The sequence below is a fragment of the Lygodium microphyllum genome, chromosome 21 (assembly GCF_053477565.2).
Source record: "Lygodium microphyllum isolate KBCC chromosome 21, Lygodium_microphyllum_v1.1.10, whole genome shotgun sequence".
Lineage (NCBI taxonomy): Eukaryota > Viridiplantae > Streptophyta > Polypodiopsida > Schizaeales > Lygodiaceae > Lygodium > Lygodium microphyllum.
Genome location: NC_141155.1, coordinates 135,093,108 through 135,165,196, shown reverse-complemented (window position 1 = coordinate 135,165,196; position 72,089 = coordinate 135,093,108).

The window sequence follows — 72,089 nt, the reverse complement described above, 5'->3', positions numbered from 1 at the left end:
GTGTTTGTCTGATGCATTGCATGAAGCTTTCGGTCGCATTTGTCTCGAGGTCATGTCGAATTTTTTTCTAGGATGTGGTTTGCCTGGGATTAGTAGGTCGGGTTATGTTTGATTGGTAATTCTCTTATCCTTGGTTTTTGTCTGTTGCTTTGCAGGCATTCACCTAGATTGTCTGTGTTTGTGGTGTGTGTGTAACCATCTGAATGGCGCCTTCTCATGCTCCTCCCCCTATCCAGTACGTCCCATTAGTTAGTAGGGATTACTCGTCCCTACTTACTTTTGAGCCCCTCACGAAGGCCGGACTTGCTGCTTTTGTGGCCACTCCTTTTCCATTACTTCCAGAGGATCCGTCCGTATGTGATGAGTTCCTGGCCTCTTACAGCAAGAAGACAGGAGTAGTCCAAGGCATGTCTATGACATTGACGTCTCGAGGCTTAGGGAAGGCTCTGTCCTTACCCTCCAAAGGAGAACCTTTTGTGACCACTCGTCAGCTCTTCTCTAATGAAGAGATTCTCAAACTGTTGCAAAAGCAGACAAGGGAAGTCCTTGATGTTAAGAAAGTGATAAACTCTTCAGGAGTTTCGTTTTCTATGATCACTGATCCCGTCTGGAAGACCATGTGCCAGTTCCTTCAGGACAGGTTCATGCCTGCCAAAACGCCATCCCACTATTTGTCCAAAGAGCTTTTCACAGCTTCCAGGATGGTGCTAAAAGGAGTTGCCATTGATTGGAGCACATACCTCCTTACTAAGATGGATCAGCATTTTGTTAAAGTCACGAGAGGTAATGTTACCAATGTTACCTATGGATCATATTTGTCTGCCTTCTTGACCTATTCAGGTTTACAGAAGACTGTGCCTCCACCTCCTCCATCAGATCCAGTACCTCCTCCTCCACCTTCAGAAGAGTCAGCACCTATTGACATTGAGGATGATGATTCTCCGCCTCCCCTGGTGATCCAACGTAAACGCTTGAAGAGGGTAGCGGACAAAGCCCCTGCTGTACTTCCCTCAGTGTCTATCCCTGCTACTTCTGGCAGTGAACTCCCTGGGTTTCTCACTTGCAATAATCTGTTCCGAGCACATAGAGAAGGATCCTTGGAGATCTCAGTTCCTTCCCTGAACAGTCTCGTTTCAGGAGATGCCATTCCTTTCCTCTGCAAGGATATTCAAAGTTCCATTGAGTTGTCAGTGACAGCCTGTGTTCAACAGCTGTACGCATCTTTCTATGAGGAGCTCATGCAGTCCAAAGACCAGTTGCATACGGCAACATCTGAGTTAGCTTCTGCTAAGGATACCCTAGCAAATCTATTTAAGAAAATGGAACAGCAAACCCAACTGGTTGCCACCCAAAGCGATGAGATTTCTTCATTAAAGACCCAGTTATTCGAGGCTCAGTCACAGGTTACTAGCCTTTCTGCAGAGAAGGAGAGGATGTCCAGAGAAGCGAAGGAATTCCAAGCTCTCTTAGATGACAAGCTTTCAGCTTTATAGACGGCTAATGACACAGTGGCCAACCAAGCCTCCCAAATCCAGCAGTTGCAGGATCAGCTTGCAAAGTCCCGCTCTGTTCCTCCAAGCCCTCCTGTTCCATTGATTCCTTCTCTTTCACAGCAGGACTTGGCTGCCCTACAGAGACAGGCTACTTTGTGCCCTCTATTCCAAGACAAAGTGGAAAGATTGCAGTCCAGAATGGACTTGTTATGGTCTTCCTTTGAACAGTTTCAGGAATATATCTTACCAGGCCATTCTTTCTTTGTCCACTATCACTTGCAGAAGTTGGTCTTCTATATGAAGCTTTCCACGATGGATTTACCTTTTCCAGAAGATGGCTGGAGTGGAGCTTGGTCTGCTGAGTTGTTGACAGAGGTAGTCAGAATGCTCTTTGAAGATTCTGTCACGTCAAACACCATGTTGATGTCATACATGTATCTCCGAGGAGATTTGTTAATTCCAGATGAGGTAGATATGGCATGGTATGTGGGGGATGTGGTCTTACAGGCTGTTCTATATGTCAATCATTTGGAGTTGCGCATAGTTGATATGTTCCAGAGTTATTCCTCCAAAGTAGCTGATTGTCAGGATAATTCGTGGCATCCCATGATTGATTCGGTGGTCCTCAATCAAAGACAAAACACAGCTCCTACCTTTGCCCAGAGTACTAACCAACTGAGGATGGATATCTTAACCTATCTTTCCAAACATAATCCATTTGATGCTACTTTCTTTGATGCCTATCATAGACGATCTCTCTTAGGACCTTCTGTTCCTACCCTCCTTTATTACTAACAATTGGCTCACCGCTATGCTATATATTTTTCCCTTTGTCAAACTAATTCCACAGTAATTTTACCACTTCTTTTCCAACCTTCCAATTTCCCTCAAATTCCTATTTTTACTTATTGTTCCTTTATTGAGGATAGGGTATTTTCCCCTTCTCCACCCTGTCCTTCACCCCTCATAAATGTTCCCTCTACGTTTCCTATTTATCAGTTAACACCTTTCTTTAGTGATTCCTTACAAATTTCTGCCACTCCTTCTTTAACCTTTTCTTCCTTTTATGATTTTTCCTATCCTTCCCTTCATCCACTTTCCCTTATTTCATTACCCTCTCCTAACACTTCCATATCTCAACCACCTCAGTTGGTTAGTGACTGTGACGGTTTTGATACTCAGATTTCCAGAAGAAGGGGATGGAGTTCGGATGATTGCCTTACAGGACCGCAGATTAATTGGCCAGTAATTCCAGGGGAATGGACAGCTTCCAGTCAAGCTTATCAAAACTATGTTCATTTTGCCCAACAATATTCACAGTCTGCAGATCCCTCAGTGAGATTAACTGCTCACTTTGCTTGGTACCTGGCGTATATGCATAGGCACTCTCATACTGATTCAAAGACTATTCCAAAGTTGTGCATGAATGTCAATGTTAGCATTGATTCTCAACAGCTGGAGATATTGTATTTTCATGCCCTCTGTTTGCCTAGTAGATACTTGGTCCTGTTGGAAAGGATGTGCTGTCTCCAATTTTTCCAAAATCCTCCTAAAAACTCTGTAGATGAATCCTTATCTATGGATCGATTCCGACAACATCAATCTTTTAAGAGGGATCATCTTCATTGATGCCTTTCCAATGTATGGTGCAAGCTTTTTAATACCAAACTCTTCTCTTTTTGAAGAAGTCATTCAGATGGTTGTGTTGTGTATTAGTATTTGTGTTGTGAGTTCATGTATGTCAAACGAACGTGGTGGTTTCCTATTGGATTTTGTGTACGAGCTATGTTTTGGAGATTTCTCGAGATGGGGTTGTGGTTGGAGAGTTGAAGCAGATGAAGATGATGAAGAAGAAGCAAACTCTTATATCCTTTACAAATTTGTGGTGATTTTTAGTTTGATAAGAGGTGTTAATTTCAAAATAGAGTTTTCCTTTCTTTGTATTTTTATATCAAAACAGGTTATAAGTTGGGGTCGTGGTGGATGGATTCTTTTTGAAAAGATATTGAAGATCAAAGTTGAGTTTTTCAATGAACTTGTATTCCCTTTTTCCTGGGTCGCGAGGACGCTTCCTTATTAAGTGTGGGGATATGTTGAGTGTTGAAATGACTTGTTTTTTGGCTGATTTTTGTTGTTTTTGAGAGCTGAATGGTTGATTTTATGAGATGATTGATTGATTAGGAAGTGGTTTGAGAGTGTTTTGGATGGTAATGATTGTGTTTTGGAAGTTCATGATGTTTGTTGGTGGTTTTGTGATGTTCTGATAGGTTCTGAATGGTTCTGTATACCTTCTGTTTTGCTCTGTTTTGGTCTGTTTTGTTCTGATTGTCTTCTGTAAGGAGGGATGGAGTATTGATTGATGAAGAATGAGATATTGTGAAATCTTAGTGAATGGTTTGTGAGAGTTTTGAATAGTTTGAGAGTGAGTTATGAGGTTTTGTTGACCTTCTGTGACCTTCTGTAGGTCTTCTGTAGAGCTTCTGTTTCTGTTCTGTTTCTGTTCTGGTACTGTACTGTAACTGTTCTGGTACTGTTCTGTAGACTGTTCTGTAAGTGTTCTGTGGAATGTATGTGTGATTTTGGGAAAGTTTTCTAGCCTTGGAAAGAGGTGAATACAAGTACAAAAGAGCTGAAAGAAGTGGAAGAAGTAGCTGCTGAAGACTCAAGAGAAGACTAGAGTGAAGTGACAGTAGTGAGCTGTGAAGAGACACTGTAGTGGCTCTGGTGACCTTTCATATCAGACATACCTCTTGGGAGGGGTATCCACGACCTAAGAGTGATTATTGAGTGTAATTTTTGAGAGATTGTAGTGAGGATATGATGTATTATTGATGGAGTGTGTGAGAGAGAGTCAGAGATAGCCAATTTTACTGAAACAGAGTGATTGTATATGAGAGATTGAGAGAGAAGACTATGAAGATATTGAAGATGAATAATATGTGATGTATTTCCTTTAAAAGATGGTGTATTTCTTTGATTTCTTTGTTCTATTGATGGATTTTGTGAAGATGTTGAAGAATATGGTTGATTCTATTAAAAACCATGGGAGATTTACATGATGCTGCATGAAGATTTGTTGTGCCTGGTGTTCTTTTCTTCATTGTGATCATATGAAACATGATAAACAAGCTTGTTGATGTTACAAGATAGATTTTCTTGCAAGAGAATTCCCTTTTCCTTGGTGTTCCTCTCGGGGCTCCAACTTGCAGTTCCACTACATCATGATACCATGATTAGAGACCCTAGCATATGCTCTCTTCTAACTTCCCCTCTAGTCTAAAGCCTCTAGCTATTTTGATTGTCATGATTTCTCAAGTGGATAGAAAGAAAAGAGAAAGATAAGATGAAGCAGAAGAGTAGAAGAGAAGAAGGGCATACCAAGACATAGATAAGCAAATGAAAGGCAATGAGAAAGACAATGAAAGGGAGCCAACACACCTCCAAGGACTCCCCAAGCACATGACTCTATTTCCATTTGTGAGGGTTGAGAAGGCAAGAGATTAGGGTTTGTGCTAGCCGCAACAAGTGGCTCAAAGACGTCCACCCTTATGCAAGGTAAGGGGGCACTCGATTGGATTATGCAATTCAATGGGATGCTCAATTAGGTTATGATTCGATTGATTATTATCATTGTTTATTATCATTTTATTGCCACTCAAAGGAGGCACACTCAATCGACTTGAGGCACTTAATGGCCACTCAATCAACTTGAAGTGCTCGACTAACCTACTTGCTTCGATACCCCTATTGGGCTACCAATTCACAATTGCATACATCAAGAACACCATCACCATGTCATGCTTTCTAAATAAGAATAGGCACCTTGGTCAGTTGAGTACATGGGTTGCCTTAACAATGGGCAATAAACCATTATTGTCATGACCCCACCCACAAGCACCTTTGACCATAAACTCATGATATCACTTAAATGTCATGGGTGTCCTTCAAGGTGTGAATCGCATAACCTTGAATCACTTACACTCTAAAATCTAGGCTAGTGGCTAAATACACATCTTGTAATATGCCCCACCCTTAACAAAAAAGTTTAATTTTTAAGAATTTTTTTTAATCCCTCTCTCTCCCCACCGACAGCACGTCGGGGAGAGAGAGAGAGGGAGTGAAGTGAAGTAATAGGGGGGCATCCAGCCCCCAAGTGGGAGGGGTGGCGGCCATACCACCCTCCTCCCCCTCCTATAAAGGGGAGCTTCCCCCCTCCCCCCCTTGTCTACACAGTGCCCCCTGGTCATTCCCAGGCAGGTCCTACCCCCCCTCGTGCTTCGCCACCTCCCTCCCTCCGTTGTGGCAACATCAGACCCCCCCTGGGCTTTCGTCAGGAAACCCCCCCTCCTCGTTCGTCAGGTAGAAGACCCCCCCTTGGGCTTTTAGTAGAAACCTCCCCCCCCTGTAAGGGTTTTGTAGCTATACCATGCAGTTGCTACCGAATGCACTTATATAGGGAGTAGTAGTGACTCAAAGCCCTGCCTTTTTTCCACACTACGTGTGATTCCCTATACCCAGTGGTGAACCCTCTTATGTGCAGCGTCACACTGGTGTAGTCTTGGGATGTGTCTATGTTGTCTCGCTTTTTGGATTGAATAATACAAGAGTATACCTTGAGCTCATATATTGTGTTACCTTTCTATGTTATGTTGAGTGCATAACGAGTGCAAGTTTATCACACTTGGTATTAGAGCGACTCTTGCTTTGAGTGAAGGAGTGCTCACGGAAGCAGGAGAGAAGATCCAGTGCCCCAAAGAGATCGAAGTCGCAACGATCCACAGTGCAACGCCCCATGTCGTGTTGACCCCCGTCGCATCTCCCCACATTGTGATGCCCCCTTGACACGTCGGACCCCGATGTGACACCCCAACCCCGACACCCCACCATCTGAAGATGTGACGTGGCTTCCCCATGGCACGACCCACACCACCACAGGCAAAACGTGGCTTCCCGGTGCCCACCTCATCACGGCTTTCCCGCGCCGACACCACCACCAACCACATGGAGGACGAAAGGGAGAATGTCACCCTCCCAACAATGGAGGAGAGGAAAAAGAGTAGAGGGCAAGAATGGAGAGTGGCCCAAGAGGAGAAGGTGGCAAAACTGGAAAGGCAATTAGATGGAATGCCAAGCATGTTGGAGTCAATATGGAGGAACATGCAGATGAAATATTTGAAGAATTCAAAGATGTAATGCCAGTCGAGCTACCCAAGGGTCTACCACCTAGGAGAGATGTGGATCACAAGATTGAGTTAATCCCATGGTCTACCCCACTGGCCTGAGCTCCCTATCGCATGAACCACACCGAGCTCATGGAATTGAAGAAGCAACTACATGAACTTGAAGAACAAGGGTTCATTCGCCCTAGTAAATCACCCTTTGGTGCCCTACTGTTATTTGTAAAGAAGAAGGATGGGGGACTTAGACTCTCTGTAGATTATAGGGCCCTTAACAAAATCACCATTAAAAAAAATACCCCATGCCCCTAGTGGAAGACCTCTTAGATAGATTGCACGGGGCCAAGTACTTTAGCTGTATTGATCTTAGATCAGGATACCACCAAATCCGCATAGCCGAAGAAGATATCCCAAAAACAGCCTTCTGCACCCGATATGGTAGTTTTGAGTGGTTAGTATTAGGATTCGGCCTAAGCAATGGGCCAGGCACGTTTTGTGGCCTCATGGATAGAGTCTTTAGACCGGAGATAGATATCTTTGTCATTATCTACATAGATGACTGCCTAGTCTATAGCAAAACCTTAGAAGAGCACAAGCAACACTTATGCCGAGTTTTTGAGAAACTGCGGCAGCATCAGTTATATGCCAAGCTTGAAAAATGTGAGTTCACAGTGAAAGAGTTGGGAGTTCTTAGGCTTTATTGTAGAAGCAGATGGAATCAAAGTGGATCCTAAGAAAGTGGAAGCTGTCCAAAGATGGCCTGTATTGAAAACTGTAAGAGAAGTGCGGGAGTTCCTCAGCTTCACAGTATTTTGCCAGAGATTCATCAAAGATTATAGCCTCATCACAGCCCCCCTCTCCCACCTCACCAAAGAAGATCACTCTTTTACATGGGGGAACGTGCAACAGGAAGCCTTTGAGCAGATGAAGAAGTGCATGAGCCAAACTCCCGTCCTAAGGGTGCCGAATTTTACCAAACCCTTTGAAATTTCTACAGATGCATCTGACTACGGCATAGGAGGTGTACTGGTACAGGAAGGTCACCCCATTGCTTATGAGTCCAAGAAATTTACGGATGCTGAAATAAGGTGGAGCACACATGAGAAGGAAATGTTGGCAGTCATCCACTACCTCAAAAAATGGAAGCACTATGTTCAAGACAAGCACACAATAGTCTTCACTGACAATATCTCCCTCAAATACTTCCAATCTCAACCCAAGTTATCAGCAAAGCAAGCTTGCTGGCTAAACTTCCTAGCAGAATTCGACCTGGAGATTAAACACAAGCCCGGATCCACTAACAAGATAGCAGATGCCTTGAGCCGGAAAGCAAACTTGAAAGCTGTCAGTGTGGTCAGCAGCAACTTCATAGAACTAGTCACGGAGGCCCTAGAGCAAGACCAAAAGATGCACAAGATAATTAGAGATGTGGAAGCAGAGAAGACCCCCCATGGAATGTACACCTTAGAGGAGGTTATCCTATTTTTAGACAAGAGATTGTATATCCCCAACAATTTGGAGTTGAAGAAACTCATCCTGCATGAGATACACTATGGCAAAATTGGAGGCCACAAAGGGCAAAGCAAAACCTTGGAGGCCCTTAGGAAGTAGTTCTTTTGGTCGAATATGAAGGAAGAAGTAATAGACTATATCAAAACTTGTCCCACTTGCCAACTGGTCAAAGCACCACGATCAAGACCAGCAGGACTACTACAACCATTACGGGTACCCAACTGCCCATGGGATGTCATCAGCATGGATTTCATTGTGGAACTACCCGAGTCCCATGGGTACACAATCATCTTTGTAGTGGTGGACTATTTTTCCAAACATACCCACTTTATCCTGGCCAAAACGCAACTAACTACCAAGGAGGCAGCATGCCTCTTCTTCACACATGTATTCAAATTTCATGGTTTACCACTGGCCATAGTATCAGATAGGGATGGAAGATTCATGAGCAACATGTGGAAGGAACTTTTCAAGACCCTGGAAACACAATTGAGATTCTCATCATCCTTTCACCTGGAGACACATGGACAGACATAATGAGTTAACCAAGGAATCGAAGACTATCTCCGGAGCTATGCCCGAGTGGACCAGAAAGATTGGGCCTTGTACCTTGATGTCTTCGAATTCCATTATAATAGCTCCATCCATTCGGCAACAGGGTACACCCCCTTTGAGTTAGCCACAGGAAAAGAAGTCATTACCCCACTGGCCTTAGCATCTGGAGCATCCAAAGCGGAAGATCAAGATGTGGAAGAGTTCCTGAAGAAATGGAGAGACCGAAATGCAGCAGCTAAGCAAAACCTTGAGTAGAGCAAGATCACCATGACCGAGCAAGCCAACAAGAAGAGAAAGGCAGTAATATTCGCCAAAGGAGACATGTTCCTAATCAGCTCTAAGAATATGTCACTTCCCAAGAAAATGACTCCCAAGTTCAATCACTGCTACTATGGACCCTACCAGATCACTCAAGTGCTGAACGAAGTCACCTACAAACTGGACCTGCCAGATAGTGTTTGTGTTCATAATGCGTTTCATGCTCGTCTTCTGCGCAAGTTCTATCCAGACTGTGTTAAGACCCTGCGGTCCCCTTAGACCGGTAGACACTGACCAGCTTGCTAGGAAAAGCTGTGTTAAGACCCCGGATGAGTCAAAATAACAGAAACTACCCTTAGATTGCTGAGGACAGCAATCCAGTAAGTGGGGGTGAGTGTAAGGGCTTTGTAGCTATACCATGCTGTTGCTATCGAATGCACCTATATAGGGAGTAGTAGTGACTCAAAGCCCTGCCTTGTTTCCACACTATGTGTGATTCCCATACCCAGTGGTGAACCCTCTTATGTGCGGCGTCACGAGGGTGTAGTCCTGGGATGTGTTTATGCCGTCTCACTTTTTGGATTGAATAATACAAGAGTATACCTTGAGCTCATAAATCGTGTTACCTTTCTATGCCGTGTTGAGAAGAAGAAGAGAAGAAGAAGAAGATGGAGAGGGAGAGTAGGAGGAGGAGAAGAAGAGAATAAGAAGAAGAAGAGGGAGAGAGAGAGTAGGTGAAGGAGAGAAGAAAAGAAGAAGAGGAGGGAGAGAGAGAGAAGGAGAAGAGGGGAGAGAGAGAGAGAGAGAGAGAGAGAGTGTGTGTGTGTGTGTTGGTAAGGTGTCAAGGGCCATGTTTGAGGAGCCACTTTTCAAGCCACCCCCTCATCGGCAAAGGTCACCTTACTCATGACCTTTCCTTTCCCAAACCTGTCATCTTGAAGGCCCGTTAAGGTCAGGACTATCCAAATTCCATGTGGTAAATGGCTCCCAAAAAGAGAGTTGCGGGAAGTGTAAGTGCCAGAGCTACCAATGGTACCGGTAATAGAGCCGCTCGTGGCCAAGGAACCACCGTCATGGCCAGAGGGAGAACCTCCAGTGTTTCCAACAAAGAGCTGGATGATGAAGAAGATCCATCCATGGATGCTGACATTGAGAGGGCAACGGTTCACACTGCTCTTCACAAGAAGGGTCCGAATTGCCAATTCTCGGTGATTCAAACTCCATCAGATTATCAAGGTAAAAGCTTCAAAACCCTGATTGACTGTGGCAATACACATTCCTTCATTTCACCAATCTGTGCAAAAGGATTAGGGATATCCACAATAGATGCACCTACTTTACTTGTGGAATTAGCAAAGGGTCGTGAGGTCACTTGTACTTGGCAAGCTACTAAGGTGAAATTCCTACTAGGTGGGAAGCCAACTTCAGTGAGATTCAGGGTAATGAACCTAGGTGTCCACGAATGTTTACTCGGAATGGATTGGCTAATACCCAATGATGCCCACATCCACTGTGGGAAGGGCCAAGTCTCCTTCCGAAATTTTGAAGGAGAACTAGTCACGACTCAAGGTGAGGCTGGTAAGCCAAAAATACAATTGGCAAAAGCAACACGGATAATAAAAGGTGTTAAAAAGGGCCTACCTATCTATCTGATTAAACTGAATAAGCTAGATCAGAATCAGGAATCTGGGGAAGAACCTTCATGGTTAAAGGAATACGCAGACGTATTTTTTGAAGATCTGACAGAACTTCCTCCTCAAAAGGAAGTCGACCACGAAATCAAACTTGTGCTAGGAGCCGCGCCAGTCGTCGCAAAGAGGCCGTATAAGATGTCAATTCCGGAAGCTATCGAACTGAAAGAGCAACTCAAGCAACTGTTGGACCAAGGCTACATCCGTCCTAGTAGTTCACCATGGGGAGCTCCAGTGTTGTTCCAAAAGAAGAAAGATGGAATGCTTCGTCTATGCATTGACTACAGAGGGTTGAATCAATCAACCATAAAAAATAAATACGCCATTCCAAGAATAGATGAATTACTTGACCGTCTTAAAGGAGCGAAGGTCTTCTCAAAGATAGATTTCAGATTTGGATATTATCAGATAAGGATCAAGGAAGAAGATATCCCGAAACTACATTCAGTACAAGGTATGGACACTTCGAATTCCTAGTGATGTCATTCGGGCTAACGAATGCTCCTGCTACCTTCAATAGGTTAATGCAGGATATCTTTAGGCCCTATCTTGATGACTTTGTACTCGTCTTCTTTGACGATACCCTAGTCTACTCTAAAGAGGAAAAAGATCATGAACCCCAGCTTCGCATTGTTCTTGAAACAATGAGGGCACACAAGCTTTATGCCAAGAAGAAGAAGTGCATATTTTTCAAGCGACAGATTGAATATCTGGGATTCATTGTATCAGCGGCAGGAATTAAAGTAGATCCAGCTAAGGTCAGAGATGTTGTGGAATGGCCAACACCAACTTCTGTCAAAGAAATACATAGTTTTCTTGGGTTGACAGGATGGTACAGGATTTTCATCAAAGATTATGCTTTGATTGCAGCACCTCTGATGACTGATCTACTAAAGAAGCAAGTAGCAATTGTATGGTCACCTGCCGAACAGACCAGCTTTGACAAACTAAAGAAAAGCTTAGTATCAACACCCATCCTGAAACTTCCTAATCTTAGTAAAGAGATTGACATGGTAACTGATGCTAGCACACTTGCTTTAGGATATGTACTTATGCAAGAAGGTCATCCTGTAGCATATTCTTCAAGAAAATTGAAGAGCCATGAAAGGAATTATGCTACCCATGATCTGGAGTTGTTGGCTATCATCCATGGCCTCAAAATTTGGAGGCATTACTTGCTAGGTAACAAATTTTCCTTAGTGACGGACCACAAGAGTCTTAAATGGATCTTCACCCAGAATGAGCTCAATATGAGGCAATGTCGATGGATCGAAGTGCTAGAAGAATATGATTTTGAAATCTAATATAGGCCTGGAAAAGAGAATGTAGTTGCCGATGCACTCAGTTGCAAGGAATTCCTAAACTCTCTTATTTTGCAAGATCCATCAACATTAAGGTCACTAGCCACAAAGGTATCAATGCCAAACAATCCGATTCTTGAGCTAGCAAAGGATGAGGCATATCATAACCTCGTCTATCAGAAAATGCTAAGGGAGATCCCCATCAAGGATCAAGACCCGAAGCTAAAGGCGAAGTATCAAGAATTCTCCATCAGTAGTGGACTTGTCTACTTTAGGACAAGATTATGTATCCCTGCAAGCCAAACTCTCAAGCAGAAGATACTTTGGGAAGCCCATGACTCCCCTTACTCAGGACATCCTGGCTATGCCAAGAGCCTTAATGCAGTCAGAAAGAGCTACTATTAGGAAAGGCTCAAGGGTGACATTCTTAAATATGTCACGGAATGTTTGCCTTGTCAACGCATTAAGGCAGAACATGTTAAAATGCCTGGGAAATTGCAACCACTTGACATTCCCTAAATGAAATGGGAGTTCATTAGTATGGACTTCATTGTTGGCCTATCCCAAGTTCAGGGAGGATATAACTCTATTATGGTTGTAGTAGATATGCTCACCAAGGTCGCACATCTCATCCCTGTCAAGACAAACTATAAAGCTTCAGACATCGCAAGATTATTCATCAAGGAAATATTCAAACTTCATGGGTTACCGAGAAGAATCATCAGTGATCGTGACTCTCTTTTCACATCACACTTCTGGAGGGCTATCTTTGAGGCTATTGGAACTCAACTCTATTTCAGTACAGCTTACCATCGCCAAACTGATGGTCAAACAGAACGAGTCAATCAATTCATTGAAGATATGCTTAGAGCATACTGTTGTCGCGAACCCAAAAAGTGGATTCAATATTTGCCACTGGTTGAGTTTGCCTACAACACTTCTTACCAACATAGTATTCAGATGACCCCTTTTCAAGCATTGTATGGGCATGATTGTTGTACCCCTTTGAACTTATCAGATCCAACTTTGAGGGTAGAATTCTCAAGGCAGATGCTAGAAGACATGGATGATCAAATCAAATCAATAAGACAAGACATCCAAGCTACCAAGGATAGATAGAAGGCTTACGCTAACTTGAAACGGCAAGATAGATCCTTCGTTGAAGGTGATATGGTGTTCATCCGCGTACGCCCTAAAAGAGTTCACTGTCCTTGGGAGAGTACAAGAAGCTAAGTCCAAGGTATTGTGGACCTTATAAGATCACCAAGTGCCTAGGGCCTAATTCTTCCAACTACAGCTGCCTACAACCCTAAAGATTCATAATGTATTCCATGTTAGCCTATTGAAAAAGTATCTACCTAATCTGAATCATGTACTTGATGACCAACAAATTGTAATGCCTAGACAAAGAGTCCTTGAGCTACGGCCTGATAGAGTCCTAGATATCAGGGAGAGGCATTTGAGGTCAAGGACCTTGAGAACTCATCCAGTGGAAAGATTATCCTGAAGAGGATGCCACCTGGATAGTTGAAGATACTCTCAATCAACAATACCCCCAGGTCTTCTCGAGATGAGGACATCTCGATTCCTCTAAAGGGGAGAGGATGTAATATGCCCCCCTTAATAAAAAATTTTAATTTTTAAGCAAAATTTTTATCCCTCTCTCTCCCCCCACCGACAGCACGTCGGGGAGAGAGAGAGAGGGAGTGAAGTGAAGTAATAGGGGGACATGTAGCCCCCCAGGTGGGAGGGGTGGCGGCCATACCACCCTCATCCCTCTCCTATAAAGGGGAGCTTCCCCCCCTCCCTTGTCTACACAATGCCCCCTAGTCATTTGCAGGCAGGTCCTCCCCCCCTCTCGTGCTTCGCCACCTCCCCCCCTCCATTGGGGCAATAGCAGACCCCCCTGGGCTTTTGTCACGAACCCCCCTCCTCGTTCATCAGGCGGAGACCCCCCCTGGGCTTTTGGTAGGAACCCCCTAGTGAATAGAGGGAGAGAAGAGAGAAGCAGAAGAAGAAGAGAAGAAGAAGAAGAAGAGGAAGAAGGAGGGAGAGAGGGAAAAAGAAGAAGGGAGAGGGAGAAGAAGAGAACGAGGGAGAGAGGGAAGGAGAAGAAGAGAAAAAGAAGAAGAGGAAGAAGAGAGAGAGAGAGAAGAAGAGAAGGAGAGGGAGAGAGGGAAGGAGAAGAAGAGAAAAAGAAGAAGAGGGAGAGAGAGAATAGGAGGAGGAGAAGAAGAGAAGAAGAAGAAGAAGAGGGAGAGAGAGAGTGGGAGAAGGAGAGAAGAAACGAAGAAGAGGAGGGAGAGAGAGAGAAGGAGAAGAGGAGAAGAAGAAGAAGAAGAAGAAGAAGAAGAGAGAGAGAGAGAGAGAGAGAGAGAGAGAGAGAGAGAGAGAGAGAGAGAGAGAGAGAGAGAGAGAGAGAGAGAGAGAGAGAGAGAGAGAGAGAGAGAGAGAGAGAGAGAGAGAGAGAGAGAGAGAGAGAGAGAGAGAGAGAGAGAGAGTTGGTAAGGTGTCGAGGGCCATGTTTGAGGAGCCACTTTTCAAGCCACCCCCTCACAGTCACCTTACTCACAACCTTTCCTTTCCCAAATCTATCATCTTAAAGGCCCGTTAAGGTCAAGAATATCCAAATTCCATGTGGTAAATGGCTCCCAAAAAGAGAGTTGTGAGAAGTCTAAGTGCCAAAGCTACCAATGGTACCGGTAGTGCGGGAGAGGCGAGCAAAGCGACCAACGCAATGAATGCCTCTACGATCACGAATCAAACCCACGTTCTTTTGAATATTCAAGGCTTTATAATTAATCTTGAATAAGCATATTCTGTATTATTTCAGGAAGAAGAGATAAAGGGGTGGCTACATGCATGGAACAAGAACGAGCCTTAGGTTTTTTGTTTACTCCAAGTGGTAGGTTGCATGCATGAAATAGTAGAGCATGGAGTTCACATAAGTTTATGTGCATAGAATGATAACTTCTACATAGAATGATAAGGTTTTCACATTATTTCACATAAAATAATAGTTTTTAAATCAGTTCAATGCATGAATAGTCATCTAGAATTCATGCTTCGCAATCATGATTAAAATAAACACATGAAATGTTAGTTTCCGTTCATAGGATGCAATTGTACCGATGGATAGAAACCTAGACTTTCATATACGCAAGCCATATGAGATCCGATGCATTAGGAATAAGCATTTGTTGCCAGGTATGAAGAGAGTTAAAGGCCATTTAGGATGTACAAATATATTAAATGCACCATGTGCATGATGGGTAAGTTTGATTGGAAAACTCTGCATAGTACCACACTAAGAGGGATGGAAGGGATGCATGCATCTAGACTGTATCCTGAAGGCCTAGATGAAGAGTCTTGCGTTGCCAAGTGTGTTAATTGAGCTTGTTTGGAGGGAGATGAGTAAAGAACTGGAAGAATAAAAGACCCTTGGTTGGGTTGCGAATAAGGCATGTCTGTTGCCTTGGTTGACCAGTTAATGCTTTGAGTTAGGGTTAAGATACCATAAGGTAAAACCCAAGGGGAAGAGCAAGTCAAAATAAGTTAACTTACCAAGAACATTTGCTTGCTTGATCTTGTTTGAGTTTATTGGGATCTTTCCAAGTCGCGAATGATCAAGGATCGGATGCTGGGAGTATCCGGGAAAAGGGAGTCACACCTTAGCAGTTGGTCGTGCAAACGGCCTTCGAAATGTTCGTGATTGTACACTTAGGTATATTATTTGATCTCCTTTGCTCAAGGAACTAATTCAAGGAAAAATACTTAATGCTTCAGGTTAAAAGCCTGGAGAGAGAGGCAAGAACAGTTACCTCCGACTGTCTGCTTGGCCCTATCCAAGGGGGTTGTTAGCCGCACTGGGTATATGGACCTAACTCACTGCAAGAGGTCTCTCCGTGGGTGCCACTTAGAGCAGGAGGATGGTTGGGTGCCAGGGGAGGCTCTGGCTATAAATTCCTTGCCTCTGGATCCCGCACAAGAGGCTGACGTGACTCGAGATGGGATCTCAAGGCCCATGTACTAGTCTATGGGCGGAATTTGGAGCAGCAATCTTGTAGATTGCTGAGATAGCCTTCGGGCATGATACTTGATGTACTCCGGGATTATGATAAATAAAGAACAAATATTTGAGAAAAAGGAACTTGCTTGACATTGTTTTTGTGTCAGTGCCTAAGTTACGTGAAGGAACCAGTGATTAAATTGATTAATTAAGGAAGCTACTTTTGCATGTCAAACGTAATGTGGTAGGTAATTAGATAACTAAGAAAACTGAGGAAAGTGCAGTGGAAATGACTTGGGTCCGCCGTCCTACGGAAGGGTGTTCCTAGTTAGCTAGGAACTTTTCTCAAAAGATGGGATAACAAGACTATGAAGACCTAGCATCAGTAGAGTTAGAATCCTGATTTATGCTATTTTAGGGGAAAGGAATGGGACTATGCCTTATGGCAGAGAGGTTGAGCTTCACATCCCTCTCGTTTCCCATTCTCCATGAACCAAGTGCAGCATGAATCCACTTTGACTCTGTTGTTCCTACGCAAAGTGGTTCATCTGGAGCTCAACGCTAGCTACTTCCTAGAGACCTTACTGATAGGAAGGGAACCCTGACTTCAGGTCGATCCTAAGTGGGAATGGCCGGACACTTCTACTCAGGGCAGACTCGGGAAGACCTAGATCACAAACCCTGTGACATTCCTTGTGAGTGCCAGGCGGAGCTTTCTAGACCCTCCTCTCGATGGGCTGCTAAGATGTGTCCCACAAGTGGATGAGCGGACACGTTACACATCTTGACTTAGAGCTACTAGGACATGGCTATCATAGTCCCTAGATTTTGTCCATGAGCCTTCCTTTAATACTTGATTGATTCAATTAGGCTATAATGCTCATGCAGAAGAACTAAGTGCACTTGGCCCACGAGAGGCAGTAGTAGGCGCTCATGTTCATAATCTCAACCCAAGATCACAAGCACAAGTATGTCATCGTTCATGCCATCACTTGCATGCAACATTTCCCACTTAGCATAATCTGCTCACCATAGTTAGGAACCCACACTCCTACAAAATATTGAATGACAGCACTAGTCTATACTAGAACCACTCTCACCCCATTCATGACAACCACCATAACATTCTCTGGTTCTTGCATCCATCTGCATAGGTATGTTAGGAGTCTTCTAGAAGCATTGTCTATGCTAGAACCATTCTCACCCCATTCGTGACAACCACCATAACATCCTCTGGTTCTTGCATCCATCTCCATAGGTATGTTAGGAGTCTTCTAGAAGCATTGTCCATTTGTTAGCCTTGGCACAACACTTAAGAGGACTCCTGGATCCGAATGAACTTGTGTAACCATGACCTTATATAACATTTTATTTTCTAGGATTCTATAATCTTTCCTAGGTTAGTATACCCATTCCATGAATGGGACTTCGTAGGCATCTCATGGGCTATAGGTTGATATGCTTAGATCCATGATCCGAGCTCTCTAGGCATTTAGATTGTCATTAAATATAGTTGTTTCCCCTAGTGAATAAGCAATACGTACACTAGGGCTAGGGTTTGCTACAATGATTAAGCCATTTAGGGTTTTATTTTATTATAAAAATATACTTTGTTCATCACTAGCACATCGGTATGGAATTATTCATATTGGTTGCATTGAGTAATATACTCTCTCTCATACATTAATACATCACTTCTTTTTTATGAAGAGTATCATTGTGCATTGAGTAATTCATTCATTATCTTCAATTAATTGTGCAATTGCTTCATACCTGGGCCAACAATAAACTCAATGTTTAGAATTTAATTTGGGACTTAGTTCTAGATATAATGGGGAACATAGAGACTATGATTACGTCCTAAACCCAATATTGGAACATTAAGTCTATTCTATTATAAAAGTTAGTGCATTGAGTCTAGCTTGTCCTAAAGACTACTTGTCTAGTATTGACTCCAAGACGTGCCTTAGACTCATTCCTAGACAAAGAATCTACAACTAACTCCTAGTCCTAAAGTCATCATTTTGCATTGAGTGCTAGAATAAACCTTGTATGTAGTTCAAGGTTGAAAGCTTGATTTTAGGACTTGGTCTTAGATTCAATGCATCAAATAAGGCTAGACACTATGTCTTAGACTCCACCTTGCAAGGTTATGCCTAGGTCTATATCACCCTTTCAAGAAAGGCTAAATGTATATGACTATATCACTAAGTCCTAGACTCAAATTCAAAAATCTCTAACTAAGTTTGGACTTACTATTGGTAGACATTGAGTAGGATGAAATATCTTGACTCATGCTTGCAATCTTAAATCTAGGACTTAGTCATGGACATTATGGGTGAAATCTCTAATGAAGGAGGCTAATGATGGGGGTTGCTAAAGAAAAATGTAACTGTATTCTTATTTGTTCCATGTAGGGTTTGATTGCGATTGATTTAGATTCGTTCCAAGACCATTTTTCATATAGATAGATGGAGAGAATATTAGAGGCCTTGATTCATTCAAATTCATGTATTTGGATCTATCTTTCAAGGAATAGACTTGCACATTTCCAGAAAGTATGATGCTAAAGGTAGTGCTAGAGGCACATACAATGTATATCAAAGTGTTATATCTCATAAGCAAAGAGATAAGAGTGTGTGCTAGCTACAAAGCTATAAAAGAATGTACTTGATCAACTGTAAAATCAAGCAAGTCTCTTTCATGTTATCATGATTGTCTATTTGTTCTTCTTCTTTCCTCCATAGCTTAGGCTCATCTTCTTTCTCACACGATGTTTTATAACATGGTATTAGAGCCTCATCGTTGAGTCTCGTGAGGAAAAAATAAATCCGTAGCTGCACATGAGGTGAAGAAGCTCAAGAGAAGAAAGGAGATGTTGCCCAAAGAAGCTCAAAGCTTGATTTTGAAGGCTCTTAAGAGTATTAAGTGCATTGGAGGCGTGGAAGAAGTCATATTCAAGAAAGCTATAAGGAAATATCATCCATATGATCATTATTTGAAGTTTTTTAATGGATCCTACTAAAGATTATAAGCATTGGAAGGCTAGTTTTTGTTGAATTTGGGGTTGCAAGAATGCAAGTACACATCTAGAAGAAGAGGAAGCTTGAGAGAACATAATCAAAGTGTAAGGAAAATATTTACAAGACTACTTATGCCGTGAAGTGAACAGGCATATATGTAAGGATGAGGAAAAAAAACCTCCTATCAAGAGGAAAAAGTTCTCTAGTTGTCCAAAGTGTATTCAAACATATCGCTATCGAGATATGATAACAAATCTACCTTGTAAGTGATGTGGCGAACAAGAGTTAGCACTCATATATAGGAAAGTACCAATCTCAATGGACTCGATCAATCCAAAAAGGGGAGCAAGCCCAAAGCTTTGTGCAAAGCTTCAAACTTCCCATGAGGCAAAGCCTTTGTGAAACAATCTAGAAGGTTGTTCTATGTTGGCACATAAGCTAAGCCGATCTCTCTTGTAGAGAGTCTCTCCTTGACATAAGGATAGTGCACCTAAATGTGCTTAGTATGTGCATGGAGCATTGGATTCGGTGCAATTGCCAATGTGCTCTAATTGTTAATGAAGATAGTGGTGGAAAATGGCTCTCCAATACACAGATCAGTCAAAAGGCACTTGAGCCAAAGCTTCACAATTAGAAATGTCCACAATGGGCTGCTTCTTTCTCAACCACGATATATACGAGATACCAAGTATAAAGAAAAAACCACTTGTGAATATATGGTTGTCATAGTAACAAATCCAATCAGAATCCAAAAAACCATGTAAATTTGCTGGTAACAATTTCCCCTTGGGATGAAACAAGTGAATTATTGTAGTAATTCTCTCAACCCAAATGAGATAAGCTTTCATGACTAAGCATATTGTGCTCTTGAAGAATAATCCTGTTCATTTTCTTTGCAATACCATTTTGGGGTGAGGTGTAAGGGGCCATCAACTAATGTTTAACACCTCGATCATCACAAAAATGCTCAAAAGCACATGAGACATACTCACTCCCATTATCAAATCTTAGGCATTTCAGTGTCTACTTCGACTAGTTCTCAAGCAAAGTAACAATGTATTGAAACATGGCTAAAACCTATAACTTCTGCTTTATACAATAGACCTTGAGTTTATGGAAAAGTCATCAATAAACATGACAAAGCACTTATCATGACCCAATGATGACTGACATGACATGGGATCACAAACATCTGAATGAACAAGAGCCACAGGCTCATCTGTGTGCATAAAATCAAACTTCTTATGAGTATTATGTGTCTACCTACCATATAAACAACGATCATATGAGTCAAAGCATGAATAATCCAAGGACAAAAGATATTACAAATGGGTCAAAAATTTCATTCCTTTGAGTAACATATACCCAAGGCAGCAATGCCACATAGCTATACAAGGGAGATAAGTAATAGCTCACACATGACCAGTGGACCCAGAGATAAGCAAAGGATAAAGACGATCAATCTTGACACCTCTACTAATGATGAGGTTACCACCGGTGATTTTCCATCAAGAATCATAAAAAGAAACATGACGTATATATGATGAGGTTACCATCACCAATGATTTTCCATCAAGAATCATCGAAAAAAACATGATGCTGCAAAGTTACACGAGGGATATCAATAACAACTAATACATGATCAGTGGACCCAAAGAAAAGAAAAGGATAAAGACTACCAATCTTGACACCTCTCCCAATGATGAGGTTACCACCAGTGATTTTCCATCAAGAATCATTTAACTATCCTATAGAGATACGGCTTTTGATCAAATCCGATACATGACATACATCATGGAAAACAAAGGAAGACTAGTAGGGAACTACAAATGTGCATCACCAATGCCATCAATATCACAAATATCATCATATTCCAAGTGTATTGAACCAAAAATACTATGGAAAATATAGAACCAACATCAATGTGGGATCACATATGAAAGGAAGCATATGAATCAACCATCAATCAATTATGTGGGACCAAGTGAAGAAGCAACTAAAATGTAATCATTTGAATTGCACTTTAACGCATTAATCTCATCAATCTTGATAATGGACCTAATAATATGTTGATCTCATTAGATATCTTAGCATTATCTTGCATTTTCCCTTTGCCATTGTCATGTCTATCATGGAACATTTTATAGCACTGTGATTGTATATATCCCTATTGCCCATAATAATGACAAGTAAAAGAAGACTTAGGACCACAAGATTTACTGTGACCCTACCCATGAGGTCTAGACTTAGACGTATTCTCCTATGGGTCTCTACCAAGGCATTCATAATTGCCTTTGGTATCATTCCTGCCTCTAATTGTAAGAGCATGAGAGGCATGGGGGGTTGTATAAATATTTCTCTAGTTCACTTCCTCATCATTATGAAAAGGCTCCCTCTATATTGGATCATTCCAAACCACCCTCAAGAGCATTAATGCTAATAGTAGCACAGAAGGTATCCCAAGACTTTGGAAGAGTGAGAAGCCAAAGCATAGACTTCATGTTATAATCAAAGATGATCTTCTACAAAGTAAGTTGGTTGCAAATAGATGATCTTCTACAAAGTAAGTTGGTTGCAAATAGAGTGAAACTCATTCATATGCGTAGACATAGGTGTACCTTTCTTCATACGAATGTCCACAAGATTTTTGAGCCAATATAACTATAAAACAATGCTTTGTTTATCATCGAGATTGCATATTTTCTCCCATAATTTCCATGCACCACCTTTGCTCTCAATGTCATTAAAGTATACCTACTTAGACAAAGACAAAATGATAGTGGACTTGCATAGCTTCCCAAGTGTTAGCATCCATATCTTTGGGCTTTATATCTTTGCATTTCAATGGTCTAACCTACTTATTTTGCACCATAACTAGCCATATCCAAGTTTTCCAATAGTTAAAGTTATTGCCATCCAACTTATCAATGTTAAAGATGGCACTATCCCTAGAGGCACTGGAAGCACTTACCATTATGAATGCAAAATAAAGGAGAATGGGCTATTGTAATAATAGTTAATTAGTACCAAAACTAAGCCAAAAATTAATGCAATAGGGGAAAAACAACCCAATGTATTGTTTTCCACAAAGTAAAAGCACTAGAGTTCTTGATACAAGTATTTGCTCTCTTAGTTAAGTAGCTCAAAACTAAATTTCAGCAATGTTGCCCATAAAAATTTAGTAAATAATGAGAAAACTATAGGTAGATATCCAAAGTAGAGTTCTCTCTCATTGTTAGGAAGTCTTGATAGCAATAGGACTTACAATGCAACTAGCATTGTCCAAGAAAGAGCATGCAATTCAAAGTATCAAATATTATCAATGAATCCAAAAGTGTTAGATATAGATAAATCCCAACCATGGGGTAACCATGTACATAAGATAATTGTGCATAAGAGACATCTAAGGAATGGTGAGTTTTATCAAACTATAGCCAACTCAATGATCATGAATAGTGAAGCTCTATACATAATGAAGCATATATCCATGACTTACAACCTATCTGACAAGAGGAAGTACCAGATAACCAAATATCAGATAGAGATCAGCCCACAATAATCAATGACAACAAGGACAAGCTCTCTATAAACCAATGAGCTTCAAAGGCCAAGACAAAACTAAAAATGCTCCCACTAGAATCAAACCAAAGTGTTGGGGAGCTCAATGCATATACATCATAACATTTGAAAGTCTAATTATGCCAAGGAACACATTTGAGAGTATACAAATGACATAATTATCCAAGCCGTATGTAGCATAGCATTGATCAATGCAGCCTTTGCTAAATATGAGTGTAAAGGAGCTTAAAATCAAATATGAAAGCTCAAACAAGAGAATATCCTAATAACTAGTTTTGGTAAGTATACATATGATCCAAGAGTATTCCCAAGTAGCATAAAAACATGTATTTTACTAATATTCAATACATATGCTTCTTGTCCACTATTAAAGCAATAAACCTTCCAATGGCTAAGTGGAAAGCAAGCTCTAATCAATCTGTAGAGACTTTCTAAGCGTTAATACACCATCCTAGTATTAAATGTTCAATGCATAAGCATAAGAGAAGCATAAATATTCAAGAGTTTTTTGCCCCAAACTATGAATAGCACACCTTTCCATAACAATGAATCAATTGATGTTCATTCTCTATCCAAATAATGCCCAAGATGGAGTCTAATATGCTAGGAGAAACCCCCAAAGGCTAGGCAAGAAGTAAGAGGCAGAGGATGGAGCGACTAATCAAGTGTAAGAGCAGCATGGTAGCCCCCTAAAATTATGCAAAAATTTTCAAAGGTGTTGGGGTAAAGGCGCCTCCACCGTGCTGCCCCGTGTATTACTACACTAACAGTACCCGCCACTGCACACTGCAGGTGGCGGGCAAATAGCAAGGCAGCCATGGCTTCAAACCCTTGAAGCTTATTCCCCTCATATTGTGCCTTACACCTATCAAGGCTCAAAGAGGCTTGTCATAGGCCTTTGATAGGCCCTTCTTGAGCCCCCCATTACCCCCTTTCAGCTCATGTGGAGCAGCAGCAAGTTCAGCACCAACAAGGCAGATTGCACCATTTTTTCTAGGCTGTTAGCACTCGTCTACTTCAGCTCCACACTTGGCCATTGCTTCTTGCTCTCTACCTTGATCAAGAGGGCTATTAGACTTCATGTTTGATGTCATTCAAGATTTGGGCATTGGTCTTGATCATTCGGGGCTGATTTCTTCAGATTTGGGACTATCATAAACTGTCATAATAGGCTGAAAACAGGGCACAACATTGGCATTAGCATTTGATGCTTATACTCTACTTCGGTTACCTTGTTTGATTCCCGTATGCAGCCTACATGATGCCTAGTGCCTTGGGAATGTATGCACATGATTATGCCATGATTTTGGCCTGAAATATTGGCTGAAATTTCTCAGTTTTGACAGTCAAACTTGGCTGTAATAATAGTGGGCTGAAGGTACTTTGGATGCTTTGTCACTTACCTATTGGTACCGGATGTATGCTTTGGGATTTGCCATCATGTATCTGACATTTGGGGATGACTTTGAGCTCATGTTTGAATCTATGGAATGTATTTGAGCTACGCATATGCTCCATCTTGGTTGGTATTCACTGGCATTTGGACCGACTTGGCATGCTCTTGGACCGCTTATGCCTCATGTCTATGCTTGACAGTTAGGCTTCATACATTACATGCTTTGGTTCGTGATATATGCCGCTTGGTTCATCTATGCTTTACCGACATTGGGAGCTTTTCCTTGGATGTATTTGAGCATTTCCGACTCAGTTTGATCATTTACTTGGTTGCTATCGGATGTCATTGAGTTGACAGAGATCTTATTTTGGGATTATGTATTGCTTGTTGGTTGCTTCCATTAGTTGCTTCATGTATGTCATGCTCTTGGGATGCGTATGACGCATTGACTTGGTCACTTGTCACTGGTACTTTGTCTTGGGTTGCTTGAGCCCTTGAGCTCATTTGTACGCCTTTTGTGCCAGTGGGAGTATCTTGCATGCTTACTTGACCTTGAGTAGGGATTACATTCTATTGGAGCAGTTACATATATTGGAGCAGTCTATGTCATTGAGCAATTACATATGTATTGAGACTTTGGGATTATACTCCGACAATTGGATGTTGCATTGAGTATATGTCTTGGTTCACAGGATGCTTATGAGTTGAGTCTCAGTTTTGGATCCGCTTTCCTTTGAGCAGACACCTATTTGTGTCAGGTTTTGGTAGTTGCAAGTACATTTTGCCTAGATTGTCTGGGGGTGTGCCTCTTACTGGCAGATGCTATTTAACATCTCTCGGTGGTATGCTCATGTATTTTCACTGTCATTTGGCTTTTCTTTGTCCTCTTTATGCCGGCTTTGGACCTAGCATTGTTTAGTTGACATTAGATCCAGTTTTGGGACAGTTTGCTCTCATTATTGCAGTTCTGAAATTTATTACAGCAAGCATTTACTGGTGGACTGAGCAGTATTTTTTATTGCTGAAATATCCTGATTTGGTGTGCCGCACCTAGTACTGAGTGGGTAGCATCTTTTGGCACACTTTTCTCACCATTTGGAGCTCATTTCAGTGGATTTTGGGCATTTTCTGCAGTAAAACAGCCAGCAGTTTTACATTGTCTGTGCATTTCCAGCTTGCATTATGGCATCCTCTTCGACTGATAATGCCATATTTAACATCACAAAGTTGGATGGTACCAACTACTCTTATTGGAAGAGTCAAATTTGGCAGGTCTTGGTGCAGAAATCTCAGATTAAGCCACTTTGGTTGAGCGGGGAGCAGCCTGAAACTATGGATAATGACGACTGGCTTGAACTTGATGAGCTATGCAAGTCCACGATTGTATTGTCTCTCACTAAATAGGTACATTATAATGTATTTGAGGAATCACAAAGTGCATGGGATCTATGGAATAAGATCAAGAATCTTTATGATAAGAAAAGTCCGGCGAGTCAGATGTACTGGTTGAAGCAGCTTATGGATCTGCGCATGAAGGATAATGCGACTATGTCTGCTCACTTGAGCCAGTTCCATGCTATACTGAAGAACCTGACTTCGCAGGATATCACCTTTGGAGAGGAAGTAACTCCTCTTTTCTTGCTTGGGACTCTGAATGAGTCATGGGATGTATTCCGCACTGCCCTATGTGCCTCTAGTGCTACTCTGAAACTGAATGATGTTGAGAGTGCTCTTCTGCAGGAAGAGGTTAATCGCAAAAACTTGGATGCCTCTCGTGTTTCACATGCTTTGACAGTTAGAGGCAGGAATGACAGGAATGAACGTGGGAATGGCCGTGGCCATGACTCTCAGAAGGGTCGATCTAAATCTCGTGGAAAGTCGCGTAGTAAGTCGCGTAAGCGCAACACTAATGTCACTTGCCATCATTGTGGGAAAAAGGGCCATATCAAACCACAGTGTCATGAGTTGTGCAATGAGAAGCGCAAGGATAAGGGGAAAGAGAAAGTGCAGGAGAAGTCCTCTGATCGCAGCATAGTACCTGCGAAGTCTAGCGCCAAGATTGAAGAAATTAATGTCACGCAGACCGAGGATTCGGATGGTAGTGATGAGTTCATACTTGCAGCTAGTTCTTCTGATGCCTCACACTTGACTGAGACACCTAGTATGTATGCACAGTGCTGGTTATTGGATTCAGGTGCATCCTTCCATGTGATGCCTTACCGTGAGTGGTTTCGCTCTTACCGTACTGTATCTGGATCAGTCAGACTTGGAGATGACAGGTCTCTTGATATTGTGGGCTGTGGAGATATTCAGTTGCAGTTTTCCACTGGCAGTTCCTTTTTGCTCAGGGGTGTACGTCATGTACCTGCGCTTATGCGTAGTCTTATGTCTACAAGACAGTTGGATAATGCAGGGTTTCATGTCTGTTTTGGGGATTCTGCCTGGAAGATTACCAGAGGCAGACTTGTGCTTGCTAGAGGTGCCAAGGCTGGCAGCCTCTATCCTCTTCTTGTATCTGGGTCTTCTGTAGACCATGTTTTGGCAGTGGGTTCTATCCCACATGTATCACTTTGGCATGCCCATTTGGGGCATATGTATTTGAAGGGAATGAAAATGTTATCTGGTTTGCAGTATCTTCCGCCTTTGGACTATGCATGTTTTGACTCGTGTGATCATTGTCTTTATGGTAAGCAGAATAGGTCTACGCATAAGAAATCGGATAGGCCATGCATGAGTGAGCCCTTGGCTTTGGTGCATTTAGATGTTTGTGGGCCCATGCCGTGTATGTCTATGGGTGGCGTGAAGTACTTTGTTACCTTGATGATTTTTCTAGGAAAGTGTGGGCTTATCCCATAAAGCAAAAGTCCGATGTCTTGGCAGTCTTTCAGCGTTGGCTTGCTCTTGTTGAGAACCAGACTGGGTATAGGCTGAAATGCCTTAGGACTGACAATGGGGGAGAATATGTCTCACGTGCTTTTGAGCAGTTTTGTGATGACAAGGGTATTAAGCATCAGTTGACCGCCCCTTACACCCCCACCCAGAATGGTTTGGCTGAGCGCATGAACAGGATTATTCAGGAGCGTGTCCACTCTATGCTTAGCCATGCAGGCCTACCACAGAGCTTTTTGGCTGAGGCAGTTAGTACGGCAGTGCATGTCATAAACCGATCGCCTTCTAGTGGATTGGATTTCCAGGTTGCAGAGGAAGTTTGGGCTGGTAAGCCACCCTCTTATGCGCATCTCCGTGTCCTTGGATGTGAGGCATTCTGCCATGTGCCCAAGGACAAGAGGAGTAAGTTGGATCCAAAGAGCATTAAATGCATCTTTCTTGGTTATGGTGATCCAGGAGAGATGGGCTATCGCCTATGGGATCCGCAGGCGTGGAAAATAGTACGCAGCCATGATGTAGTCTTTCATGAAGACAAGATACACAGACAGCCTGAGAAGGTGGTTGAGATCCGCAGAGTGATCTTTCAGGAGGAGCCTAGAGCTCCTGCACAGCCAGTTGGACAGCCTACAGCTGCAGCAAATGCTCATGGTCAGGGTGTTGGACAGGCAGCTGGGCAGGCAGCAGAGCTTGCAGTGAGACGGTCTACTAGAGACAGACGTCCACCTGATATATTTCAGCCCTCTATGCATTATGTTTTGGTTACAGATGCAGGAGAGCCTTTCACTTATGATGAGGCTATGCCCAGGGGTGACAGTCACTTCTGTGAGAGGGCTATGCAGTCTGAGATCGACTCCTTGCATAAGAATGAGACTTGGGATTTGGTTGCCTTGCCTAAGGGCAAGAAAGCTTTGCCATGCAAGTGGGTGTACAAGCTGAAAAGTACCCCTGGACACCCCAAGCCGGCATACAAGGCTAGACTGGTAGCAAAGGGTTTTCAGCAGAAGCATGGTGTAGACTTTGATGAAGTCTTTTCTCCTGTGGTTAAGATGACCACCCTGCACTTGGTCTTGGCTTTGGTTGCTCAGCTTGACTTAGATCTATATCAGATGGATGTCAAGACGGCTTTCTTACATGGGGACTTGCATGATGAGATCTATATGGAGCAGCCTAAGGGCTTTGCAGAATCTGGCAGGGAGCACCTAGTGTGCAAGTTGAAAAAAAGTCTTTATGGCTTGAAGCAGGCACCTAGGGAATGGTATCATAAGTTTGATGCCTTTATGCAGTCACAGGGCTACAGCAGGAGTGCTATGGATCCGTGTCTTTACACGAAGAAAGCCCGTGATGGTTCATTGCTTATTTTGGTACTCTATGTGGATGATATGCTGATAGCAGGGAAAGCTCATGATGAGCTAGATGCTCTTAAATCTCAGCTGAAGAAGAGCTTTGAGATGAAGGATTTGGGACAAGCCTCTCACATACTTGGTATGCGCATTAGACGCGACAGGCATCAGGGACTCCTCTACTTGTCACAGAGGGAGTATATTCATAAAGTCCTTGAGCGCTTCGGCATGCAGGACGTAAAGCCTATTGGCTATCCATTGCCTTCTTATGTGAAGGTATCACAGACCGATTGTCCGCAGACAGATGAGTAGAGGGCCAAGATGGCCCAGATCCCTTATGCTTCAGCCCTGGGCAGTTTGATGTATGCCATGATAGCCACTCATCTAGATATTGCCTTTGCAGTTGGTGTTGTGGCACACTATATGGCTACACCTGGCAGGAAACATTGGGATGCCGTGAAGGGTATCATGAGGTACCTGAAGGGCACAACAGATATGTGTATTTGCTATGGTAGCCAGGATATAGGGGTCATGGGATACACTGACTCCGATTATGTAGGACATGCAGATAGTAGGAAGTCCACTTCTGGCTATGTATTCACCTATGCTGGAGGTGCTGTCTCTTGGATGTCCCGGGTTCAGAAGTGTACGACTTTGTCTACCACTGAGGCCGAGTATGTTGTAGTCACTGAGGCTTTCAAGGAGGCCATATGGCTAGGCCATCTAGTTGCTGACCTTGGGATTGATGCTATACCTACACTGCATTCGGATTCTATGAGTGCCATTCAGTTGGCTAAGAATCCAGTCTTCCATGCGAAGACGAAACACATTGAGGTGAGGTATCACTTCATACGTGGTGTCGTGGAGGACAAATCTGTTGACCTTGTCAAGATCTCCACTGACGAGAATCCTGCAGATCTACTCACGAAAAGCCTCACTATTGAGCGCTTTGCCTTCCTCAAGCGATTGATGGGCTTTGAATGAGATGTTGCCTTTCCTCATCCCTTGTACCTATGTATAGTTGTACTGTCTTTTTTCTTTCCTTTTCTCTCTCATTGGAGTAGATTCGCCTTTAAGTGGGAGGTTGTTGGGGTAAATGCGCCTCCGCCGTGCTGCCCCGTGTATTACTACATGCCACTGCACACTGCAGGTGGAGGGCACCCGTCACGTCACTTTATTCTTTACATTCATTTTAGTGACTAGTAAATAAAGGAAGGCCTGGTCACACATTGTGACTGTTGGAGTTCCCATTTCTTGTCTCTCTCTTTCTTGCTCTTGCTCTCCCGCCATAGCTCGCGTGCAAGCTTCGATCCTTCTCACCTTTCAAAAGGTTTCTCTTAGGATTTCTCCTACTGTGGTTAATGCCCTAGGGTGCTCCAACACTAAGTGAAGGTCCTCTTGGAGCTAGAAAACAATATGGGAAGGTGAAAAATTAGACGTTTATCTCAGTTGGTTGAAGACATAACTACCATGGAAGCTCCATTGAAGCTCTCTTTCTCAAGCTAAAGGAGAATGGTTGAAGCTCCCTAAATGCTTACTTTGACACCAATTGAAAGGGATGAGTAGAGATGAGAGTGTGAGAGAAGTACAAGCAAAAGAAAGTGAGCAATATCTATGATTTGAACTCAAGAGAGCAAGATCGGTATATGGGAACTCCAACCATCACAAGGTGTGACCTGCATTCCCTTATGTTGGGGGTAAAGGCGCTTATGTCTATTCGCCCATGTATTACTACACTAACAATACACGTACACTTGTACACTGCAGGTGTGGTGTGAGCCCATTATTGTCACTTTATTCTTTATTCTTTTAGTGACATTTGAATAAAGGAAAAACCGGTCACACATTGTGACTGTTGGAGTTCCCACATCTTGTGTCTCTCTCTCCCTTGCTCTTGCTTCTTCCATCATAACTCTTGCTTTTGCTCGTGTGCTTCCACTCTGGGCTCACTTCCTTCAACTGTATCAAAGCTAACCATTCAAGGAGATTCTTCATCCTTTACTTCAAACCAAATTCAAAGCTTCAACTCAAGGTTTCATGGCAACCATGGTTTCTTTCTCTTGAGATATGCATTGAGTATTTCCTTCTTCTGGCGTATTCTAGCTTGCTCTGCCCTTGTTGAGAGCTTCCCAAGGCTTAGTTGAGCCTTGTTGAGTGCTTATTGAGCCAAGGAATAGCCATTTTATTCGTTTTGAGTGGATATAGAGCATACTATAGAAGTCATAAATAGCTATGGTAGCTTGACAACACTATCATATTTTGGCCATAACTTTTGCATACAGTATCGAATTTAGGCATTCTATAGCTAGAAACGAAGAACACGATGAGAGCTACAAATTTGGGCACTCACAGAGTTTATCTTGTGTAGTTTTTAATTCTTTGTTTCACACAAAATAGAAGATTTCTATTTGGACAATAAACAATAAATTCCATAATGCATATTGTTTGATCTTCAGGGATGCTATCTTAGTGCCCAGATGGTATGGTTATGCTTTTGGGATAGATTTAAGCTTTAAAATAGCTCAAATTTCACTATCATTTCAGTGCTATAATAATAGGGCAACAAGCATTTGTAAGTGAAAAGCTTATGCTTAATGCTAATTGATGCTTTACAAGATACTCAGTGGATGTACCGCTACTTCGATTATCTACCTAAGTCATAGGACACTTTCCATACAACTCTTTGTGCTAAGGATGGGTTGAAATTGTAGGACGTTAAGAGTGCCCTCTTCACTAAAGAGGTGAGCAAAAAGAATGTGGATGCTTCCCATATATCACATGCATTAATTGTGAGAGGTTAGCAGGATGAGTTTGTAAGAAACAAGCATGAGGACCTTCTCATGGTTGAAAAGGACTCTTGAATGTCAACTTAAATGTCCATTCTTGTGATCTCAAGGGTCGTAAGTTTCTTGAGATGTAATTAAAAACTTATTACCTTAGCTCTATCCTTAGTTCATTTCATATTATTTTGAAGTATAATTAATAAAACCAAACTTTGGGTTGCAATTTCAAGAGTTTGATTCATTTATTATCCTTGCTCCTAGTGAAGTATCTAAGATCATGGGCAAGAAGAAGCTTTCATATCCTTGAGCTTGATTAGTTTATAATCAATAATGCAACCCTTGTCATGTTATCAAGGATGCATGAGATCAACTTGCATCATTGTATCAACTGCACAATGAAGTCCGAGTCATTGCTTACATGCATAAGCAATTGGAAGAGGTTCACATGGAAAAAGGAGGTAATATGGATGTTTATCTTATAAGCATAAAAGATCTTATTTAGCAATTATTAAATATTGATGAAGTGGTCCTAGATAATTAGCTTGTTTCAATCACTCTTAAATTCGGTATATCGGAGTCATATCAAGGATTTGCTACCAGTTTACAGTTGGTGACTATGGGCAACCAAGTTACCTATAATTTTGACTAGCTTGTCTCTTTTTTATTGTAGAAAGAACAAAGCTATCTCAGTCACAATGCTACCATGCCAATCGCACAAACCTTTTCTACCCACCATCATGGAAAACATGAAAATCAAGTGAAAAACAAGCATTGTGGTAAAAAAACTAGCAAATATCCATGTTGATCAATCATCATTTTCATCAAATAGTTCCTCCAAAACATCTTCCCATGTTGATCCATTCCCTTTCAACCCTTCCAAAGGTACGTCCAACAAACCAAAGAGGTACAATTACTGTCGAAAGATGGGGCACTACATCACACAATGTCGTAAGTGCATTGCGTCAAAGAAGAAAAATGAGTTCTATCTTGCTATCACCAATGCGACCACCACCCATGCCAAGCAAGGAATATACTTTCTTCATCAAGTGTTATTATAATCCTTCTATTCATGATACTTGCCTTTTTATCATTGATGCAACTTCTACTTGGTATTTTGATAGTGGTATTTCTATGCATCACTTCTTGTAAATAATTATTATAATCTATTCCCCATGTACCTGAGGGGGCATGGTCGTGTGTGCAAATAATGCCTCTTATGCAATTGAAGGCATTGGTAATGTGTAAGTTAACACTACTTCAGGCACTTCCATGATGTTGCAAGATGTCCTCTATGTGCCAAGCATTAAGAAGAGCCTTCTTGTATCTCAATCATTGCTACTTTGGGCTTTTGTGTTCTCTTTGATGACCCTTAGTGTGTGGTTTATGATGATCGGGTACCTTCTTCCATTGTATTGATTGGCAGTCTCACATCAAGACTTTGTTGTCTTGATTCTTATGATCAACAACATGCTCGGATTTCTCTTGATCATGCTCCTTTAGTGCAAGTGATACTTTTATGGTAGGTGTTCCTTCAGTGCCACATATTTTAGATTTGCTAAGCAAAGTATATGCTTGGAGCTTTGCTCCTCACCATGAGACCTGCAAACATACCTCTCTTGCACTAAAATGCACACACACAAAAGACTCTAAACCATCCCACACTGACCAAGAGACAAGATCAAGTGGTTCCTCCTCTTCCTCTACACACTCAAGATCCATAGTTTTCTACACAAAGGTAGAGCAAGAAGGAGAACAGACAAAGAGAGTTTGGAATAGAGGGAAGAGGGAAGTTAAAGAGACACCACATTCTGTCGTGCTCCAACCTCCTCAACCACTTTTTCCCAAGAACCCCAATTGCACCCTTTTGAACCTTTATTAAATCAAATATTTAACCATACAAAAGCAAAGGTTGAAGGATGTTGCATGCATTTTTGTGGCAAGTTATCTAAGGTTTTTAAACATAAAAGACATATGCAATGGCTTTTATAGCTCCAAGCCAAGCATTTACAATGCATAAATGCGTGTTACAATAGGGTACAATGAACATGTGTATAGTATATAATTTTGGATAGCATAAAAGATTTGTTGATGTCGAGCCACATCCTTTTAGCCTTTTTGGTGTAGAAATTGGAGGCTATTAGTTATTGCAATATGCGTGAAACAAAAGGCACCAAGAAACTATCAACTAGTGTTGGGGGTCAAATGATGTTTATGCCTAGCCACCTATATTTATCTTGTACTTAATGCCTGCATACTTGTACACTACATTTGGTAGTTTCTCATCACTATCATGTTTATTCTTTATTCTTTATTATGACATAATAACACGAAGGGAGTGAGCTCAGAGCAGTAGAAGCACACAAGCAGAAGCAAGAGCTAGAACAAATGAGAGAGAGACACAAGATGTGGAAACTCCAACAGTCACAAAGTATAATTGGCCTTCCCTTTATTCAAATGTCACTAAAAGAATAAAAAATAAAGTAACAGTGATGGGTGCCTGCCACATGTAGTATATAGGCGTGTCGGTATTATTAGTGTAGTAATACACGAGTGGCTAGGCACATGCACCTTTATCCCCAACAACCTCCCACTTAAAGGCAAATGTGCTCCTAGTGAGGAGAGAATAAGAAAAAAGTGACAAAGTACAAATGTATATAAGTACATCACGATGAGAAAATATGTCATCTTATCCAATGCCCATCAACTTCCTAAGGAAAAAAGCTCTACTGAGAGACTTTTCGTGAGCAAATCTACAAGATTTTGGTCAATTGAGATCTGTTGAGATGGCAAGCTCAACACGTGCGGACATTGATGATGGACCACCTGGCTAGATGAGTCCGCACGTCTACATTTAGCATGTTGGTGGTCATTATGATACTCACATGGCCACTGACTTATCACTTATTATATTTAGTTTGTTACACCTACCTACAGCTGGCAAAGATATAACACCAGTCGATTAGTGTAGTCGGTTATGCACTATTTGACTTAGAAGGCTACTTTTCTTTATGTTGTATCTTATCTATACATTGTGTACATTGTATAGTGTGTGGAAGAAGAAGAAAAAACCAGTAAGAAAACGTTTTGGCCTCCATCTCTCTTCTTGTGTTCTTGAGTGAGCTTCCTCTTGTATATACAGTGTGTATTTAGCGCAGCAACTCAAGCACATCCCCCCATCACGCGATTCTTGACATGGTATCAGAGCCTCGCCAGTGTGAGAGAGGCTGATTTTGAAGGCTGAAGTGAAGGAGAAGAATCAAGGTTCGAGCAAGCAAGCAATGGGTAAGAAGCTCTCCCATTCTTTCACTCTCTCTCTTGGATAGTGCTTGTGGAGGCACCGAAAGCAAGGTCGAGCAAAAATCTCAAATTGATGTGAAATTTGGTGTGCGAGCAGATCATTGTATATTCTGCAAATAGGCCCTTTAGGGTTTTTCCGCAATTATTTTGGGCGTTTGAGGCCGTTTCAGGCTTCGTTTTAGAGTCGCAAGGTTGCGGACAACAGTTTCAGTGTACACTGTGATTTCGGCTGTATTGACCGAAAGTGGGTGAACATGTTACAAATTGTGAATATGTAATTTTTGAGGTGTTTTTAGGAAGAAAACATAAGGTTTATCTGCAAATAGGTTGCATATTACATGTACTATTGAGCAATTAGTGAAAAAGATTGCTTGATGTATTGTTGTGCACGTGTTGTGAAAGATTGCAGAAGACTAGCTTGCTGTATTGTATCCTTGTTTGTGATAATGGCAGAGAACAATGGAAATCCCATTATTGAGAAGCTTGACAATAACAACTATCCTTCATGGAAGTTTCGTATGGCAAACTTCCTCATTGGAAAGGGCCTCTATGAGTTTGTTTCAGGTGAAGAAAAGGAGCCACAGCTGGGTATCCCTCCAACTGCAGATGAGTTAAAAGCATGGAAAGAGTGGAATGCAAAAGACAAAAAGGTGATGTACTGGCTATCTGCATTCACTGATAATACTATGCTGGGACATATCAGGAATGCAGAACCTTCACATGCAGCTTGGATAATTTTTGAGAGCATGCTTTCAGTAAATAAAAAGGCACGAAAGATTCAACTCAAGTAAGAGTTGAATGCCTTGAAGAAAGGGAAAATGTTTGTCAATGAGTATGTGTTGAAGGTGAGGAGCATTGCAGATGCTTTAGCAGCGATTGATGCAATGACAGATGATGATGATTTGATTTCATCCACTCTGAGTGGCCTTAACAATGAGAAGGCATGGAAATCATTTGTTACTTCAATATATGTATGAAAGCCATTTCCAGATTTTGATGAAATGATCTCTCTTATGATTACTGAAGAGATCAATATGCAGGGTGATTCGTCTGAAAGAAATGGTAAACAAGTCCAAGAATTTCAGTCGAGTTCAAGAAGGGGACATGGTAGATCCTCTTCGATAGGCCGTGGTATGGGACGTGCTGGCGATAACCAACAAAACAGGTTCAATCAACAGTTTGGTGAAATGCAAGTTTCTGGAGGCAGAGGAAACTTTAGAGGCAGGGGGAGCTCTAGAGGAAGAGGTGAATGACAGAATAGAGGTTCTGGAAATTCTGCTATTGTTTGCCATTATTGTGGCAAAACATGCCATATTGCAATCCATTGCTATGCAAAGAAGGATGATATTCGCAGTGGTAAATTGCAGCAAGGAAACTATGCATCATCTTCACGAGAGAATGAAGAAAAAAATGAGCATATATTTATTATGCAGGATATGATGAATGCAGTTACATGAAAGGGGACACATGATGATGTATGGTATGTCGATTCAGGTGCATCTAATCATATGAGCATTTCACTTGAGTTCAAGAAGGGGACGTGGTAGATCCTCTTCGAGAAGTCGTGGTATGGGACATGCTGGCAATAACCAACAAAACAGGTTCAATCAACAGTTTGGTGAAATGCAAGTTTCTGCAAGCAGAGGAAACTTTAGAGGCAGGGGGAGCTCTAGAGGAAGAGGTGGATGGCAGAATAGAGGTTCTGGAAATTTTGCTATTGTTTGCTATTATTGTGCCAAAACAGGCCATATTCCATTGCTATGCAAAGAAGGATGATATTCACAGTGGTAAATTGCAGCAAGGAAACTACGCATCATCTTCACGAGAGAATGAAGACAAAAATGAGCATCTGTTTGTTATGCAGTATATGATGAATGCGGTTACAGGAAAGGGGACACATGATGATGTATGGTATGTCAATTCAGGTGCGTCTAATCATATGAGCATTTCACTCGAGTTTAGGAAGGGGACGTGGTAGATCCTCTTCGAGAGGCCGTGGTATGGGACGTGCTGGCAATAACCAACAAAACAGGTTCAATCAACAGTTTGGTGAAATGCAAGTTTCTGGAGGCAGAGGAAACTTTAGAGGCAGGGGGAGCTCTAGAGGAAGAGGTGGATGGCAGAATAGAGGTTCTGGAAATTCTGCTATTGTTTGCCATTATTGTGGCAAAATAGGCCATATTGCAATCCATTGCTATGCAAAGAAGGATGATATTCACAGTGGTAAATTGCAGCAAGGAAACTATGCATCATCTTCACGAGAGAATGAAGACAAAAATGAGTGTCTATTTGTTATGTAGCATATGATGAATGCAGTTACAGGAAAGGGGACACATGATGATGTATGGTATATCGATTCAGGTGCGTCTAATCATATGACCAATCATGTTGAATAGTTTGGAGAGATGCATGACTTACAAAACCCATGTTATGTGCAGATGGGTGATGATTCATGCCACCCAATTTCACACATTGGAAAGGTTTCCTTGTCATTATATGATGGCCAGACAAAGAGTCTGACATATGTATCACATGTGCCATCAATTACAAAGAATCTAGTGTCTGTTGGCCAAATGGTAGAGCAGGGGTTGCAGGTCCGATTCAATGAAAAAGGTTGTTTTGTAGAAGACTTTAATGATAAGTGCAGGTTGGTTGCAAAAGGTAGTAGAGTTGGCTGAATGTTCACTTTAGATGCTGGAATTCCTGCAATGGATGTTGCTATGTATGCTAAGGGAAAAGGAGTAGTTATAGATATTGAAATATGGCATAAACATATTGGACATGAAAATGTGCAAAGGTTGAAATTAATGCAGTCCAGAGGATTGGTTACAGGGTTGCCTTCTTTTAGAGTTGCAGAATTACATAAAGTCTGTGAAGCATACCAGTTTGGTAAGCAGGCAAGACAACCCTTCTAACATGATAGAGAAGTGAGCATAAATATACTTGATGTAGTACATAGAGATGTTTGGGGGCCTACACAGAATGTATCTCTTGGTGGCAGCAAATACTTTGTCACATTTATTGATGACTGTTCAAGGAAGCTATGGGTATACTTCATGAAGGAAAAGAGTGATGTGTTTGAGCACTTCAAATCTTTTAAGGCAGCTGTTGAAACAGAAACAAGCTTAAAAGTGAAGTGCTTGAGATCAGATGGAGGGGGAGAGTATCTCTCTAATGAGTTCAGTGGCTTCTTGAGGACTCATGGGATAAAGAGGCAATGTACTTGCAGGTATACCCCACAACAAAATGGTGTTGCAGAAAGAAAAAACAGGCATATTGCAGAAGTTACACGGGCATTAATGGTTGAAAAGAATATGCCCAAACACTTTTGTTCTAAGGCTGTCCATACTGCTGTCTACATTATGAACAGAACTCCCACAGCTGTAGTTCATGGGATGACTCCTGAAGAATGCTTTACTGGCAAGAAGCCTGATGTATCGCACTTAAAGGTATTTAGCTGTGTTGCATATGTTCATGTGCCAAATGAGCTATGGAAGAAGCTTGATCCAAAGGCAAAAAAATGTGTTTTTATTGGATACTCTTTAGACCAGAAAGGGTATCGCTGTTATAACCTTGTCACAGGTGAGTTCAGATTGAGCAGGGATGTTATCTTTGATGAGATGGGAAGTTGGTATACACCTGCTGTCTGGTGATGTTTTGGATGATGATAATGATCAGGACAACTATGTACAGAAAGATGAATAAGAATCACGGAGTCTTAGTGGATCAGAAACATCATCTAGTACTACACCTATAGTGAGCCCTTGGTCTGGGAGACTAAGGAGTAGCGCCACATATTCAGGTGGATCTATAAGTGTTGTAGGGAAGGACAAAGGAAATAAGAAAGTGCTGGATGGTAATGATGCATCTACCAGTCATTTGGGACTTGATGGAGATTCTAGTGGTTCAGAGAGTTTGGATGATGAGCTTGGCATTCCTTCAGTCAGGACACTAGGTGTACAAAGAGCTCATAGTAATGTAAAGGCTCCATTGAGTGATCCAGTGGTACGTAGATCTAGCAGGGTCAGATTCCCTATTAAAAGATTTGGTTTTGAAGGTTATGCAGCTCACCATTATGCTTATGTGATAAAACTAGTTGAGAATGTTGAGCCCCCTTCTTTTGAGGATACTATTGGTCATGCTCATTGGGATACAGCAATGGATGAGGAGATAGCTGCATTAGAAGCCAATAAGACTTGGGATTTGGGACCCTTACCTAAGGGTAAGAAAGCTATTGGCTGTAAGTGGGTTTCCAAAGTCAAGCATAATGTAGATGGTTTAGTTAGCAAGTATAAGGCTAGGCTGATTGCAAAAGGCTATGCTCAAACATGTGGCATAGATTATGACGAGACATTCAGTCCAATTGCTAGGATGGCAACTGTTAGGTGTGTGATTGCCTTGGCAGCAACCAAAGGTTGGAGTTTGCAACAAATGGATGTTAAGAATTCCTTCTTGCATGGTGAATTGCAAGAAAAAGTGTATATGGAGCAGCCAGCAAGTTAAGAGGATTTAGAGCATCCCACATATGTGTGCATGTTAAAAAGGCGCTCTATGGGTAGAAGCAAGCACCTAAAGCATGGTCTAACAAGATTGGAGAGTATATTGTCAATATTGAATTTTGTATTTCTGATGCTGATCACTCACTTTATGTGAGAAAGGGAGATGCAGGTTTGGTCATCATAGTCATCTATGTGGATGACTTGATTATTACAGGTGATAGTGACAATGGGATTGCTAAAGTTAAGGACTTCTTAAAGAAGAAGTTTAAGATGAAAGATTTGGGTGAGCTGAGATACTTTCTTAGTATTGAGGTGATCAGATGTGATGATGGTATATGGCTGTCTCAAAGGTAGTATGGCTTGGATATGTTATCCAAGTATGGTATGGCAGCATGTAAGCCTCTTTCAGTACCATTGGAGCAAAATGTGAAGTTGAGTGCCGACGTTGGGGATGAGATAGAAGACCCTACTATGTTCAAGAGGATAGTAGGGAGTTTGATTTATATGATTATCACAAGGCTAGACTTGAGCTATGTTGTTGGCCTTGTTAGTCAGTTTATGCAGATGCCTAGAAAGCCCCATTTGGATGTAGTCAGACGTATATTGAGGTATGTGAAGTTCACTTTATATTATGGACTTTTTTATGAGGTAGGTAAGGACCTATAGGTCTTTGGATACATAGCTACAGATTGGGCTAATAGCATGTCAGACAGAAGATCTACAAGTGGATTCATGTTTTCCCTTGGTAGTGCAACAGTTACATGGAGTAGTGAAAAGCAATCTACAATTGCTTTATCAAGTACAGAGGCTGAGTATAGAGGTGCTGCTATGGCAGCATGTGAGGTGGTATGGCTGCAAAAGTTATTAGGTGATTTGGACATGCAGGGAGATGGTCCAGTTGTCATTCAGTGTGACAACATGAGCAACATACAGCTAGCTAGAAATCCAGTGTTCTATGCTTGGACAAAACACATTGAGGTGCACTACCACTTTGTGAGAGAGAAGGTACTTGCAGGAGAGGCAGCACACAGGATTAGATAGCTGACATTTTCACAAAGGCATTGGGTGCAAAGAAGCTTCGAAAGTTCCAAAGCTTACTTGGAGTTGCAGAGATAGAATTGAGCTTGAGGGGGAGTGTTGAGATGGCAAGCTCAACACTCGCAGACATTGATGATGGACCGCCTAGCTAGATGAGTCTGCACATCTAAATTTAGCACGTTGGTGGTCATTATGATACTCACATGGCCACTGACTTATCACTTATTATATTTAGTTTGTTACACCTACCTACAGCTGGCAAAGATATAACACCAGTCGATTAGTGTAGTCGGTTATGCACTATTTGACTTAGAAGGTCACTTTCCTTTATGTTGTATCTTATCTATACATTGTGTACATTGTATAGTGTGTGGAAGAAGAAGAAAAAACCAGAAAGAAAACATTTTGGCCTCCATCTCTCTTCTTGTGTTCTTGAGTAATGTTCCTCTTGTGTATACAGTGTGTGTTTGGCGCAGTAGCTCAAGCACATCCCCCCATCACACGATTCTTGACAAGATCTTGATAAGGTTAACAAACTTGTCATCAATGACCTCTTTGATGAACTCATAACACACCTCAACATGTTTCCTTTTCTCATGTAAGACTGAATTCTTGGCTAACTGTGTGATAGACAAAGGAACCCCTTAGAGCGATCACGTGTGATGCATGTTCCAAGAATGTGCAAGATATCTCCCATGTCCTTTATCCCAAAGCTCTTGTTGAGCTAAGCTTTCAAGGCATCCATCTCATCATGAGCACTCCTAGAAATAAGCATATCATCCACATAGAGTACCAAATCATAAGGCTACCATCACGAGTCTTCTTTTTGTATAAACACAAATCCATAGCACTACTACCACTATATCCCTATGAATGCATAAATGCATGAAACTTGTGGTACCATTCTATAGTTGTCTACTTTAGGCCATAAAGGCTCTTTCTCAGCTTGCACAATAGGTGTTCCTTGCATTTTTCTTCAAATCTCTTAGGCTATTGTATGTAGATTTTATCATTCAAGTCCCCATGTAAAAAAGTCATCTTTACATCCATATGATAAAGGTCTAGATCTAGTTAAGAAATCCATGCTAGTACTAAGCATAGGGTCATTATTTTGACAATAAGAGAAAATACCTCATCAAAGTCAACACCATATTCTTGCTTGAAACCCTATCTAGCCTTATAAGCAAGCTTGGAGCGTCTAGGGATACTTTTCAGCAAGGCCTTCTTGCCACTAGGCAAAGAAACCAAATCCCATGTATGGTTATGTAAGAAGTCAAACTTTGATTAAATAGCCATGTCTCGTAAGTGACTATTATCTCTATGCATGGCCTCATCATAAGAGAGAGGCGTGCCTATATCTATCACCATAACATAATCCATGAAGGGTGTAAAGCACTCAAGTAGACAACTCTACCACCACCAAAGCTTACGTAAACTAGGAAGATTGAAGCAATCAAGATGCCCATGAGACAAAGATACTTGTTGCCTTCTTATCATTCTATATTCATGAACAATATTTTCAACCTAAGATATCTAAACTTAACATTATAAGCATATTATTCCCACTTTTTAATGCACCTAAAATATGATCCTAAGATTATGGATATCCAGTAATGTGTTGCAAGATTTTTCCAAGGATTGAATCAACCCTCGAATATACTTATCTGGAGTCTCTAAGGCCAATTGACTTGCAATACACTCTCATATGAGCCAAAGCTTGATTGAACCAAATGGAGACCAGCTTTTGAGGATAAATACCTCTCAATGAACACCAAAGAAGACTATGACAACTCAAAAGACTAGGAAAAGAAGTGCCAAGTGCACTAAGATAGGGCAATCCAAAAAAAAAGAGATGCCCCAATAGTCTATATTTCATTCTAATGAGCTAAGGCATATCTTAGAAAAATTCCCATTATTTTTCCCTAAATTGAACCAAGAATATGTGGGATCAATTAGAAAACAAAGCTACGTAAGTTTAGCACTCAATGTTCTTTATGACGGCATAGAGCCTATTGTAACCTTCTAAGATGAGTTTAGAAACCCTAGAGAATATCTATAAGCAAAGTAATAAGGTTTATTCTTATAGTTAATTTTATTATAGTCGACATTCTTGAGTTGCAATACATTGAAATGAACTCATCTTAGAATTTAATTGAATTGTTTCAAGCTTGAGTACTTGTATATGTAATCAAACTAGTAGTAAAAGTGTAGTAGGCCCATAATTCACAATTCCTAGATTTGATAAAAACTTGCAATCAAAATCAATAACCCTAAGTTTGCTCAAGGTGAGGACATATTGATTCCTCTAAGGGGGAGAGGATGCAATGTCCTTGAGACTTTTGACAAAAGGCAACATATTAACCATGTCTTAGGACAAAAAAAAATTATAACAAGAGGGGATATAGTCATAATAAGGAGGATATAAAAGGCCACCAAAATAAAATAACATAAAATTATATATAGTAAATAAAATAACCATATCTTTAGTTATAGTTAAACTAGTACTAATAAGATGTCAACAAGAAAATTGGCTGTCATGAGTCACCACATGAACTTCATGATCCAAATGAAGATGAGAATGGGACAATCCAATCGGGCCATGCTAGCTTGTAAAAGATCAACTTCATCATCATGATCATCAATGATGATAACACAACACTATTAAAATCTTCATCTTTCACATCCTTGTCATTATTCTTAGCCATATTAACCTCATCAGCACAAAGGCAAAGGATATATGAGCCTTACAGGTATGGCATTGAAATTGATTTTTTACTATGCCCTAGATGATCATTTGTGTGTGTGTGTGTGTGTGTGTGAACAAAAAGAGAGATAGATGGGGAGGGAGATTAAGCAAAGGAATTAATGAGAGTCAAGGAGAAGGATCCATTATCTTTCCTCATGTAACACCACAATAATGCTACTAAAATGAGAAAGAAGCATCAATTTCTATCCTCCTATTACATCCCTACTCAATGAAGCCATTAGTGCCTTCGTATAGGTTCAAAGACTACTTGTACTATGAAGTCTAAAGCTCGAAGGCTCAAGGATCGTGGGAAGTGCTAAGCACTTACTTATCCTTTCCCTTTTTAGACTTCCGTTGCATACTTACATTTGGATGAAGAGAAGAAAAGGAAGTTTGAAGCCAGCCTACTCCCTCATTTACATAAAACCATGAAGGTGTAACCGGAAACCTTATTTCGCATGATGGAGTCTGCCATCATAGTTGAAAGTTTGCATACAATTGGTACATCTCGAAAGTTGGAGATGAGTTCTTATAGAGCTTCTCTATGATCAACCAAGAGACATGACTAATCGAAGAAGACCTACCTTTACCCATGACCAATATTCAAAGCCAGAGGGTAACAAGAAGAAGCACAAGTATCTCTCGCCCTTTGAGATACAAAAGTACAAAGAGGAAGGAAGGTGCTTTCTTTGTGGTGAGTTAGGGCATATGAAGCCTAATTTTCCTCACAAAAGGAAGGAAGCAAATGTGGTTAAAGATCCTCCTCTTCCATCCTCAAATTCTATTCTCTGGATGTGCAAGCTAACACTCATTCAAATGAGAAGAAAAGACAACTCTTAAAGGGTTGGGGGACCCTCAATAAAATCAACGAGTTTTGATACTCTTTGATCCAGGTTCCACAAATAATTTTGTGTCAACGGATACTGTTGAAAGGCTACAAATTCCACTGGATTGATTGGGAACACCAATTGGATCAAGTTTGACATTTGAAGGACTTATAACCAATTCTACTCCTATCCAGGGGAAGTTGAATCTTAGAATTGGGGATTACCATGACCAAGAATCTTTTCTACTTGCACCCATTAGTAACTGTGATGTTATCTTGGGCATGCCTTGGCATCACAAGATTAGACCTCTTTCTGATTTTGTTAAGAAGACCCTTGCATTTCAATTCAAGGGTCGGAACATAGTATGCATTACTGATGCTGGAGATTGACATGTGCCAATGGTTAGTCATGTTAGCATTTCAAAAGAAATGAAGAAAGCTATTTTTGCGTACATGATTTTTGCGAGAGAGTCAAAAGAAGCTAATGACTCAAGGGCACTTGATGCCTCTAATGAACACACAATACCAACTAATGCTTCTAAGTCTTAGACTCTAAAAGAATGCATCTCTTTAATTGATCAAGCCAGACATGATTTTGTTAAACAATATGAATATTTTTTTAGTGATTCACTCCCAGGAGAGTTACCTCCTAAGCGCCTGGAAGATCAAACAATTGATCTTATCCCATGCAGTTCACCACCTAACCAACCATCTTACTGAGTAAGTGCAAGTCATCAAGAGGAGATCCTAAAACAAGTAAACAAACTATTGGAAAAAGGGTTAGTTCAACCTAGCTCTTGTCCATACTACTCTCCACAAAATAAAGATGGTTCTTTCCGTATGTGCATAGACTACAAATCTTTGAACAAGATCGCAATCAAGAATCGTTTCCTATCCCAAGGATAGATGATATCTTGGATAAGTTGCAAGGGGCTAGTATCTTTAGTCGCATTGATCTCAAGAGCGTCTATCACCTGATACAGATAGCACCTGAAGATATTCATAAGACAGCTTTTCGTACAACATTTGGACTAATGCACCCGCCACATTCAATCAAATGATGGAGAGAATTTTCAGACCTCACTCAAAGTTCACAGGTGTCTTCTTTGATGACATTCTAATATTTTCACGGTCAAAAGAAGAGCATAGAAAACATATAACTATTGTTTTTCAAGAGCTTCATAAGCATAGACTACAAGTCAATGCTAAGAAGAGTGAATTTTTCATTTCGGAAATTCAATACTTGGGCCATATTGTTTCTCACAATTTGGTGAGAATGGATCCTGAGAAGATTTGAGCCATTGTTGAATGGCCTACGCCTAGTTCTGTACATGAAGTTAGAAGTTTCTTGGGCCTACGTTCATACTACAGAAGGTTCATATGAGGTTTTGCATATGTTGCATCTCCTCTACATGACCTTACTAAGAAGCGAATGCCTTTTTGATGGGGATCAAGGCAACTACAAGCCTTTGAAAGAATTAAGTTTCTTGTGATTCAAGAACTACTTCTCATAGTTCTGGATCTTCAAAAACCTTTTGAAGTTCACTGTGATGGTTCTGGGGATTGCATTGGAGCTCTGCTTAACCAAAAGCATCATGCAATAGCATTTGAGAGCCGACGCCTCAAGGATCATGAGATACATGCTCCAGTATATGGGAAAGAGCTTATGGTAGTGGTACATGCTCTTCAAGTATGGAAACACTATTTACTTGGTGCAAATTTTGTTATTAAAAACCAAAGTCTAATATACTTCCTCACTCAGAAGAAGCTCTCAGAGAAACGGATGCGTTGGACAAATTTCTTATCTATGTTTCATTTTTAAATCCTTCATACATCTGGAACTAAGAATGTGGTAGCAGATGCTCTATCACGGTGACCTCGAGTGAATGCAATCACAACTGTTTACCATAATGAGTTCATGGATTTACCCAAAATGTATGCAACTGATTCTAACTTCTCAACCATATGGGATTAGCTTAACTCAGGTCAGTCGATTACACCTTGCTTGATTCGAGATGGTTATTTATATCATCATCAAGCAATTTTTGTAGCATTACCATTACGACACAATGTAATGGATGAAGCACATGCATCTCCATATGTTGGACATAGGGGTATTCTACCCACTACTCAAGCATTGGAAAGATATTTCTTTTGGCCCACTCTTAGAGCTGACATTGAAAGATATGTTCGCGAGTGCAAGATATGCCAAAAAGTAAAGTATGACAAGCATAACACCTGGTCTACTAAATCCATTGCCTATTCCCAATGAGCCTTGGGAAAGTATAGCCATGGACTTTATCATGGAGCTTCCTATCACACAAGCAGGCAACGATGCAATCTAGACTATCATTGATAGATTTAGTAAGCAAGCTCACTTTATACCTGTGCAAAAGACAATCAAAGCCAATCATATGGCTAAGCTATTCATTGCTCATATTTTCAAGCATCATGGCATGCCTAAGTCCATTATAAGTGATCAAGATCCCTGCATGATTAGCCTCTTTTGGCAAGCTCTCTTTGAGATCCTTGGGACTTAATTAAAGTTTTCATCCTCTTATCATCCTCAAATGGATGGGTAGAGTGAAACTGCTAATTCTATTGTTTTGGACCTCTTGAAATCCTATGTCTCTGATAATCAAAGAGAATGGAAAAAGTATTTTCCTTTAGTAGAGTTTACATACACTAACACGGTACACTCTAGTACTGGTAAGGCACCCTTTGAGATCATCTATGGTAAGCCTCATTTACCACCCATGCTTCTTACAAAGGATAAGATCTTTAGCAGATGAGTTTGTTAGAGACATTGATACAGCTTTCACTCAAGTAAAAGCTTCTATCCAAAGAACACAATAGAAGCAAAAACGTGAAGCTGCTAAGCATCATCGTAAGTTAGATCTTAAGTTGGGACAATATGTTCTTCTTAAGTTTGAGAAGGCTCGCTTAAAGAAGCAGAAAGGTCAAAAGGGTAAAGTGGTTAAGCTTTCTAATTGCTATTATGGCCCTTTCAAGATCAAAGATAAAATAAACGATGTGAATATTTGTTTGGATCTACCAAGTCATTGGAACATTCATAATGCTTTCCATATAAGTTTGCTACATCGCTATATTGGAGAACCTCCAATGGAACCAATCAAGGAAGATTTACCTAACATAGAAGAAAAAGAAGAGTTCCCTATGCCTTAAAGAATTTTATACCATCAGGATAATACTCTAAGGTCATGTAAGGTATTACGAAAGTATCTGGTTAAGTTTAAGAATTATCCCCCATTGGATGCTCAGTTTATGACTGAGAGAGAACTACAAGACTTTCCAGTATCTTCTTAAGGACTATGTATCCCCTCTATAGTTGAGATCAACTATTTAGAAGCCAGAGGGATGTCACTAAATTGTTTGCTTATTACACATTCTCTATTTAATAAATTCATGTCAATAAATTAATGATTCACTTTTCTTTAAGTGTTGATGATGATCTAGCATGGCCATGAGACCATTTAGAGACCAATATTCCTAGTGCATCACTTAATGGGGTGATCAAAGCACTGTGGCTGGGATATTTGGTACATGTAGGACAAGTTATGAAGGGGGAAAGAAGTGTCTGCCAAGTATAAGAGTGTACACAAGAACCAAGGAGTTACACATAAATGAAGATGGATTAAGTTCTAAGAAGAGGAAGTGCATTAGCACTGTGTATATGTATTTATGTGTGCATCTGGGGACGCTTGGGAATGTTTACATGTGTGTAATGAGCATTGCATTCATTTGGGGTCATCCTCTCCTTTACAAGTCAAGGTTTAAGGTCTTTTGTTTCATTAAGAAAGACAAGGGAGGTAATTCTCTCACTAAGAAAGACAAGAGACGTGATCCTTTGGAAGTGAGGAGAGAAGTGATTTTCTCTTTCTAAGGTCTAAAAAGACACAAGATTTTGTGTGGAAGTCAATCTTAAGGTTGAGGCCCAATGCAATTTAATGAACTCTCCTTAAGGTGGTCGCATGGACCACAAGTTAAGAGTACAGTTTGAGAAGCTGTTCTTTTTAAAAAAGACATGGTGAATCCATTTTTAAAATATCTCACGATAGAAAGACGATCTCTAAAAACGGGCCTCTTGGGTTATTGAAAACAAAGAGATCTACAACTTTCGTGTTGGACGTTTTTTCATCCGAACAATGCACAGAGAGATATCTCAAAATTAGTGCTCCACAATAGGTCCTGGAACAACCACATCTTGCATGAAGATCAACTCAAGTCTCTCTCCAAGAAGAGAAGCTCTTGAAAGCCTATAAAAGAGGAGGCTCTCCTTGGGTGTGAGAGAGGAAAAAAGGAAGCATCACTTTGCATACATCCAAGAGAAGAAGAGAAGGTGCAAGTGCTGCGAAAGCTCTACTAAAATCAAGTGCTGCAGAAGCTCTGCTGAAATCAAGGACATGTCACCTTGTTTTGTACACTGCACAACCAGGCTCCCTGGCTTTCCTACTTGTACCTATGTCAGATGGGGTGGGACGCACTAATGCACCATCAACTGTGAACCTTGGCATACTCTCCTTCTGTACCCTCTCTCTTGTCGATTTCTAAAATGGGTGTGATATTAGGTTTCCATCATTTTTCAGTTGAGTGATGTCTGTAATGGGCAAGTGACTATTCTTTCAATTCATTTGAGTCGTGAGAGCTAAGTACAATATCCTTCGCCATCAACGATTTCACTTGATTCCCTCAACAAAGTTGCCTCCCTGGGTGCTTCTATGTGGTCCCTGCCCCATTGGACATGTGTTGTGAATACACCTTGGTACCTCTTGCAGCGAACAAGACACAGGCTGTGACATTGACAATTGACTTCACTTCTTGACAATATGGGCCAAGTTTTTCTAATCCTACACTTCCTATTTATTAGTGATAGTCATGTTTTAAGTGTGGGGACGTCAGTGGTTGGGGGTCCTCAGTTCCTGTTACTCAGTTCACCCTTCCCGATAAGGTCTTAAGTATGGGGACACGTCCCTGCGCGTCTATGATGCATATCCCCCTGCATATCTCGATTCTGATCATGTATTTATGCCATGACCTGATTTTGCCTTTGCTGGGGTCCCCTCCCCACCCACCCATCCTCTCTTTTCCCACTCCCAAGGATGCCCTGATTTTGCCCTGTTGGGGTCCCTTCCCCACCCACCCGTCCTCTCTTATCCCACTCCCGAGGATGTTCCTTCCCAGTTTCTCTTTATATCTTATTTTGACATTTTTCCATGTAAACGCATCCTACAATCACCGAAATTGACATTCAACCTTACATCCCTACTCATCCCTTTGAATGGTACATTTTTCTTTTTACAGTCCCCTGGTTTGATCAAGGGTTCAACATTTATTAAATTTTAAAGATTTTTACGTAAATTTGACGTGTTTCCATGTGAACGTACCTTTTTTGCTTCGAAATCGCCAATGGATATGACAACCTTGACCTATACCTTCTACTTGACATTTTTTCTTTTTACCGCTAGTCATTTTGCGTTACGGTTTGTCCATTATTAATTTTTGCAAGTTTTCATGTCTTTTTCATGCATCTTTTAGTTATTTTTACCATGCGAAACATGCCCTATTCTCCGTAGAACTTTACTCTAATTTGATAGCTTTATCCAACCCCCTTCCTGTCCATTATTCATTTTTACCCCGCCCTATTTCAACCTCCAAATTTTTCATTATTAAGTTTTATACGTGTTTTTGGGCTCTGTTTTATTGTTTTTTTTTCCATGTGAATGCAACCTAATGTCCTCGGACGTGCATTTTGACCTAATCCCCCTATCACCCACATTTTCCTTGACATTTTTCCTTTTTATTACCTTCTGTTCCGATGTCCGGATCTTCCACAATTAATTTCCAAGTCCAGTTAACGGGTGTGTTTTTCTTGTTTTTTCCATACGAACATGCTTTACCTCCCCCAACACCACATTTTCCCATGCAAACATGTGTTTTTCTTGTTTTTCCCATGCGAACATGCTTTACCTCCCCCAGCACCACGTTTTCCCTTATCCATTCAGTCTAACACCTCATTGCAACCCCTTTTCCTTTTCATCTCACTGGGTTTTGACCTACGTATCCCGCTGTATTAATTTTTATGTCATATTTTGGATACATTTTTGTGGTTTTTTCCATGTGGACGGGTCCTATCCTTGTCAGAACTGCATTTTGACATGATAGGCCGGTTCGACACATTGTCCTGCACACTTTTTCTTTTTATTCTGCACTTTTTTCTAGCGGTCGGATTTTTCAGAATTAATTTTTGTCTATTTTTATATCTCGAAGTTGCATAGGTTTGCACGTGAACGCCCTCGTTTCCGTATTTCAACGTGCATGTCGCGTTCATCCTGTTATCCACCATCCTTGCGCTTGCTCACATCCACTCCACGTTCTCTGCACCACATATTTTTTTACCCCTTGCCCGCGCACACGGTGCACGGGACGGGGGGATGTTTCTTTTCTCTAATTATTCTTATTTTTTAAATTATCATTATTATTATTATTAAAATATTCTTCCCCCCCTCCCGTGTCCCCTCACCCCCCCTCCCTCTTCCCTCTTCTCTCTCCTTTTCTTTCTCTCTCTCTCTCTCTCTCTCTCTCTCTCTCTCTCTCTCTCTCTCTCTCTCTTCTTCTCTCTCCCCTCTCTCCCTCCTCCTTCTCCATTCTTCTCCTCACGCTGCTATTGCTGCTGCTGCTTCTTCTTCTTCTTCTTCGTCACCACCCCGGCGTGGACCATTGTTCCACCCGCCGCCAACGTCGTTCGGTTGCCCACTGGCCTTCTCCATCGCCCGCCTAGCGCTCCGCGCTGCTAGTCTCATCCCCAACCGCTCGTCGTTGCCCCCTCCATTGGGCCGCCGCCTGCCTGCAACCACGCTTCCCCCCACCCATTAACCCAATCAAACCCACCACCTTCCCACTGCCCCCCAAGCCCCTTTTCCCCCACCCACTACACCTCCACCCCACCCCACCAACTCCGCCTAAGCCCCCCTCCCCCCCCCCCCCCTTCCCTAGCCCCCTTTCCCACAATTTCCCCAAACCCGCACTAGCCCGCCGTCAACCCCCCTCTACAAAAAAAAAAACCATACACCGCAGGTGTTCACGTGTTCGTGCGTGTTAGCGAGGGTACTTGTGCAGCGTCTGGGAGCTATTCGCAAGTGTTCAGGCGCAAGGACGCGCGTCCAGCCTTATCCGTGCGGTGGTCCATGCTTAGCCATTTCCATGCAGTTGTTCACACACAGACCCATGTACCTCTTTTTTATTTCCAAACCTGATAAACCCAAGGAAACACCTAAAAACACTAAAAATTTCCTATAAATTTAATAAAAAAACAAAAAAATAGTTTTTTTTAATAAATTGAAAATTTTTCTAGATTATTTTCTTGGTTGTAATGAATAAATTTATTTGTAAAAAATTACAAATATTCAAAATCCTTTAAAATATATAAAAAATTGAATAAATTTCATTTAAAATCCATAAAATAAAAAATATTCTTTAAAATTTTTTTAAATACCACAACTCATTTGAATATTTTTTGAATGTTTCACAAGCTAAAAATGCTTTGCCAAATTATCAAACTATTATTTTAAGGTAAAAACGTTAATTAAATACTTAAATTCATGAAAAAAGCATTTTAAATTTTGAAAATAAGCTAAAAAATGCTAGATAAATTCAGACACATTGTTGAAACTTTATGGTTCAATTTTCACTCAGGGTTGATTGCTGAAAGCTCAACATTAAAATTTGAAAAAAGAAAAAAAAAACAATAAAAAAACAATAACAACACACAAACACTAACAACAACCAAACAAACCAAATACAACCACACTAACCTTGACTTGATATTTCCTTGTTTTTAATGAGGTGTCACATCTTTTTCAATTAGTGGCCTTTGTCTTTTTGGACTCATTACATCTTGGGACTAATACATGCGCATTCAGTTTTCTTGCATTCACACCCTTGCCATGTATTTCTTTTATTTTCTACTTTATTTATTTTTTGTTACCCCAAAACAATGATTAATTGTTAAAAGAAACTTTAATCATCCACTTTTCACGTGTGCTCGTGCCAAACACACATTTTTCTAATAAATTAAAATCAACACGTCGTTCACTTAGCACGCGCTTCGTGTGCTACAGACATGTGTAATTTTAATTACAAATGAACTAGCTGTCACAAAAAGCACATGCTAGCAAAAAAAGTGCTCTACACACCATTAATTTCTAATGAATGAATCTACATTTAGAGACCTCAATCTAGGTAAGAAAGTCTGGGTTTCATTTAAAGCACTGCTTCACCCTAATAATTTGTAATTAACATTTTAAGAAGGAACCGTCATTTTCTTTTTAAAGTTTAACACCTAATAAAATTTTATTCATTTTTAAATAATTTATTTAAATGAATCATTCATTAAACTGATTCCCCTCATTGCACTTTTTTTCATTTTCAATAAATGCACTTCGTGGGTTGGGCACCTGCAATCCTTCGAGTTGTTTCTCTTGTCAAACATGATTATAGAAGTTATGGTCATGTCATGTGTGGGTTATTGTTATATTATGGTTTGGTTGCTATGACACGATTACAGGGATGGTCTGTAGTTTTCTTTTTTGCTTGATACAGGGATACAAGGTGTCTGATTGTATTGCATCGCATGAAGCTTTCGGTCACATATGTGTAGAGGTCATGCCAAATTTTTTCAAGGATGTGAGATGCTTGGGGTTATCCTCTTGTTTTGCAGGCATTCATTGTGATTGTTTGTGTGTGTGGTGTGTGTGTAATCCATCTGAATGGCATCTCAAGCTCCTTCTCCAATCCAGTATGTCCCATTGGTGTCTCACGACTATTCTTTATTATTGGAGTCCGAACTTATTAGCAAAGCATGCTTAGTCAAGTTCGTCGCACTCTCATTACCACTCATCCTGGAGAATACTAATACTTGTGAGCAGTTTCTAGCCTCTTATAGTAAGAGGTTTGGCCCTGTCAGAGGAACAATTGTCCAATTGATGCCTAAAAATTTAGGCAAGGCTCTGTCTTTATCCTATCAGGGAGACTCTTTCCCTACTGCTAGAAAACTATTCTCGAATGATGATATCCTTAAATTGTTGCAGAAGCAGACACAAGATGTATTGGATCCCAAGAAGGTTCTTACTACTTCTGGTACCAATGTCTCCATGATCTCCAATCCAATGTGGAAGCAGCTATGTCAATTTCTCCAAGACAGGTTTATGCTTGGGTTTATGCCTGTCAAGACACCCTCTAATTACTTTTCAAAGGAGTTGTTTACAACTTCCAAAATAGTGTTGAAAGGCATAACTATTGATTGGAATTCCTATCTTTTGTCATCAACACTTTGTCAAAGCCACAAGGGGTAATGTAACTAATGTTATATTTGGTTCCTACCTTTCTATCTTTTTGACATATGACACCCCTTCGAAAGAAGTTCCTACCTTGATAGTTCATCCACCAGAAGCTTCTCCTCCTATTGAACACTTTGATGTTTTCATTGAGGATTTTGATCATATCCCTCTTGTGGTAGTTCAGAGGAAACACTTAAAACGAGTGGTTGAATCAACCCCAGATCCTCCTCTAGTCTTCGTTCATGTTCAATCTAGCAGTCACCTACTAGCTTTCCTCACAATGCCGAATCTTTTCAGAGCATATCATGATGGTACCCTGGAGATTTCCATCCCTTTAGTACAACACTTGGTAGCTGGAGATGCAATTCCCTTCCTATGTTGTTCTATTGAGCTCTTAGTGTGACTACTTGTATCCAGTAGCTCTATTCCTCTTGCTTCTGCTCATGAATGCTTTTCTGATCTTTATACCCAAATGGAGGAGCATACTAAGATAATTGACGCTCAAAAAATGGAAATTTCTAGTTTGCACACTTAGTTGGCTTACACTAACACCCAAGTGGTTAATGTGACTGAGGAAAGAGATAGATTATTGAAGGAATCTCAAGAGCTTCAGGCTTTGCTAATTTCCCAAACAAAGGAGCTTAAGATAGCAAATACCACCCTAGAATAGAGTAGAATCCAAATTTAGCAACTTAACAATCAATTGGTTCAGGTCACGTTCTTCTTCATAGAGTCCTATTGTACATCCAGTTCCTTCTTTGTCCCATGCAGACTTCGCATTTCTCCAACGACAAGCCATGTTATGCCCTTTGTTCCAAGCTAAAGTGGAAAGGCTTCAGTCTACGATGGACTTATTATGGTCTTCATTTGAGCAGTTCCAAGAGCATGTTCCTCCCAGATCACTAATTTTTTGTCCACTATCAGTTGCAAAAATTGGCCTTCTATATTAAGCTCTCAACAATGGATCTACCTCTTCTAAATGATGGTTGGAGTGGAGCATGGTCTTTTGATTTGCTAACATAAGTAGTCTGTATGGTCTTTGAAGACTCTGTGACTTCGGACACAATGCTGATGTCTTACATGTATTTAAGAGGTGATCTGTTGATTCCAGACGATGAAGATCTGGCTTGGTATGGTGGGCATGTAGTCCTACAGGCTTCTTTGTATGTCCGGTATTTCGAGTTGAGGATAGATGAAATGTTTCGATGTTATTCTTCCAAAGTGGCTACTTGCCCCGACATTTCATGGCATACAATGATTGATTCTGTAGTCCTAAACCAAAGACAAAATAAAGCCTCTACTCATGTGCAGAACACTAACCAACTGAGGATGGATCTTTTAGCTTATCTTTCCAAGCACCATCCCTTTGATTCATCCTTCTTTGATGCTTACCATTGACGATCTGCTTTAGGTCCATCCGTCCCTAGCTTATCTTATTATCAACAAATGGCCCATCAATATGATGCTTATTTTTCCCTTTATCAATCCAACTCAACAGTCATTTTACCTCTCCTTTTCCAACCTCAGTGTGCTCCTCAAATTCCGATCTTTACTTATTATTCTTTCATTGAAGATTGAGTATTTTCCCCTTCTTCGTCTTGTCCTTTCCCATCTATGCATATTCCTTCCAGTTTTTCTGCTTATCAATTAACACATTTCTTAACAAATTTGCCTAAATTTTTAGCTAATCTTTATTTAGCTCACTCCTCATTTTATGATTTTTCCTACCCATCTCTTCATCGTCTTTTATCCGTTCTTCTTCCATCTCCTACCACTTCTATTTCTCAGCCCCCTCAACTGGTTAGTGAGACCACAGATTAATTGGCCATTAATTCCAAGGGAGTGGATGATTGCTAGTCAAGTGTACCAAAATTATCTCCATTTTGCACAACAATATTCACAATCTCCAGATCCTTCAGTGAGATTGACAGCTCACTTTGCTTAGTACCTAGTATATATGCATAGGCATTCACATAATGATCAAAAGGCCATTCTAAAGTTATGTATGAATGTCGATGTGATGGTTCCCAACAACTGGATATCCTATATTTTCATGCCCTTTGTCTGCCTAGCGGATACCTTGTTTTATTAGAAAGGATGTGTTGCCTTCAATTCTTCCAGAATCCTCCAAAAACTCTTGTAGATGAATCATTATCCATGGATCATTTTCATAATCATCAAGCATTCAAGAAGGATCATCTTCATTGATACCTCTAGATGTATCTTATATGCTTCTTCATGCTATACCTTTTCTTTTGGAGGTGCCATTCAGATGGTTGTTTTGTGTTTGTGTTGTGTTAATTTTTATGTGATGAGTTCGTGGTGCTTGAATATTGGATTTGTTCGAGAGCTCTGTTTTCGACTATTTGCAGTGATGGTGATGGTGGATAAAAAACTTAAGATGCAAAGCTGACGAACCTCTTATATCCTTTATGAATTTGTCATAATTTGTTGTTGTCTATACGATTTGTTAATGGATAAAGGGTTTTCCTTTTGTTGTATTCTTTCTTAAATATAGGTAATAAGTTGGGGTCGTGGTTGGGTAGTTTATTGAAGATACCAAAGAAGATTGAGTTGAGCTCTTTAATGGACTTGTATTCCTTTTTCTTAGGTTGCAAGAACGCTCCCTTATTAGGTGTGGGGATATATTGAATGCTGAATTGACTTGGTTTTTTTTTGTTGATTTTTATTGTTTTGGAAGGCTAAATGATTAATTTTTGATGGATTTTGAATTATGTTTAGCAGTTTTGGAAGTGTTTGAGAGTGTTTTGGATGAGATTGATTATGTTTTGGAAGCTCACGATGATTTCTAGTAGAGATATGGGGCTCTCTGATATTCTGATAGGTTTTGTTGAGGTTTTGATAGCTTTTGTTTAGCTTATGTTGTGTTCTATTTTTCTTCTGTATGAAGCATGGATTAATGATTGATGGAAGTTGAGGTTTTTCAAAAGCTCACTGAATGGTTTTTGATAGTTTGGAATGGTTTTAGTATGAGTTATGTGGTTCTGATATTTTCTCTTGACCTTTTGTAACCCTCTGTTAAGCTTCTGTTGTAGAGCCTCTGTTTCTGTTCTGTTCTGTTCTGTATGCCTTTGTAAGTGTTCTATAGAATATATGTGTGACTTTGGAAAGTTTTTTAGCCTTGGAAAGAGGTGAATGTAAGTTCAAAAGAGCTCAAGGAAGTGGAAGAAGCAGCTCTGTTGAAGACTCAAGAGAAGACTGGAGTGAAGTGACATTGATGAGCTATGAAGAGTCACTATAGTGGCTCTAGTGACCTTTCATATCAGACACATCTTTTGGAAGGGGCATCCATGACCAAAGAAGGATTATTATGAGTGATTATTGATTATTATAGTGAGGAGGTGATGTACTATTGAGAGAGAGAGAGAGAGAGAGAGAGAGAGAGAGAGAGAGAGAGAGAGAGAGAGAGAGAGAGAGAGAGAGAGAGAGAGAGAGAGATAAAAGATATCAAACAATGTATCTATCTATGAGAGATTGTGAGAGAAAACTATGAAAACAATGAAGATAAATACTATGCGATCTTATTTCTATTCAAAGTGGTGTTTCTCTTGTGTTCTCTTTTTTGGTTGATGAATTCTATGAAGAATATGAAGAGAATGATGAATTTTGTTGAAGTTAAAGCCACGAGAGAATTGTTTCTATGAAGTTGTGTGAAGACTAATTGTTTAAACCTCACATACATCCACAAAAATGGAAGAATAGAATATTGTGTGTGTGTATGTGTGCACGTGCGTACATGCACATGTGCATGCTAGTGTGTTGCTTTTTTATCATTGTAAATGTTGTCAAGATTTACCATCATGGCCATTCTTGGGACATTTGCCATCATGATAAAATACTGTAATGAGGGCATCAAGAAACTCTATACATCCTTCATGAAAAACAATCCAATGGCCTTATCTAACTTGTGCATAGCAATATTTCCATGAAGTTTTATTCAATTTAAGGATGAGCAAACCATTCAAGTCTAGGATTATCAATTTTCAAGGAGACTCTTTCTCAAAGATCTTCCTTCTTCTCATGATAGTCCATTTCAAATAGTTACACATATATCTGTGTGTGTGTGTGTGTGTGTGTGTGGCCTCATAAATGTGTATATATATAATTAATATAGAGTGTCTATTTGTGTAGACACATAAATGTGTCCTCTCTCCTTCTCATTGTTTTTATTTTATCTCCTTTCTTTTTCTTCCTCTTGTCTCTCATCTTTCTTAGCTTATATATGTGCATATATATGCATGTGTATATATGTGTATGTATGTGTGTGTATACATTACATGTGTATGTGCATGCATATATTTGTGTATGGATGTGTGTGTTTGTATATGTGCATGTATGCATGTATGTAAGTGCATGTTATATATATATATATATATATATATATATATACATATATATATACATATATATATATATATACATATATATATACATATATATATATATATACATATATATATACATATATATATATATATATCCCCACAATTTTTCTCTCACTCGTATAAATTTACATTTGTGTGAGCATGTGTGTATGTATGCATATATGGATACATGTGTGTGTGTGTGTGTGTGAAGAGAGAGAAAGAGAGCCATATATAATTTTTCAAAGTCGCGCCTTTTTCCTTTCCACGATCATATCCTATGCTCAATTGAGAGAGAGAGAGAGAGAGAGAGAGAGAGAGAGAGATGATAAAAAATAAATATAACCCCCACTCACCCTTTAAAAAAAACCCCTCTTTATTTCTTAAATAAATGTAACCCCCACTCACCCTTCAAAAAAAAAACCCTCTTTATTTCTTGAATATCAAACTTCTCCTTGTTGTGCCACATAGGCTTGGGAGTCTTTTGGTTAGTAGTTCTGGATCCCCAAGGCAAACCTCAAAATAATATATAAAATAGACACACATTCACGCATGCACGCACACACGCGTGCACGTATGCACGCACACACGCACACACGCGTGTGCGTGCGCGCGTGCATGCACGCACGCGCGCGCACACACACACACACACACACACACAGAAAGGATCATCTAGAGCGTAGCAAAAAACCAATCACAATGCCTTACATAAGGCTTCTTAATATCCTTTGGTTTTGTGTTGATGAGATTGAAATGGTCCAGAATAATGATGGAGATGAGTAGATGATGATGATTGTAATGGCGTTGGAATATCGTTGATGATCACATGATGAAGCCAATAGTTTGTACACTGGTGTAGCTTGATCGGATCATCGCATTCTTCTTCTCATTTGCATGGTGAAGTTCATGATGGTCAATGTTTTTGTTTGCATCTCATTATTACTAGTTTAATTATAGCTAAAGCTATAGTTATCTTATTTATTATATAGAAAAGTTATATCTTATTTTATTTTGGTGGCCTATTTGATCCTCCTTATTATGATTATATCCCTTCTCATAATCATCCTTTGCTCATCCCAATACATGGTTCATATATTACCTTAGTTGTTGTAACGTGTCCACTTGTTCTCTTCGGGACACGTCTTAGCAGTCCATCGAAAAGGATGTCTAGGAAGCTTCGCCCGGCACTCCCATGGAATGTTACGGGGTTTGCGATCTAGGACTTTCCGCGTCTACCACGTAGTGGAAGTATTCCGGCTGTTCCCACTTAGGACCGACCTAAATTAGGGTTTTCCCTATTGGTCATTTCCTAACGGCAACTAGCGTCGAACCCAAGCGAACTACTTTACGCAGAAACACCAAGTCCGAAGCGGATTCACACTGCACTTGGTTCAAGGAGAATGGGAAACGAGAGGGATGCGAAACTCAACCTCTCTGCCATAAGGCATAGTCCCATTCCGTTCCCCTAAAACAGCGTAAATCGGGATCAATTATAACTCTAGGTCAACGCTCTTGTTGTTCGTGTTCTTTGACGATCTTCTGGCTGTCCATCGTGATTTGAGAAAAGTTCCTGGCCAACCGGGACCACCCATCCATAGGATGGACCTATGGCCACATCCACCGCACTTTCCTCAAGTTGTTTTAGTTATTTATTTACCTAGCACATTTAGTTGGACATGTATCAATTAGCTTCCTTAATTAGCCCATTAGGCACTGGTTTCTTCACGTAATCATAGCACTTGACATAGAAAAGCAATGTCAAACAAGTTCATTTTTAACAGGTTATCATATTTATCTTTGAAATACATACAGTCCAGCCCGTAGGCTTATCCACAATCCACCTGAAGGCTATCCAGCAATCCACAGGGATCACTAATCCAAGATTTCGCCCGTAGACTAGTATGGGGGCCTCGAGATCCAATCTCGAGTCACGTTAGCCTCTTGTGCAGGGCCCGGAAGGCGAGGGATTTATGGCCAGAGCTCCCCCTGGCACCCAAGCATCCTCCTACTCCAAGTAGCGCTTAACGGAGAGACCTCTCGCGGTGGGTTCGGTCCACTTTCCCGGCACGATTAACAACCCCCTTGGTTAGGGTCAGGCAGGCAGTCAGGGGTAACTGAAGCTACCTCTCCCTTCAGGCCTTCAATCTGAAGCATTAGATATCCATTTATCCTTTAATTCTTTGATCAAACAAAGCAAAACAGTGCTCTTAAATCTGTAACAAGCACAATCATCTCCATTGGTCATTATTGTTGGCCAACTGCTAAGGAGTGAATCCTTCTTTCCGAATGCGTGCAGCACTCAATCCGGGAACTTCCGACTTGGCAAGATCCCCTATATCCTGGGATTAGGGCCGTACCCTATTAACCCGACTTGGTCAATACCTTAAGTTCATATGTTATTCCAATTTATTGGTTGGTCCTTTGCTTCCAAGCGATTATCTTTACCCCAGAAAGATACTATATTAGGACGATTATTCATCCTCTTGCAAGATAACTTGCGTAAGAATCTGCCAATCTCATTCTGAGGAATTGGCCATTCCCTTGTGATCCAATCACAAGATCATGCGACTCTGCACTTGTTGCACAAGTGTCGCATCAAACTATGGAACTATTCTACCCATCAACGGTGTCTTCTAATCACGGTGTCATGATTAGATATAACAACCCGTTCCTGATTGCATTAGATCGACATTGTTGGTCCTAGGGTTTCAAGTTTCAACTTTTTAGTGAGAGACCCTTAGGGAAAAACCCTAGACCTTTTCTCGCAAGTATGTCCTGCTGACCCTACATTCCGTGAATGTGGGCAAGTATTTAGGGTATAGGAGTTTCAGCCTTGACCATACGAGCGACTAAGTCATGCGTTAAATCCTAGTTAGTTCTTTGGAGTTGAATTAACTCTTCCTAAACGAGTCCCTTCGCGGTTTTTAGGTGTTTAGGTTTAAGCCAACTTGTTTAATTCTTGAAGATAATTATGCTATCATTTCCATAAATACATGACTCATTGTCTACGAGAAAGTTGATTTTCAACCCTAACTTTTCGGTTTAAGATCAAGCACAGGTTAGGTTATAGCCTAATTCCGATTAATCATCCTATAACTTGCGAACAAGGTTCATGCTAAAACATGCAGCCTTATCTAATAATTATGCCGTTGAAAAAATGATATTTATACAATTTATGCAACTTAGGAATCATTTCATGTCTTGCAATTTCCTATGGGTTATTAGCACTTTCCATAATGACTCATTGCGAAGAAGATATGCCCTAATATTGCGACATGCAATTTATACTTCCATGCCTAAACGGAGTGCACTATCTTAATTCCGTTTTATAAATAAGGACATTAATCTAAGTTCAGTTCCTTGAAATGCACAAAAACTACTTGCTAGAAACACATATCAATTTTCTGCTCACTTTATTTTGTTCGTTTTATTGAAAATACTAATGACCGAACTTGTCCATCGTAAGCTAATTCTTTTAAATTAACCAAAGTAATTTAAGACAGAAAATGCATCCTATCATTATAACAACGTAAAATAAAAAAGGAAGGAAAACCTGCACTTGGGGTGAGATGTCCACGTGGATGCTAGGAGACGATCCTCTTGCGGTTGCGCCTTGGGCTTTCTAAGGAGCCATTTCGAATTCAGCTTTTTTGCCTTGGGCGCAGAGTTACAATCTTGTCTGTCTCCTTCGTACGCGAACACCCTTAGTGAATTTGCTTTAGAAGGCCTTAAACCGATTAGGAGAGGAAAAGTCCACAATAAGGCTTTAAGGACTTGTGGGAAACCTTACGGGAAGGGATTTAGGTGGAATTCACGAGAAATTGGGTGGAAGAATCCCGAGGAGGAGGGAAAAACAAAAGGTATGAAAGGGGCACACGAAGGGCTTTGGATTCCCGGGGCAGGGGGTGTTTCAGTAAGCCCACATGACCAGGGCTAGGAGGCTTTTCTTGAATCCCAAGGGGGGAGGGAATACCAACCCTCGTAGCTAAGGTTTCCAAAAGAACCTCGGAAAGGGGGAAAATGGGTGTAGAAGACCCTTAAGGAATGGATTTTTGTGTGGGGGGACAAAGGGTATGAAGGGGATTTAAGAAGGACTTTTTGTATGGGGGAAAAAAAGGCATAAGGGCCACATGAAGGCCCTTCAAGTCAAATGCTAGGGGGGGGGGGGGGAGGGGGCTTATGGAGCCCTTATGAGGGAATTTGTGGGGGGGGTGGGGGGGTGTTAAGAAAGGCCTTAAGTAGGCCACATGAAAGGGGGCTTCTTAGGAGCTATAGAAGCTTCCTAAGAAGCTTCTGAGCTTCCTGGTGGAGTCGTGAGACCTCCATGTGGCGGAAGAGAAGGTGATGGCGACGGCTTCACGACTCTCCTCCTTCTCCACGGCAGCACGGTGGCGCCCACCTTCACGACAGCTGGTTTCCCCCCTCACTCTTATGGCAGCAGTAACCTCTCTGGCTCCATGGCAGTACGGTGATGCCCACCTTCACGGCTGCGACCCCGTCCTCAAACTGGCAATTGATTGGTGGCAGGGCAGCGTCTTCAATCTCTCTCTCCCTCACGATTTGCACACAGAGTCTCACTCTCTCCCTCTATGCAGTTCGATGGTGTCCCCTTTAGGCTCTCACGGCAGCGCCTCAGCCGTATCCCCTCAACCTGCACACCCTCAATTTATATAGGTGAGGGGAGGGGGATCCTCCCTCCCCTGTGTGGCATCACGCATGCCTCTTTCCCCCTGCAGGAGCTTGATCACACCTTCTATTCCCCTCCCCCTCCAGCACGACAGTCGGCTGGGGGGAATAATAAATGTTTTTGTCATTTATCCAATTCAATTATCCTTTATAGAGGCGGTTCATGCGTGCTTGTGGAAGTTCGAAATGTTACATTCTCTCCCCCTTGGAGGAATCGAGATGTCCTCATCTCGAGATAAACTAGGGATATTGGTGGTTGAGAGTGCTTTCATCTATCCAAGTGGCATCCTCTTCGGGATAATCTTTCCACTGGACGAGGCATTCTCTCAAGGTTCTGGATCTCAGTTGTCTCTCCCTAACATCTAAGATCTTGTCAGGCCTTAGTTCAAGGACTCCTTGACTAGGCATTACAACTTGTTGGTCATCAAGTACATGGTTAGGATTAGGTACATACTTCTTCAATAGGATGATATGGAATACATTATGAAATTTTAGGTTCTCAGGGAGTTGCAATCTATAAGCATTAGGTCCTAGGCACTTGAGGATCTTGTATGGTCCGCAATACCTTGGACTTAGCTTCTTGCAATCTCCTAAGGATAGGGAACTCTTCTTTGGACGTACGCGAATGAAGACCATATCTCCTTTCTCGAAGATTCTATCTTGACGCTTCAAATCCGCGTTTGCCTTCTGTCTATCCTTAGCAGCTTGGATGTCCTGTCTTATTGACTTTATTTGGTCATCCATCTCTTCCAACATCTGCCTTGAAGCTTCAACCCTCAAGGTTGGATCTGAGAAGTTTAGAGGGCTTCGAAAGTCATGACCATACAATGCTTGGAAAGGGGTCATCTGAATGCTTTGTTGGTAAGAAGCATTGTAGGCAAATTCAACCAAGGGTAGGTATTGAATCCACCTTTTTGGTTCACGACAGTAGTATGCCCTAAGCATATCCTCAATGACTTTATTGACTCGTTCTGTTTGACCATCAGTTTGGGGATGGTAAGCTGTGAGTCCCAATGGCTTCTAAAATAGCTTTCCAGAAGTGCGATGTGAAGAGAGAATCAGATCACTAATGATTCTTCTGGGTAGCCCATGTAGCTTGAATATCTCCTTGATAAACAATCTTGCAATGTCTGAGGCTTTATAGTTTGTCTTTACTGGAATAAGGTGTGCAACCTTAGTAAGCATGTCAACCACGACCATGATGGAGTTGTATCCTCCCTGAACTAGGGGTAGGCCAACAACAAAGTCCATACTGATGAATTCCCATTTCATTTGGGGAATGTCAAGCGGTTGTAGCTTCCCTGGAATCTTGACATGTTCGGCTTTGATACGTTGACAAGACAAACACTTGGTGACATATTTGAGAATGTCACCTTTAAGCCTCTCCCAATGGTAGCTCTTCCTAACTGCATTGAGAGTATTGGCATAGCCAGGATGTCCTGAGAAAGGGGAATCATGAGCTTCCCACAATATCTTCTGCTTAAGTGACTAGCTTGTCGGTATACACAGCCTCGTTCTATAGTAGACAAGTCCACTATTGATAGAGAATTCATGATACTTAGCGTACAGTTTTTGGTCCTGATCCTTGATAGAGATCTCCCTTAGCATCGTTTGGTAGGTTGGATCATGGCATGCTTTCTCTCTAGCTAACTCAAGTATTGGATTGTTTGGCATAGATACCTTTGTGGCTAGAGATCTGGATTTTGCAAGATTAGAGAATTAAGGAATGCCTTACGACTGAGTGCATTGGCAACTACATTCTCTTTTCCTGGTCGGTACTTGATCTCAAATTCATACTCCTCCAACACTTCAATCCACTGATGTTGCCTCATGTTGAGCTCGTTCTGGGTAAAGATCCACATTCCAAGTAGACACTCATGGATACCTAGGCTCACGACTCTAAATTTGACTATAGTCGTCTTTCCTCCCAGAAAGAATTCCACCTTTGCAGTTTGCCTAGTACAAGTAACCTCATGACTATTTGCCAATTCCACAAGCAAGGTAGGTGCTTCTACTATGGCTATTCCTAATCTTTTTGCACAAGCTGGTGAGATAAAGAAATGTGTACTACCACAATCAATCAAGGTCTTGAAACTTTTACCTTGATAGTCCGACGGTGTCTGAATCACCGAGAACTGGCGATTCGGCCCTTTCTTGTGAAGAGAGGCATGGATTATCGCCCTTTCAAACTCTGCTTCCATGGTCGGGTCTTTTTCTTCTTCACACATTTGTCTATTGGCAATGCAGGCGGTTCTTCCTCTGCCTCGGGTAGCGGCTCCTTGACCACGGCCCGTTCCTTGGAAAGGTGCTTGGCGATGTCCTCCTCCAAGCTTGGGACATTGCCTCTTGAAATGATCGGGCTCATTGCAGTGGAAACAACGGAGGTTTCAGCCATTGCTTTGAGTAGGAACAAACTTGTTGACGTTATTAATTCTTGCTTTCTTTCTTTGTCCCTGATTTTGACCTTGAACTCTATTCATCTAAGGCTTGAATGCTCTTCTGTTCGGGTCATTATTGTCAAGATTGTGGGAGAGAAGGAAGGAGTCTCACTTGTAGCTTTCTTGCTTGCACAATGGGGGAATACACACAAGGGTGGAGGCTGAAAAACAGTTTTCCTCTTCTTAGTTGTGTAAGACAAAAGAACTCTAATACAAAGAAATAGAAGAACCCTATATATGGGTCTCAAACCAAACTCAACTAACTAAGGTGGCATACTAACTGAGCCACGAACTAGAGTAGATAAGGATAGCTGTCATGTAGCTATTATTCATGGGCGGTGTACCAACCGCATCTGCAACTGACATGTCGGTGACATAAATGCACAACGGTCACCCTGGCATATCACGAGTGGAGCTCGATATCTCAACACTCCCCCTCGAGCTCAATCCCAATTCCTGCACACCAAGCAGGTCTCTGAACTTGCGCAGCTTTGCTATACCCAATGCCTTCGTGAATATGTCAGCTACCTGATCCTCTGTGCTGACATAAACTAGATCAATAAGACCTAGTAAAACCCTCTCCCGCACATAGTGATAATGCACCTCAATGTGCTTTGTTCTAGCATGATAGACTGGGTTATTTGCCAAGTGTATACTACTCATGTTGTCACAATAAATGACAACTGGCCCATCTGTAGGCTGATGCATATCATAAAGTAGCTTATGCAACCAAGCTACCTCACATGCAGCCATTGCTGCGCCCCTGTACTTAGACTCTGTGCTCGACAAGGCAAGTTGTTTCTTGCTGCTCCAAGTGACTGCAGCACTCCCAAAAGAGAACACATATCCACTGGTAGATCGTCTATCAGAAAAACTACCAGCCCAATCAGCATCAGTGTGTCCATGCAGCTGTATCTGAACCCCAGTCTCATAAAATAGTCCATACTGCAATGTGGACTTCACATACTTGAGTATGCGTCTAGCCGCATCCAAATGTGGTTTTCTTGGAGCCTGCATACACCGACTTACTAGTCCAACAGCATAGCTCAAATCTGGCTTGGTAATAGTCATATAAATCAAGCTTTCTACTATGCGTCTGTACATAGTAGGGTCTTCTAGAAGCTCACTTGCATTTGCGCTCAGCTTCACATTCTGCTCCAAAGGAACTGAAATAGGCTTACAGCCTCTCATCCCATATTTGGACAGCATGTCCAATCCATACTGCCTCTGCAAGAGCTGTATCCCACTTGGTGATCTAATCACCTCAATGCCCAAGAAATAACGCAGCTCTCCCAAATCCTTCATCTCAAACTTCTGCTTCAATAGCATTTTCACATGAAGGATATCTTCATCACTATCACCTGTCATAATCAAATCATCAACATAAATGACAAGTAGCATAATACCTTTCTCTATTTTTCTCACATAAAGTGAGAAGTATGCCTTGGAAATCTGAAAGCCAATAGTGACAAGATATTGTCCTCTTGTCAAACCATGCTCTAGGTGCTTGCTTCAAGCCATACAATGCTTTCTTCAACCTGCAAACAAACTCAGGATGAACAGCATGCACATAACCTGGTGGCTGCTCCATATATACCTCTTCTTGCAAATCACCATGCAAGAAGGCATTCTTTACATCCATCTGATGTAAAGACCATTCCTTTGATGCAGCCATAGCAATGACTGCTCTTACTGTTGCCATCCTTGCAAACAGACTGAATGTTTCTTCATAATCAATGCCATATGTTTGTGCACACCCCTTGACTACTAATCTTGCCTTGTATCTGTTCACAGAACCATCTGCATTGTGCTTCACCTTATAAACCCACTTACAGCCAATTGCATTTTTACCTTTAGGCAAAGGTACCAATTCCCATGTAGCATTTGCTTCCAAGGCATCCATTTCTTCATCCATGGCTTTCTCCCATTTTTCTTTTCCCATGGCTTGCTCAAAAGAAGTGGGTTCTAGTTCATGTATCACTTTGACCATGTAGGCATAGTGAATGGCTATAAATCCATCATATTTCAGCCTATCCATCCACAGGATACCTAGCTCTGGTAGACCTGCGCAAAGTAGGTTCACTCCCAGGAGCTCTTAAAACATCCTTGGTCTTCCTTACTCCAGGTGTAACAATAGAAGGAATACCCAACTCATCATCAATGCTCTGTTTTGAGCCACTGGATTCACCATCCTTATAAGAGTGACCTGCATTCACATCAAACATGGGCTGATCTACCTTCTCTTTTCCTTTTCGTGATACCTGAATACCACTATCTGCATTGCTTTGAGAAGATTCTCCTGATCTCAATCTGCTGTCCATGGCGAAGAATGTGAACCACTGCTAGAGGACGCTCCAGGTCCACTAATATTTTGTGACTGCTGCTGTGAATTCTGTGCAGCATTACCGTTTTGTGCATCTACATCATCAATCACATTTACTGGTTTATACCAGCTACTCATCTCATCAAAAACAACATCTCTGCTCACTGTAAACTTACGAGTAGAAGGGTTATAACATCTATACCCTTTCTGCTCTGCAGAGAGTAACCAATAAAGATGCACTTCTCAGCTTTTGGATCCAACTTGGATCTCAACTCATCTGGCACATGAACATAGGCAATGCAACCAAAAATCTTCAAATGAGAAATATCTGGTTTCCTACCAGTATACCTCTCCTCTGGAGTCATCCCATGTATTGCTGCAGTGGGAGTCCTGTTCAATATGTAGAATGTCGTAGCAACTGCCTCAGCCCAATAAAAATCTGGCATGTCTTTTTCATTGAGCATGGCACGAGATACCTCTCCAATATGCCTGTTTTTCCTTTCTGCAATTCCATTTTGTTGTGGGGTATGACTGCATGAATATTGCTGCTTTATGCCATGCTCTTGCAGGAACCTTGCAAACTCATTTGAGAGGTACTCTCCCCCTCCATTTGACCTTAGGCATTTTATTTGCAGGCGTGTTTCTTTTTCAACCATAGCTTTAAGAGTTTTGAAATGCCCAAAAACTTCACTTTTCTTTTTCATAAAATACACCCAAACTTTTCTGCTATAGTCATCAATAAAAGTAACAAAATAATGACAGCCTCCAAGAGATGCATCTTTAGTAATCCACACATCAGAGTGGATTAATTCCAATGGCTTCTTACTCTCTTGAACATGTCTAGGAAATGGTTTCCTTGCCTGTTTTCCAAACTGACAGGCTTCACATACCTTATGCATTTCTGCAACCTTGAATTTAGGCAATCCTGCAACAATATTTTGGGCCTGCATTGATTTAAGTCGTTGTACATTAACATGACCAATGCGTTTATGCCAGATATCAATATCTGCAACTACACCTGTCCCATGTGGAAACATTGCTGCACTCAATTCACACATGTCTGCATCCAACATAAACATTCTGCCCTTCTTCTTTCCTTTTGCTATCAAGCGACCTTTATTTTTCATATCCTCAACAAAGCATCCATGAGGATTAAATCTGACCTGCAAGCCCTGCTCAACCATTTGACTAACAGAAACCAGATCTTGGTGATATTCGGGACATGAAATACATCTGACATGTATTTCTTTTTCCCATCCTGCATAGACAAATGAATTTTTCCAATCTGCACAATAGGATGTGCAGTATCATCATCAGTCTCCACAAATCCTGGTTTTTCCATTTTTCTTGCATCCTGCATCTATTCTGCGTGACCTGTCATGTGGTTTGATGCACCTGAGTCAACATACCATACATCATTGCTTTCTTCTGCACTTGTCACAGAATTGTTCATGTGCTACACCATAAACAAATGCTCATTTCTGTCATCACCCTATCTACTAGAAGATGCATAATTCCCTTGTTGCAATTTTCCATTCATGATGTCATTCTGCGTTTTATAGCAGTCCTTAGCCATATGACCCATTTTTCCACAGTAGTAGCATTCAACATTGCTGTTTGCATTTTGGCCTCTTCGCCATCCACCACGACCTCTTTGGCTCCCCCTGCCTCTAGAGTTACCATGTCCTCCTCCATAGGACTAGTTTTCTTGAGTCTGCTGCATATTCTGATTTCTACCACGGCCTCCAGATCGGCCTCCTCTACCTCTGCCTCTACCTCTTCCAGCATTTGAGTAGAAGACAGTTTCTTTTGAAGTTCCTCCTGAAGAAGATACACCACCATTTCTCTGCTCCTCAGAAATTAGAAGAGCAATCAACTCCTCAAAATCAGGAAATCTTTCATGAACTGAAATGGATGTCCGAAACTGCGCATAATCCTTTCCTAGACCATTCAAGGTCACAGAAACTAAATCATCATCTTCCATTGGGGACCCAATGGAAGCAAGTGCATCTGCAATCTTCTTCACCTTCATGTGGTAGTCATTGATGCTCATACTTTCTCTTTTCACATTATGCAACTCTTGCTTGAGCTGCATTTTCCTGGCTTGTGTATTTGTACTATACATTTTTGACAAAGTATCCCATGCCTCCTTTGGCGTACTTGCATCCTGAATATGCACAATCATAGAGTCTGAAATACTGATAGACAGCCAGTACATAACTTTCCTGGCTCTCTCATGCCATGCTTTGAATGCCTGCATTGCTATTGATTGGGAACATCAGGAAGAACTGGTTCTTCTTCATTTCCTGCAACAAATTCCCAATATCCTTTTCCCATAAGGAAATTCGTCATTCTAAACTTCCATGCTTGGAAGTTGTTCTTGTCAAGCTTTTCAGTTACAATCTGTGAAAGAGAATCAGACGCCATTACAGAATACTGCAAAAAATTCTGTCACTGCAGAGAACATAGCTTCAACCTCACAAGGGCAAATCTGCAAAACTGACGAAAGTGGTATTTAACCACACAGTCACTTCCTAGTGAAGATTTTGCATCAACAGGCAACAAGGATGATTCTGTAACTCCCAATGTCTCTGTGCACAGGCATATGATGCAATTTCTACAGTAACTTTTCATAGACTTGTAGAACAGTGGCGGCACAGCATAAAACTGGGCCTTTTCCTGAGTGCGTGCAGAAAACTTCCGCCTCCAAAACAGGCCCCGAAATGGCCTCAAATCAAAAAAACCATTTCGGGGCAAAGGGCGTCTCAACCTGAGACAATGCACTCTTGCACTTCCCGGTTTTTCTACCTACAGAGATCTGCTCCCAAAACAGAAAATGAAAGCAACACTGCTCCTCTTACTAGAACACCGCGAGCTTGGCTTGCTTTCTTGAGCTCCTTACCACGAACAAGGCTTTGATACCATGTCAAGATTATGGGAGAGAAGGAAGGAGTCTCACTTGTAGCTTTCTTGTTTGCACAATGGGGGAATACACACAAGGGTGGAGGCTGAAAAATAGTTTTCCTCTTCTTGGTTGTGTAAGACAAAAGAACTCTAATATAAAGAAATAGAAGAACCCTATATATGGGTCTCAAACCAAACTCAACTAACTAAGGTGGCATACTAACTAAGCCACAAACTAGAGTAGATAAGGATAGCTGTCATGTAGCTATTATTCATGGGCGGTGTACCAACCGCATCTGCAACTGACATGTCGGTGACATAAATGCACAACGATCACCCTGGCATAACACGAGTGGAGCTCGATATCTCAACAATTATAAGACCAAGTTTTGTTGCCCCTTGGTCTAGCCTGCACCTCCTGAATTATAGGCGCAGCTCGAATGAGAGTGTCCTGAAGATCTGATGGACGCATAGATTCGAGACGGGTATTTACTGGTGGATTTAAACCAACACAAAATTTTGATACCTGTTGTATCATGTCCATCTGTGGCGCATACTTAAGAAGCGAGACAAATTTGGAATAGTATGCATCAAGTGTGAGTCCCAGCTATTTTAGCTCATAGAACTCATTCATTTTCTGTGTGCGATATGCAGGTAGTAAGTATCTTCCCTACACAGCTTTCTTCAGCTTCTCCCAAGTAACAGATCCTTCCGCGATCCCTTGATCCCTGCACCATTGCTTCCACCAAAGCCTGGCTTTGCCAGTGAGCTTTAGCTTGGCGAGCATAGCCTAATTTGTGAGTGCAGTACCGACTGCTTCAAAGTAATCCTCCATGGATTCAATCCAAATTTCAGCATCTGCTTGGATGGCTCTGCCTCTCCCATCAAATTCGGGTGGCTTAATCTACTTGAGAAGAAACTTCTTCTCCTAGATTACAGCAGTACTTGATGTAGGAGGCAAACTGGGATTCTGTACCTGGGGTTGTGCCTGGACAAAGATTTCTTAACGTTATTACTCGTTAAACGTTGTGATTTATATTTCATTTCCATTTCAGCTATCAAAACCAAGTAATCTAACCACTTAACTTTTTATCAATTCTCATGCACAAACAGACATTGATAAAAAGAAGTCTTATTGTATTTATATGGGCATGGCCCTTTCGGAATACAACATGTCTTGGGATGATAAGCCAACTGTTTACATTTAGTTTGGGGAGAATAATGTTGTATTACATTTATCTACAGGAACTGGATAATAGTATGGTTTCGGGTCATGGATCTTCAGGAATCGGTAAGTCATTGGAAGTTCAGGGTATCCTTTCCTTTGGAACCCATTCTTCTCATGGCGCCTTAACACTTTAATCCTGTCGGCGGGGATTACACAAGTCACTTCCTCATATACATATGAGTTCAGCTCAACCCTCCGACCTCAAATATGTAAAGTTGAGTTTACGTGAGCTTCCACAAAAATGAACAGCTTCACGACTTTTAGGTCTTCCAACCACTTGATCCTCTTTAGGTTGGTCTGTAGGTATGCAAACCGGTGGGCGGCTATATAGTAGATTCCTGAGGTACCCGTCCATCTTCGTTCCATGTACAAAGGCGATGGATTATAGATTCACTCTAGGATGTTCATCATCTCAACCCTTTGTCGATAATCCAGGAAATGCATTGTTGTCATAATCATGACTCGGAACACTAAGAACTTGTTCCATGCTTCGTAATTCTGCAAGACAACATTGAAAGTAAGGGAATGTTTGGAACAACCACATTTGCTTTACTTTATCTTATTAAGATTTCATAAAAACAAATCCTTCGTTGGTTCGCTCTGATACTAACTGTAACGTGTCCACATGTTATCTTTGGGACACGTCTTAGCAATCCATCGGAAAGGATGTCTAGGAATCTTCGCCTGTAACATTCCATGGGAGTGCCGGGCGAAGCTTCCTAGACATCCTTTCCGATGGACTGCTAAGACGTGTCCCGAAGATAACAGGTGGACATGTTACAGTTGTGAAAAGTCTTGAGGACATTACACTCCATCAAATCAAAAGCCTTTGACAATGTGTTGAAGACCATTGAGACACTCACTTCATATTGGGCATAAACCACCAAGCATTTAATGCTTAGCAATGCCATGGCAAGTGATCAACATTGATCATGATATCCTCAACATTGACATCAAGGGGAACTTTAATCTTGTTTAGATACCAATAGTCTTCTTATGAGGTGATAAGTCACACAACAACCAAGTGCCATTTTTGAAAATAGCATCAAACTCAGATTGGATAGTAGCCATCCAATTTGATAAAATTTATACGTATGCAAAACAAATACATCACACATACTAGAGACAACTAGTACATAACAATCTCGTGCTTGCATAAGAAGGATTATAAGAGCCAAAAAGAGTACACCTAGATAAAGATACATGCAATTTATTGTCATGCAATGTTTGCACATGTCACTTTGGAATATTCATGGGATGCTCAATCATGCTCTCTCATCAAGAAGTGCATAATCAAATCTACATTAGAAGAAAATTGATTTGGGATTTCATTCAAAACCTGCATAGGCTGAAAACT